This window comes from Bos javanicus, chromosome 8 (genome assembly GCF_032452875.1).
Source record: "Bos javanicus breed banteng chromosome 8, ARS-OSU_banteng_1.0, whole genome shotgun sequence".
In the NCBI taxonomy this organism is placed as follows: domain Eukaryota; kingdom Metazoa; phylum Chordata; class Mammalia; order Artiodactyla; family Bovidae; genus Bos; species Bos javanicus.
Window position 1 is genome coordinate 76,675,499 of NC_083875.1, and position 67,448 is coordinate 76,742,946.

The window sequence follows — 67,448 nt, forward strand, 5'->3', positions numbered from 1 at the left end:
GGAACCCTAGATGGGCGGCTAGTTTCTTAAGACATACATTCCTACTACCTTTGAATGGCCTGCTTTTGGAGTCATCTGGGGAGTTTTAAACAGTACTGATTTAATTGGAGTGTGGCTTGGCGGTTATAAAACCACGATGTCCAGTGACGTTTGAGACCCACCGCCTTAACAGCAGTCCACCTCCTTGTCTTATCTGGAGTCAGGGGCACCTTCAGCTTCCCCGGTCACCTGCCCAGTAGCTCCTAAGCCACAAAACCTGAGGCTTTGTTTGCGGACAGCTGGGAGGGGGAGGGGCCTGGGAGCTTCGGATCCCGCGGTCCCAGGAGGAGGGGCTTTCGGGGCCTGGACCCAGGAACCCAGCTCCACGCTCCGTCCCCCGGCGGCAGCCTCCTCAGTCCCGGACGGGACAGGAAGTGTCCGGCTGAGGTGGGGGTGGAGGTGATTGGCAGTTGGAGGCTCCAATGGGCCGAGACCCCCCCTATTTCACCCTGCTCCTTCCATTGGCGCCTGGGCGGAGCCGCCCCCACGGCGGGGCCCCAGGGCGGGAGGGAGTCGAGGCCGGGGCAGAGGGCGAGGGTGAGGGCGAGGGCGAGGGCGGAGGGCGCTGGCGGCGGCGGCCGCGGAAGGTGAGGCCTGATGGGGCCGCGGGTGAACTGGCGGGAGCCTCGCCAGGAGAGGGCGGGGCAGGGGGGTGTGGGATTGAGCGACTGACGGACTGTCAGTGTGCGTGTGTGTGCGTGTGTGTGTGTGTGTGTGTGCGCGCGCGCGCGCCTGTGAGACTGCCAAAGCTGTGTGTGACGATGTCAGTGTGCGAGACTTCACAACAGAGTCGCTTGGTGCAACTGTCAGCTAGTATGCCTGCGGGTGTCGCTGTGCTTGTGGCTGAGTCTGCATGTGGCTGTGCGGGTGTGCGATTCCGTGTGCGTGTGTCAGTGTGCAGTGTGGGGGCAGAGATTGGGTCAAGCGTTTGTGCGGGTGAGACGGCCCGTGAGCACAGCGGGGCAACTGTGTTTTGGGAAGGTCTCTGCAGGATCTGAGATCGTGTCTGCCAGCGTGAGAGTGCGTGGCTGGGTTTATGTGTGCTCAGGTGTGACTTCAGCCGTGGCAGAGTAAGAATGGGACTTGCACTCCACGTGTATCCTGTGTCCTGACTGTTAGACCGGGGAGGGGTGGAGCTGGGTTTGCATCTTGGGGACCCACTTCGGTAGGTAGCTGATGACACTGACCTTTCTACTCAGTGGCCTGCGTGGAAGGACCCATCCCAACACACTTGACTTGCCCTTCTTTCAGTGCTCCTGTCACTGGCCCTTTGATTCGTATTTTCTGTTTCCCTGCCTGACTCAGTTTTCTATGTCTTTTTCTCTCCCTATTACTTTCTTCCTAGAGCTCACACTCTATGTCTCTTCACAGTTTCGTCTCTCCAGGGATCTCTGCTAAGAGCCCCTTGGAAGAAGAAGCTTAAACCATGATGAGGAGTTGCTCACAGGGAGTGCTGTGACCCCCATCCCAGGGGCGGAGTGCTAAGTGTATGTGTGACTGTGCAAGGAAGACTTCGATGTCTGTGCCTTTGTGCGTGTCTGGGTATGTGTAAATGTACATGTCTCAGTGTATCGGTGTAACTGAGTGGCTGTACCTAAGAGTGTGTGTCTGAGGGTAAGTGTGGGTCTTGTGAGCCTGGCACCAGGGACCAAAGGCATTTCCTGGTGCTGGGGCCTGAAGAGGAGAGCGGGGAGGTGGAGGGAGGTGAGAAATGGCTGGAACATCCAGGGGAGGAGGAAGCTGGACTCTGGCTTTTCTTTATATCCCTCAACATGGGGCCTCTCTTCCCCTTAAAACACAGCCAGCTGTACCCTAAGGAAATATTTGCTGGGAAGTTAGTATGAAAAGAGTGGAAGCACAAGTGTGTGTCTGCTTTTTCATTTGAGTGTGTCCACGTGTGTTCAGGGGAGTGTCTTTGTTGATGGTGCCTAGGGAAGCCCCCTTGAGTGTGCCTGTGTTTGGCTGTGTGAGAACACAGGGAACCTCTCACTGACAGAGACAGAGCAGCCCTCCTTTCTCTCTGGCTGTGCCTGCCTGTGCCTGTGGCTTCCTTTCCAGACTTGGGGGAGGCCTCTTCCCTTCCCAGGGCCTTGGGTGAGAGGGGGTGGGAGGGGGGGAGGGAGGAGGGGGAGGGGGCCTGGCTAGGGGCCGGCAGAGCTGCGGGGGCACAGAGGGGCGGGGGCAGGGAAGGGGAAGGAGGGGACGATTCTGGGGTCGCAGAACTGAGTGGAGCTGAGACGGTACTGTAGCTGGTGGGAGGAAGTCCTGGAGGCCATGGACGGTCAGCCACTGGGATCACCGAGGTAGGGCAGGGCTGAGCAGGGTAAATGTGGCTGGGGGGCTGGGGTAAGCCACTGGACACACTCGGACAGACACACAGACCCATAGAGGTCCCTGCTCAGTTCTGTGGGTGGGGGGATTTGGGCTCTTCCTCTTCTAGAGCCCTTGCCTGGGGCCCTTTCCCCATCTGCCCCTTCTCCTGCCCCAGTTCCCACCTCCCCACTGCCTTTCTCCTCCTGTTTTCTCCCAGCCTGAGTCCCTCTCTTGTAGCACCCCAATCCCCCACACATACACAGTTGGTTATGTTTTCAGCCTTTGTGAGATCCTGCTGCCCTAGCCCAGCCCCCACCGCCTCCCGGTCCTCATCTCTGGGCATCTCTGGTCCCGTGGCCCCCACCCAGCCTCCTGTTCCCCCGGGCTACTAGCTCCCCTCAGCCTCCTTTCCCCTCCCGCCACCCTGTCTCCATCTGCTGGCTCCTCGCCCGCCCCAGCCTCTGGCAGCAGCTCGGGCATCTGGATCTGCTTAACTCTGCAGCCTCAGCCTGCACCCTAGCCCTGTCCAGCCTCCCAGGCTTGAGACCAACAAGATTCCAGAGTCAGGCTCACAGGAGCGGCCCAAATAGCCAGAGCAAGGGGCCAGGCTTGGCAGCCAGCGCAGGGCTAGGCCTCATGGCAGGGGAGCAGGGTGGGCTCAGACCTACTCTTGACAGTCCCCGCCCCAGGGTGACAAGGATGGCCACAGGTCAGTCAGAGGCAGCGGCTGTCCCTGGGCCAGTTGGGGATGGACACGAAATTCCCAACAGCTGGATTGGAGGAGTTAATGGGAGTGATGGAGCCTGAGCCAGCGCTTGGTGCCAGGGGTGGGCGCCAAGGGTGGTGTGGGGGGCGGTGGGGGGGTGGCGGTGCTGGCAGAGGCTGTTGCCTCCGGCTTTTGTTCTGGGCCCTAAGCCCATGGCTGAGAAGGAGGGTGTGATGGTGTGTGATGGTGTGTGTGTGTGTGTGTGTGTGTGTGTACTCACACACAGCACTAGGTGTATGGTGGAAAGGGGACCTTACATCAGATCCTCCAATGATGTCTGATAGCCTTACCCCACATGGATCCTCTTCCTCCTAGAAAGCCCCAGTTTGGAAGAGGAGGAGGCAGGCTTTAGCCTCCCGTCTTGGACATGTGGTATCGCTGACCTTGCTTTTCTCCTGCAGATGAGCAGCAGCTGCTCAGGGCTGAGCAGGGTCCTGGTGGCCGTGGCTGCAGCCCTGGTGTCTGCCTCCTCTCCCTGCCCCCAGGCCTGGGGCCCCCCAGGTAAGAAGAATCCTGCTCTATGACCCCCCAACTCTGATTTGTGATGCCACCAGCACTGTAGCCCCTTCTCAGGCCTGCCCTGTGACCTTCCCAACCACTGACATCCAACCTGGCAACATTCTCTCTCCACCCTGCCCTTTGAGCTCTCTCCAGACTATAACATGATGCTTTGACTCTATGACCCCACGCGGGTCTTAAAAGTCCATCCCTTATCCTGTCATTCTCACAAAGTGTGGGGTAGGATGGGAGAGAGGGAAAGGAAGAGCCTCTGCTCAAAAGTGCCTTCCACAGGGGTCCAGTATGGGCAGCTTGGCAGGGCCCTGATGCTGTGTTGCCCTGGAGTGACTGCTGGGTAAGTGTTCCACTGGCCTGTTGGGTTGATGGAACCCTTTCATGACGCTTTCTTGACCTTGCCCAGTCCTCAGACCCCTCCCATCCTTGCCCCTTGTATCTGTAACCTTCATCTCTCTGTCCTAACCCTCAAACCATCCTTATTCAACTGAACCTTCAACCTACATATACTGAGCACCTGCTAATTGCCTGGTCTCTTCTAGCTAGACCTGGGATACAGCAGTGCACAAGCCAGGCAAGATGCCAGGTAGTAATACCTGCAGGGCAGAAAATCAAAAGGGAGTGATGTGGAAGAGGAGAACTGAATGATCACTTTTTATTGGTCATCAGGGAAGGCCTCTCTGAGGCGGTGATATATATATATTTTATTTGGTTGCACTGGGTCTTAGTTGTGGCATGTGGGGTCTAATTCCCTGATGAGGGATCAAACCTGGGGGCCCCTGGGCCCCCTGCATTGGGAATGTGGAGTCTTAGACACTGGACCATTAGGGAAATCCATGAGGAGGTGATACTGAAGCTGATTTCTGAAAGTGAAGTGAAAGTGAAGTCACTCGGTCGTGTCCGACTCTTTGCGACCCCATAGACTGTAGCCTACCAGGCTCCTCTGTCCATGAGATTTTCCAGGCAATAGTACTGGAGTGGATTGCCATTACCTTCTCCAGGGGATCTTCCCAACTCAGGGCTCGAACCCGGGTCTCCTGCATTGTAGACAGACACTTTACGGTCTGAGCCACCAGGGAAGTCAAGGTTATGGTATAAGCAAGCATTCCTGACAGAGAGAACAGCTAGTGCAAAGCCCTGAAGTGGGAGTGAGTTCCATACTTTTAAAAAAAAAATCACAGTTTTATACTTTTAAACTTTATTTATTTTTGGCCATGACCTGGCTTGCAGAATCCTAGTTTCCCGACCAGGGATCGAACCTGGGCCCTCAGCAATGGAAGCACGGAGTCCTAACCACTGGACCACTAGGGAATTCCTGAGCGCCACAGTCTTGAACTGAAAGAAGCACAACCTAACTGAAGTGCAGTGGTGGAAGGGGAGAGAGGGAGGTGATGAAGAAAAAAAGTAAGGTGAGGGCTAGATCACCAGGGGCTTTGTATGCCAGCAAACGGAGTTTGAATTTTACCACAAGCATACCAAGAAGCCAGGGGAGGGCTATGGCATGGTCTGACGCATACTTTGACTCTTCCTTCCATCTATCATCATCTCTTCTCACCCTCAGGGCCCCGGTGTCCTGGTTTCGGGACGGGGAGACAAGGCTGCTCCAGGGACCTGCCTCTGGGCTAGGGCCCAAACTGGTCCTGGCCCGAGCAGAAAGCACTGACGAGGGCACCTATACCTGCCGGACCCTGGACGGTGCACTTAGGGGCATGGTGACCCTGCGGCTAGGCTGTGAGTTGGGGAGGAGTGTTGTGGGGGGGTGATGAGAAGTGGGGCTCCTGAGGGACTGCAGGCCCAGAGGAAGCCCTCTGGGATGGGGAGGGCCTGGGGGCGTCTCACTCTCCAGCTGCGCCCTCTGCCTCTAGACCCCCCGGCCCGCCCCGTTGTTTCCTGCCGGGCTGCTGACTATGAGAACTTCTCCTGCACTTGGAGTCCCAGCCAGGTTAGCGGTTTACCCACCCGCTACCTCACCTCCTACAGGTGTGTCCAGCATCGGCTGTGTATGCCTATATATTTGGGTGTATAGCAAAATGTGGGTGTGGGAGTAGGTGGGGAGGTATTGAAGGAGGCCTGAGAGAGAGGGAGGACCCTCCTTTCCTTCCTGACCTCAGATGACCTCTTCCCTGCCAGGAAGAAGACTGTGCCGGGAGCTGATGGCCAAAGGTAGGACGTGAGGGGGAAGCTGGGGGCTCCAGCTGGATCCCACAGTGAGCATTTCCAGAGTCCAAGACCACATCCTTTCTCCTAGGATGAGCCCATCCACAGGGCCCTGGCCATGCTTACAGGACCCCCCTGGGGCGGCCCGCTGTATAGTCCATGGGGCAGAGTTCTGGAGCCAGTATCGGATCAATGTGACTGAAGTGAACCCCCTGGGGGCCAGCACCCGCCTGCTGGATGTGAGCTTGCAGAGCATCTGTGAGTACCCAGTCCTAGAGGTCTCCCCAGATCCCTACCACAGAGACCCCAGACTGGACCCCAGAGTATAGATAGCCCCGTAATTCATAACCCTCCTTCTGCTGAGCTCCCACACAGTTCCCTCCCAACACAGGTCTGTTTCAGCACACAGATGGCCCCCAGGGAGACTTCAGCAGAATCCAAAGAGATCAGAACCCTAGGAGGCAGGGTTCCTTCAGCTTCTAGAGGTTACTGCCACCACCCCTTTCCCTTTCAAGTCCTTCCTGGCTGCCCAACCCCAGTGCTGCCTCTCTGCTTCCAGGCCCAGTGCTGAATGCAGCTCCATCTCACATCTTCCCTGCCCAGTGGAAACCCCTCACTGGCTTCCTCTTGACTTGTGTGTGGGAGGGGATCATGAAGGCTCTGGCTGGAATTTGGGCCAACTCATCTTCCTTGGAGGGAAAACAGATCACTCTTTAACTCACTCAATAAACATTTCAAAAATCCATCCTCAGATAACAGGGATGACAGATCCTGAGCCTAAGGGATGATCAAGCCTAAGATTTCCCCAAGTTCCTTGGCAGTGCTGCCCCTTTGGGACTTTTAGGCACACACCTGCCTTCCCTCTGGAGGCGATGGGAGAAGGATGAGCCCTCTCTTGTGCTCTGACTTTGTGTCCCCCCTCCCCCTTCACCTGCCCTCAGTGCGCCCTGACCCGCCCCAGGGCCTGCGGGTAGAGTCAGTGCCTGGCTATCCTCGCCGCCTGCGTGCTAGCTGGACATACCCTGCCTCCTGGCCCCGCCAGCCCCACTTCCTGCTCAAGTTCCGTCTGCAGTACCGTCCAGCACAGCATCCAGCCTGGTCTACGGTGAGGCCTTGGAGTGCACCCTGGTCTGGGGCTGTGTGTCCTGTCTCTAGATCCTCCAGATCTCCTCAGATCTGGGAGGTCACTGATGCCCCGTGGGCTCTCCGCCTACAGAGCACTCTCCCTAGGCCAGGCCTTGTCACAGGGACTGCGCCTCCTCCCTCCGCCCTCCAGGGCTATAACTGATGTCAGCCCATCTGTGGGTAGATAGCAGTGACTTTTTAAAAATAACTTTTCTAGGAAAGGGAGGGCTTTTCACCCAGAGGCACAGACACTGATATACTCATGTGTGAATAAAGGTGAATTCCCACCTCTGGAGGTGGCAGAGATTGCTAGCATCAGGCCCAGGGAGCTGCTGCCTCAGATAATAACCAATATTTACTGAACACTGTCTACCAAGCACTGTGCTTCACATTTACTATCTCCTTTAGGTGTACTTTCAGAGAAGGCAATGGCACCCCACTCCAGTACTCTTGACTGGAAAATCCCATGGACGGAGGAGCCTGGAAGGCTGCAGTCCATGGGATCGCTGAGGGTCGGACATGACTGAGTGACTTCACTTTCACTTTTCCCTTTCATGCATTGGAGAAGGAAATGGCAACCCACCCCAGTGTTCTTGCCTGGAGAATCCCAGGGACGGGGGAGCCTGGTGGGCTGTCGTCTCTGGGGTCGCACAGAGTCAGACACGACTGAAGTGACTTAGCCTTAGGTGTACTTTAGGTGTACACATGTACTATCTCCTTTAGGTCTATTCACCTCTGTTTTACAAATGGAGAAACTGAGGCACAGAGAGAGGCCCAAGGTCACTCAGTAAGTGGCACAGCAAAGATCTGAACCCAGGCAGTCAGTCTGAAATCACAGCCTATCTACAGAACCACTATGCACTTTTGTCTTGTGAACGCTAGGTGTAGACCTAACCCCACCAGCCACCCTATATGAAGCTCAGAAGGCTGCATCAGACTGACAGGGACTGGACTGGGAGGAAAGGGTGCTTTTTTGCAGACTGGGGCTGGAGGCGGGTGGGAGGGCAGGAAGGCTGAGTGCTTATAACTGGATAACCTGCCAGGGAACTATCTGCACTCCCAGGTGGAGCCAGCTGGATTGGAGGAGGTGATCACCGATGCTGTGGCTGGGCTGCCCCATGTAGTGCGGGTCAGCGCCCGGGACTTTCTGGATGCTGGCACCTGGAGCTCCTGGAGCCCCGAGGCCTGGGGGACTCCAAGCACTGGTGAGAGACAGAGCCTAAGGAAAGGGCAGAGGCCAAGCCAACTAGTATCTATCTGCAGGGACTAGCTGGCCACATTGCAATTGCGGCCCCAGGCTTCAGCTGTACTGCCTGCAGCCCTGCCCTAGCGTAAGCCCCGCTCTAGCTTTAACCCTGTCTCTCAGCCTTTACCCCTGCTTACTTACCGAAAGCTGGCTCTGCCCCTTCGAGCTCTGCCTCCTAGGCGCCGCAGGGTCCAACCCCGGCCCTGGCCTCTCCTGGCACCTGGCAGGCTCTGGCCTCTGTCCCCACCCCTAGTGGACACTTCTCAGGTCTCATCTCCCTCCAGAGCCCCTACCGAAGGAGATGCCAGTTGGGGACCAGCAACACACACAGACAGAGGAAGAACCTCAGGCAGACAGCCCCGCTCCCCCAAAGCCGTCCCTTCTACCCGACCCACAGCCACTTGGTGAGCTTAAGCAGATGGGCAAAGGTGGGAGAGAATGACAAAGCCCCAGGGAAAAGGGGACACCGAGTCTGGTCAGGCAGGCTTGCTCTTGCAGCTGACATCTGACCCTCTGCCTCAGACCACAGAGACCCCCTGGAGCAGGTGGCCGTGCTGGCATCTTTGGGAATCTTCTCTTTCCTGGGACTGGTGGCTGGGGCCCTGGCATTGGGGCTCTGGTAAGTGACTGGCCCCTTAGCCTCTGATCCTACACAGATGCTCTGATACTCACAGACCACACCCATTCCTACCCCTCATGACCCCAATCCCAGCATATCTGATTCTGGAACCATTCTTCCTCCCTCTTCCACTCCCAACTTCATGATTCTACTCTTTGCTCTCTTGATCCTTTACTAATAAAACCTTTTTGGAAGAGTCTGAGATGCCCCACATTGTTAGGGAGACAACTTCTTTTTTGTGCTCTAGGCTAAGGTTGAGACCAGATGAGAAGGATGGACCCCAAAAATCTGGGCTCTTGGCCCCAATGATTTCAGTGGACAAGCTTCCAGGTGAGTGTGACATCTGGGAGGTTTGGACTTGGGAGATGTGTGACCTCATTTTGACTGTATGGATTAAGAGCCACATGCCTTAATCCTCATAAGGGTTTTGGGAATCAAAGGTGGATCTCCTCATTCTTATGACTTCTGGACTCAGAGAGAGGCTTTTCATTCTTGAGTCCCTGGGCTTAGAGCTGGGTCTCTTCTGTCTCTTGCAGGATGCTGGGGCTCCTAGATGGGACTCCTTCATTTTCAGGGTATTATGCTCTGAGCTGGATGTCCATCTTTATTCTTGGGGTATCTGGATCCCCTCCCCTATTTCTTGATGTGCCTGGGCCCAGAGCTAGATCTACTCCCTCATCCCCAGGGTGTTGGGGCTTACACAAAAGTGGCTGCCCTATTCATTCTTGGAGTGTTGGGCTCATAACTGGGTCCCCTCCCTCATTCTCAGGGGATCTGGGACAAGATCTAGTCCTACCATCTCCCTTGATTTTCCTCTTTCTTGCAGGAGTCCCAAACCTGTAGAGGACCTTGGAGGCCTTCAGCTGATTCCACCCAATGCTGGTGTGGATGGATGGACAGATAGAACCCAGGCAGGACAGCAGATCCCCATGGAGGCGGGTTCTCAGCTGGAAGTTCTGTTTGGAGCCCATTTCTGAGACTCTGTGTTCCCAACTTGCCAGTTGAAAGGTGCCTGGACCTCTGACTTCATCCCAGAGCTGGAGGTCTACCCGAAGAATGTGTGTAGATGTGTATGGCTGTGTGTGTCCAAGTGTATGTGAGACAGGGGACATGTGTTCTCTGCATGTATGTATATAGGTACCTGGGGAGTGTGTGTGGGTCTTATGCTCTTGGCTTTGCCCCTGGAGGGAGTTGTGAGGGTGTGAATAAAGAGAATGAGGAGGTTCTGTCTATTGACATGTCTCACAGCTCCAGATTCAGGACTCACAGTAGAGTGCATCAAACTTGGAGACCACAGTCAGAGACTATTATGCATCACTGCTTTATTACTTTGGCTTCTGGGGGCCCCAGCCCATTTTCCCTTTGAGCTCCAAACTCTGGTTGGGCTGAGTTCCCTGGAGCATCTTCCCTTGGCGTTCAAACCACCGAATCAGGCTGCGGTTCTGGGGGTGGATGCAGACCCTGCGTTGAGACAGGTGAAGCCTGGGAAAGGAAAGGTTCAAAGCTACGGTCATAACTGGGGGAATGAGGGTGAGACCCAGGAGTTAGAGGCAGAGGCCAGATGAAAACCTGAGTTGGCATCAGAATTAGCAATCGGGATGGGGTTGAGATCAGCATCCGGGGTTGGGACTGAGGTCAGAGTCAGGGACAAATCAGGGGCAGAGTCAAAGCTCACACGAAGGCTTGGAGGTGACAGTCCCCGTCAGCTTCCTGAAGTTCCACTCGGATGACCCTCCTCAGTAGCTTGTTTGGGAGTGGCTGTCGGTAGAGCTGAGTACAGCATGCAGCGCTGAGTGCCAGTGGGAATGCTAGGGGAACAGGACCATGTGTTCAGAGGGCTTCTGACCCCAAACTCCATCAGAAGGCTGGAGGCTGGGCTTCCTGGGCCCCTTTCCCTCCATCCCATTCATCCAAACCCAGGCCTTCTAGACCCCCACTCACTCACCTCCTCCAGGGTCTGGGCTCAGGAACAACAGGAGCAGCAGGAGGCTGCTGGTGGGTGAGGGCCCCTTCATGATGCTCAGCCTGGATACTTCCTTCTCTCTCCTCCTCCTTCCCTACCTTTAATCTGGGTGCCTTTTATACCTGGGGCACCAGGTGAGTCAGCCACAGGTGAAGATGTATTGCTCATCTTGTGACATTCCTGGGCTCTAATTACCACAGACCCCTCCTTTTTTAGGACTCCCGTTTTCCATGGACTCCTAAGTCCTGGGCAGAGAAGCTGGGGAGATGGGTTATGCACGTGGGGGCTGATGGTACAGTAAAGGGGGCAGAGGATCCACAGTGGCATCCAGTGAGGACATTCACACTCATACCTGTAGTTACACATTCACAGTCACACCTGTCACTGGATCAACCTCACATGGTCAGACAACCCCAGACAGAATCATATAGCCCCAGTTGTACTCAAAGTCCCACTCCCACACAGTTGTTTTTTCACAGTCATCCCACCACACAATCACACTAGCACACCCAAATTCTGATGGGGGCACTGTTGGTAGGGTGCGAGCACAGGGCAGGCTGGCACCAGCTTGCTTTCGTTTTCCCCTCCCTGTTTCCTGTCTTAGCCTGCTTGTCTTATCAGCAGACATTGATGGGAATGGGTCCCAAAAGCAGACTGAGTCGTCGTCTCTCCTGGGCCAGTCACATTCAGAGTGAGAAGCTGGGAGAAGTCCCTTTTGGGTGGTAATGCGGTGCCTTGGGGATAACTGAGGTGGGGGTTGCTTTTCCAGGAAGATGAGACAGAGGAAGGATGAGGTAGATAAGTGCACACGAGGGAAGATCAAAGTTCTTTGGTGCCAGGTTGCTGCTGTCAAACAGATAAAAGACTCAAGAAATCTTACCTTCCTGTTTTTGCCAAGTCCTGTTCCAGAAATGCCAGCCTCCTACCAGCAGGGGCCTGGGGCTTCCAGTCCTTGACTTTTTGAGACATCAGATTCCAGAGCTCAATTATCTCTCCTTTATTCTATTCAAATTCCTGTTTCTCTCTATTGTTGGCCTGGAAGACGCCCCCCAACCCCAACACAACCAACCCTTACACCCTCTGCACCCCATACTCTTGCTCAAACCCCAAGCTTCCATCTCCTTCCTGTCCCTTCTCTTTTAATCCTGTATCCGGTCCTTAACTCCTCTTCCCCTTAATCCCTCCACCCCAATGCAAAACTATGCCTCCTCTTCCTCCTCTTGTCCTTTCCAGGAAGCTGGGACCAGCAAAGGGTGGGGGCAAGCTGCTAAGTTTAGTGCCCTTGGCACCTTGAAGAATTTCCCACTCTCGGTCTGGAGATTTCAACCCTCCTGTCCTGCTCTCTATGTGAAATGTAAACTGAGTCATAACCCAATAATCCAGCCCTTATCTGGTTGTTTCAGGGATGCCGTCTGCAACCTTGTGCTCTGTGACCAGCTACCTACCCTCTGTGGGGCCGGCCTACTCTTGGGACAGGGACTCACACTTCCCTGGGCATCTTCCTGCTGCACCAATCAGAAGGCACCATCAGCTCCCAAAATAGGGACTAATTCCCTCCCAGGCTGAACAACTCGAGCTTCTCCTCGTGCTCCTGTCCAAGTTAAGGCTCAGAGGTCCTTCCCTGGAGTCTGTTTTGTGGATATTCAGGAAGTCTGAGTATCCTGAGGATTCTGAGGTTTAGGTCCAGGGTTGGACAGGGTGCTCCACTTTGGTCAGGGTTCTTGATGCAGACATTGTGAGGAAATGCCTCAAGAGCCTGCATCCATTCTTGAGGGTGGCCACAACCCAGAGGTCACTCATCTTGGAATTTCTAATACCAGAGGCCTTACAGTCTTTTACCCACCCTCCAGTATGGACTTGTGCCCCAGAGCTTGGTGCAGCCACTAAGGTACCATCATCTTGTCACAAATCTTCATCAGCTGGTGTCACACACCGTGTAGTCTTTTCCAGACCAGTCAGTCCAGAGGGCTTGGAAGGAAGAAACCAAGTCTTCCAGATATGTACCCATCTCTCCCTTCTGGCTTCTCCAAAGACAGGGCCAGCTATAGCCTGCTATGGCAGGGTTGGCCCAGGCTGAAAGCCAGCTCTGCCCCCACTCACAAACTGAGCTCTCTCTTTAGCTTAATTCTTGGTGCCCTCCCTGGTGCTGGGGCAAGTCCCTAATTGAAAGAAGGTCCCCTAGGAGTCCCTGACCCTTCATCACTTTAGGAACTAGTGGATTTCAGGCCAACTAGATGACAAGACAGACAAGGAAGGTAGGGAGCAGGGGCCACTAGGTTCTCCTAGGGAGGTAACATGGGGGACTGATGCCAAGAATCTTTGTACTTCATTTATTTATTTATTGGCTGTGCCACACTGGCATGCAGGATCTTAGTTTCCCAACCTTGGATGGAACCTGTGCTCCCTATGGTGGGAGCACACTAATCTTAACCACTGGACCATCAGGGAATTCCCTGATGTCAATTATCTTTAAACTTGGGGTCAGAGTGGAGGAGCCAGTAGCTGGGGTGTTAACTGTAGGAAAGACCTTCAACAGTTCTAAGTCATTCCCCTATGGCAGGCTGACAGCACAGCTTCTATGAATCCTTCCCTCCTCTCACAGCCTACTTCCTACAACTATGGACTTGAAAAATATTTTAGATCCTCTCCCAGGAGAAGATTCTTCAGACACCTGGCAAAGTCCTGTCTAGGAGGAAGGTGGCAGCAGAGAGCTGGGGTTGTGAGAATTTAGGGATGCGGGGATCAGGTTGGGAGGAGGACCAGGTCAGGATTATTCAGTTCCCTCCATACAGGGCACTCAGAGTGATGAGTGTGTGTGTGGCGGGGTGAGGGATTAGGTGGTGGAAGGCAGTCATTGATAGTAAGGGGAGGTTGATTCTGATGAGGGACCGTTAGGAATAATGGGAGCCTGTACACGGAGGGGCACTCTATCAGGGAGAGAGGCCCTGTCAGTAAGGAAAACAGCCGGCGTGGAGAGGGGCTCCCAGCCCGAATGGCGGCAGCGGCGTCAGAGTCAGGAGGGCAGCACGGTGGCTCTGGTTTAAATCTTTAATGCACCGGCTGGCTGAGTAGTGGCGGCGGGGGTGCGGCGGGGGAGGCTGCGGCCGGAGCGCTGGGGAGCAGTGCCCAGGCCACTTGACAGACAGCTCATCAGGCCCCGCAGAGGCTCCAGCTTCTGCTCCCGAGGGTGCGCCGAGCTGTGGGGCGACCCGACACTGGCATGAGATGGGGCGGGGGCTCCTAGCTTCCCCCCGATCGGTTCTCCCGGACTGAGCTTCGCCCATTCCCCGGGCGGGTCCGCGGTATCGCAGGCCCCTCACCTCCGCTCCCTTCGCCACATGCGCAGCCAGGGGAAAAAGTAGAAGCAGCCCCAGTAGATCCTGCAAAGAGAAGGCAGAGCCGGGCGGGGCGGAGCGGGGCTGACCCCACAGACTCCGCCCCTTGGACGCCTGGCCCTTCTCTTGGAAGGCTCCGCCCCGCCCCCTAGAGGCGGTTCTCGGTAGCCCACGCCCCTAAGAGGCCCCACCCCTCCCGCTTCTCCCGCCCCCAAAGAACACGCGCCCTCCCCACCCCCCAACCCCGGAGCGGCTTAGGTTCCTCCTCCGCAGAACCCCGCCTCCACTCACTCCTCCTCCGCCTCCAGCGCCACCTCGTATCTCCTCAATCCCGACATGTCCTGGGTTCCGAACGTCTCCTGGGGAGCGGCATGATTGGATCAAGAATTCCCCAACCCCAGGTCCCCTTCTCTGTCATTCTGTGGACAAGACTGACTTGTTCTCGGGTAATATGAGACAGGTGCCCTGGGAAGACTCGGGACAGGGCTGAAGATCTGGGAAGCACTAGACATTAAGGGATTGGGAGGTCGGTCACCTCGGGGGCATGGGGCATTTAGGTGGATAGGGCTTGGAGGTCATAGGGCCGGGATATTTGGGGCCCCGGGTGAGGATTTTCGGGGGATAGGGTCACCTGCAGGGGGGCTGAGGGGTCGGCGCAGCCTAAACGCCCACCCTCCCTGGCTCCACCCCGGAAGCAGACCTTTACGTTATGTCACAGTGACGGCGTCACGCTCTAGGGGTGGGGCTTACCTATTACCCGGAAGGGGCGGAGCCTTAGCATCTCTTCGGAGGAGGCGGAGACCAGATGTCACACTAGGAGGTGGAGCCAGAGTCTGTGTCTAAAGCGGGGAGGGGGTGGTGTGGGGAGAGTCGGTATTTATTACTAAGGTGCAGGGCACAGAGCCCTCTTTTATAAGGATGGAGCCAGATATTGGAGCTCCACCCTGGGAAGACGGAGACCTCAGCATCAGGCAGCAAGAAAAGAGCTCTGCGACGCTGTCCTGTACTGTTCTACCAATCCCCTCTCCTCTCCATCTTGGCTTCTGCTCTGACAGTTGCCTTTCTTGTCTGACCCATTCTATGTATATTATACTGGGCAGAGGAGGAATAGGTCTCCAGAGAGGGCCCAGTCTAGACAGGCCATGCTATAGGAATACTTGTTGGCTGAGTGGCATGGGTCAACAGACCTTCCTCTCTGAACTGAGACCTCGTTTCCGGAGATTTTTGTTCCTGCAGTCATAACCAATATTTATTTAGTGACTACTCTGTGCTGCGTAATGTGTGTGGGCATGAGGAAACAGCAGTAAAGAAGACAGGCACAGATTCTGCCCTCAGAGAGCTTATCATCTGGGTTGGACCTGCACGGGGTGGGGTGGGGGTGGGGGTCAAAAGAGACAATAAGATCACATAGAGGAAGCTAACTGGCTGGGGGCTGTAGAGGCTATTCGACTAAAGGCAGGAAAGAGCAATTAACTTAGTGTGGGAGGTTGGAAATAGCTGCCCTAGTTGGTCTGGGGAGTCTGGGAGAGAGCCTTGTGGCTGGACAGTATGGGAGAAAATGACCAGAAATGAATGAAGTAAAAGTTCCCTTAAGCTGAAGTGTGGAGAATAAATTCACCTCTCCTCTTCCCACCACCCCATACTCTTTTTCCCTCTTGTATCTATCTTCCCCTGCTTGAACTACATACAGACAGGTGACAGACAAATCCACTGATGCCAGTTGGAAGCATTGCAGTCTGGGCATGGAGAAGCTGTGCCTCTACCACACTCATCCTTACTAACACTTGCTCTCACACCCACAGTGGCAGTCCTGCCCTGCTGCAGCCAAGTCATGTCTGCAGGAGGCCTGGTCCCCACCACTTTGGTGATTCACATCCCTTCACTCAGATGCAGGGCTCTGTCTATTGTATAATAATTTGGCCTTTGTCCCTATTCCTGAAAGGGAGACACTACATCTTTGGAATATCCCAACTAATACAAGTTCTTTGCTATTTGTGAGCCCCTTGGGTCACACCTGAATTTATGCTAAGAGACGAGGTGACTTGGGATAGAGGCTGGTCAGCAGAAAGACCAACCGTATCATTGCAGAATTGAGGCTTTGAGCCAACCTGGCTGGGGAGATAGAGTTATGTCACCAACAATTCATTCTTGCCTATGTTTGAAGTCTCAATAAAAATTCTGGACACCAAAGTTCGTGACCTTCCTGTTTGGTGAACATGTACTGTTGGAGAACACGTACTAGGAGGGTGATGTGCCCTTTGTGTCTCCATGGGGAAAGAGCATGGGAGCTCTGCATTGAAATCCTCCTTGTGTGTCTTTCCATTTGGATATTCCTGATTTATATTCAGTTCAGTTCAGTTCAGTCACTCAGTCGTGTCCCACTGTTTGCAACCCCATGAACCACAGCACGCCAGGCCTCCCTGCCCACCACCAACTCCCAGAGTCCACCCAAACTCATGTCCATCGAGTCGGTGATGCTATCCAACCATCTAACCCTCTGTCGTCCCCTTCTCCTCCTGTCCACAATCTTTCCCAGCATCAGGGTCTTTTCCAATGAGTCAGCTCTTCATATCAGGTGGCCAAAGTATTGGAGTTTCAGCTTCAACATCAGTCCTTCCAATGAACACCCAGGACTGATCTCCTTTAGGATGGACTGGTTGAATCTCCTTGCAGTCCAAGGGACTCGCAAGAGTCTTCTCCAACACCACAGTTCAAAACCATCAATTCTTCGGCTCAACATTCAGAAAACTAAGATCATGGCATCCGGTCCCATCACTTCATGGCAAATAGATGGGGAAACAGCAGAAACAGTGGCTGACTATTTTTCTCGGCTCCAAAATCACTGCAGATGGTGATTGCAGCTGTGAAATTAAAAGATGCTTACTCCTTGGAAGGAAAGTTATGACCAACCTAGACAGCAAATTAAAAAGCAGAGACATTACTTTGTCAACAAAGGTCCGTCTAGTCAAGGCTATGGTTTTTCCAGTGGTCATGTATGGATGTGAGAGTTGGACTATAAAGAAAGCTGAGTGCTGAAGAATTGATGCTTTTGAACTGTGGTGTTGGAGAAGACTCTTGAGAGTCCTACTTTATTAAAAACTAATTGTGAGTATAGAACTTCTGAGTTCTATGAGTCATTCTAGTGAACTCTTAGATCTGAGTTTAAGAACTTCCTGGACTTGTAGCTAGTTAGTCAGAAATGCAGGCAGCCTGAGGACCCCACTTGTTGCTGGCATCTCAAGCAAGCTTGTTGGGATTGTGCCCTTAAACCTGTGGAATCTAACACTAGATCTGGGTGGTTTGTGTCTAAATTGAATAGCAGTTGAATTGAAAGAGCTCCTGGGCTTCCCTACTGGCTCAGCGGTAAATAATCCATCTGACAATGCAGGAGACACAGGTTTGATTCTTGGGTTGGGAAGATCCCCTGGAGAAGGAAAAGGCAGCCCACTCCAGTATTCTTGCCTGGGAAATCCCATGGACAGAGGAGCCTGGCGGGCTACAGTCCATGGGGTCACAAAAACTCAGACAGGACTTAGCAACGAAACAACAAGAATTGCTATCAGAATACCTTTCCACTGAATACACTCCCCACTCTCTCCATCTGTCTGGGTGAACCTTTTTTCCCTTTCATAACTCGCTGTTCCCATAGCTTCCCTGTTCCCATTTCCCACTGTTTGTCTTTAGCTCTGAGAACCTCAACATGCAACTTTTTGGACGAGGGAAGGGGACTGAATTGCCCTATTAGGGGAAGGTTTGCAGTGTCATCCTCTTGAAGGCATTTGAACATCAGTTTTTTCTTTTAATTTATTTATTTTGGCTGCGTTGTGCAGCATGTGGGACCTTAGTTCCTGACTGGAATCAAACCTGTGTTCCTGCCTTGGAAGCTCAGAGTCTTAACCACTGGACCACCAGAAAAGTCTCTTGAACTTCAGTTTTAAGGCTAAGGGTCAGAGCTTAGTTCAGAATTAGAGATCAGAGCAAGGGGGGTGCCTCCCTCTTTCTCAGGTTTCTCCTCACTCCTGCCTCTTCTCTGTGGTCCTAAGATTACTGGAGTGGGAAAGATGGCACCCCGCTGGTCCCCTGGATTCCCTGAGGACAATCACAAGTAGCAGGTTAAGCTACTTGGAGAAGGTCTCCCAGGTGTCCCTAAGCCCATCACAGTGGCTACACATCCATCGCCTGAGACATGTTCCTCTCTTGGCTGAGCAGGGCTAAAGCAAAGGTTCTTTGGAAGCAGGTCCAGCTCTCGGGGCCCTAGGACTCTACCTCCTGGCCCAGCCAGTACTGTCCCTCTCCCCAGCTATTTTCCTAAGCTCCAAGCTGAGCCTAGGCAGCGGAAGGAGCATAAGGGCGACTTGACTTAGAACACCCCCTTCCGCCGTGACTTCCCTATCCTCAGAATTGGGAGGGGATTTCTGAGAAGGGCTGGTCAATTCACAGAGATGCAAGAAAACTAGAGATGAGGATGGGGAGTAAGTGTTTCCCTAACCTGATCAGAGGGACCCGAGAGACAGACCAGAAGAGGAGACCTCTCAGGAGACACCAATTGTGGAGTGCCGTTTGTTTCCCATTCCCAGCCCTAGAACATGTGATGTGACAAACCTAACTGTGGGCCCATTTTTGTCTTTCCATCATCCATCCATCCATCCATGTGTCTGTATGTCTCCCCATCTTTGTCTCTTTATTCTCCCATCTTGCCTTTCATCTATCTTTTCACATCTTCATCTTCATTTATTCATCTGTATGTTTAAACACTGGAAGGACTGATGCTGAAACTGAAGCTCCAATACTTTGGCCACCTGATGTGAAGAGCCAACTCATTGGAAAAGACCCTGATGCTGGTAAAGATTGAGGGCAGGAGGAGAAGAGGGTGACACAGGATGAGATGGTTGGATGGCATCACTGATTCAATGGACATGAGCTTGAGCAAACTCTAGGAGGTCGTGAAGGACAGAGAAGCCTGGTGTGCTGCAGTCCATGGGATCGCAAAGAGTTGGACATAGCTTAGTGGCTGAACAACAACAACAATGTTTAACCATTAGCCATCTATTAGTACATTCATTCATCTATCAAGTTATGGTAATAATTAATGTTTGTTGATACTTAAGTGCCATGCACCATGCTAAATGCTTTAAAATAATTTTCTCATGGCAGATCTCTGAAGTAGAATGCTGTGAGTGATATTTTTGTTCATGCAGACATTTTTCTATACTCCTTTTTCTGGCTTCTTTAGAGAATTTCTCTCTCACTTCATGTGGTCCTGGTGGCTTTGTCAGTCATAGTGTCCTGCCCAGAGTACCTCATTGCCTGGCCACTGTAATATGTTGAAGAACTGAGTTTATGTCACAAGCACAGTTCAAAGCTTTGCATGAGATTTGATGTTAGGAGAAAGAGAGCCTGTATTTTGGATCACTTACTATTGCAGATTTAGACTTGAGGCTTTCAGTGGCCATATTTTCTGCTGCTAGAAGACAACCTGTTTATAATAGGAATAAGGCCCCCACATAAAAAGGATTAGAGAGAAGTCAGGTTAAAAGATGGAGATAACATCATTTGAATCCCTGGGTCCAACCAGGGCTGAAGTAGACTGAATCGTAATCTGTGATATGACATATTTAACTTTTTGCTTAAGCTATTTAAGTTGGGTTTTGTCATTTTCAACAGAAAAAGCCCTGGATAATGATCATTGTATTATTATCCCCATTTTACAGATGAGGAACTAAGACCCAGAAAGATTAACTTGCCCAATGTTTCACTGCTTATAAATGGCAGAAAACTGGTACCTATTTGGAGCCAAACTCTGATATACTACCTATATATGTCTGTCCATCTGTTTGTTCATCCGTCCATCTATTGATCTATCCCATTTATTTATTTATCTGGTCATCCTTCAATGCTAAGACACCAAAGGCAATAAGACTTGTTAACTCCCATTTGAGGCTGGGTTTGGATCAGAGGTTAGCAAACCTTTTTGATAAAGGTCTAGATAATAAATAAGGTTTTGCAGGACATACTATCTCTGTAGCCCCAAAGTAGCCATAGACAATACGTAAGTGATTAGACATGACTATATTCCAATAAAGCTTTATTTACAAAAACAGGTAGCAGGCTGGCTGGGCCATAGCTTGCCAATCCCTTATCTGGATCAGTGGGGAAGATGCAAACATTCTGTCATTGTTGGGAACATGAGTAAGGAATGGAAACCTATATCCCTTGCATTTGCCATTACTCATGTAGTGGAAACAACAGAATTTTTTACTCAAACTCTTGTATTTGAATCCAATTTTAGAACCCTGGACAGTCAAGGAAATGGGATCTGTAAAATGGGAATAATTTGTATCTTGTGAGGTAGTCCATGTGCCTGACTCACAGTGAGTGGGTGCTCAGTGGTGCTTAGGTCCATCCCCCTTTCTCATTTATCACCTCCCATGAATGACCAATATCAGAAGGCTTCTCTGTTTTGAGAGTGTCTGGAATGCGGTAGGGTTAGTTTAGTCTGGCTTGCTGAGCTCAGGAGCTTCTAAGAATGAGCTTCAACTTCTAAGAATGAGCTTTCATGCAAGTTATATAGAGTAAGCTCTTGCATACTCCAAATTTCTTTTTACTAGCTCTACTTCAACTATTAAAAAAATTCATTTTATTTATTTATTTATGTATGGCTGTGATGGGTCTTCCCTGCCGCACTTGCTTTTTTCTAGTTGTGGCAAGTAGAGGCTACTCTTCCTTGTGGTGCACTGGCTTCTCATTGCGATGGCTCCTCTCCTTGTGGAGTGTAGGCTCTAGGTGCATGGGCTTCAGTAATTGTGGCATGTGGGCTTAGTAGTTGTGCCTCACGGGCTTAGTTGCCCCGTGGCTTGTGGGATCTTTCCAGATCAGGGATCAAACCAGTGTTTCCTGTATTGGCAGGCAGACTCTTTACCACTGAGCCACCAGGGAAGCCCCTACCCCATCTCTTATCTGCACTATTCCAAAACTATAACCAGCCTGCCAGTGCCTAGCAAAATAGAAGGCTGTCTAGTCAACAGTCCCCATTAGGACTTCCCTGGTAGTCTAGTGGTTAAGAATCCACCTGCCAATGCACGGGACACAGGTTCAATCCCCGGTCTGGGAAGATTCCACATGCCGTGGGGCAGCTAAGCCCATGTGCTACAGCTACTGAGCCTGCACATCTAGAACCTGTGCTCTGCAACAAGAGAAGCTGCAGCAGTAGGAAGCCTGAGCTCCACGACTAGAGAGTAGCCCCCACTCACCACAACTAGAGAAAGCCCACAGACAGCAAGGAAGACCCAGTGATAGCCAAAAATAAAATAAATTAATTAATTAAATAGAAATACCTTCTTTTATTAAGTCCACAATTCAGGTTATTACCCTGTTCCCCCGGTAGCTTTTTAACTTTTTCCTTCCAAACAAATACCCTTCTCTAGGAGGAAAGATTATGTTCATGTGTGTTTCTGTGCCTGCTCCCATGACAGTGTGTGTGTGTAATAATGTATGTGTGTCTATATGTGCCCTTGTGTCCACATTGTGATTATGTACTTAAGTGTCTGTGGTGTGTCCTTGATAGATGTGAGTGGTTGGCTGTGTGACTGATTATGTGCCTGTATATGTGTGTGGGTATAGACATATGCATGTGGGTAAAGGTGTCCCCACCTGTGTGTTCATGTGTATGTGTGTGTTCTGTTTAATCCATCTATTGACCTCACATGGCCTGCAGAGGGCATCAGTGCATAGGGAAAGGCGGTGTGAGGCTCCTGGCCTGAGTGCCAACCTCCTGAGCCTGCAGAGGGCGTCTCGTGTACAGAGAAAAGGGAATGTGTGGCTGGTGGAAGTGGGGCTCTAGCCTGAGGAGCCTGGGCCCTCTTTATGCCAGAAAGAAGCTGGAAATGAGCAAGAAATCAGATGACTCAGCTTCTGGAAGTCCCCGATCCCAGGAAGGGGTCTGCTTCACCACCCCACCCTTATTCTCCAATCCCTCTATCCCTGTCCAGAGGGTCCCGGCCCAGCCTACAGGGCAGAGGTGGCCCTTCAGTTCAAGTGTGGGTAGATGTTGCACAGGACTTCTGGAGGTGACGGTACATCAGAAGGGGAAGGGAGTCTTAAGCAATAGTGCACCCTCCTCCCTTGACTCCTGCCCTCGGGAGCTTCATGTAAAGCCCCTGCCAGGATTTCCTGAACACCCGTTCTCTTTCATTTTCTGCAGTTTGGGCCACTCTGGGCCCTAGGGTTTCTCAGCTTGAACTTAGCTTTCTCAGGAGAAGTGCAGGAGACAAGGGTCTCTGAAATCAAGCAAAAGGTGGCCTGTGTGGCTGGTGATGAGCCTCAGGATTGGGAGGACAGAGGGAAGGCAGGAGAGGTTATGCAGAGGAGGGACCTCCACAGAGCCTTGAGGAAGGGTGAGGCAGGAGGGAGGACATTCCAGGCAGGATGAACAGCAAGCACAAAGGCTAAGAGGAGGGATGGAGTTTGTGATCCATCCTGATGTGGGTATGGCAGGGGAGGGCGAGTGCTGTGAGAGGCTATGTATGTGGGGAATAATCCCTGGGGTACTTAGGGCACTTACTGGTGGTGCCATGCCCAGTGGTCAAAGTTCATGGAGGATCCTGTGGCCTTAATGAGGGAGGACCATCAGGGGTTAGTATCCTTTGGGTGTGAAAGTTTGGGTATCTTAGCAGGTATAGGGACTTCCTAGCTGGCTCAGTTAAAGAATCTGCCTGCCAATGCAGGAGACATGGGTTCTATCCCTTGGTCAGGAAGATCCCCTGGAGTAGGAAATGGCAACCCACTCCAGTATTCTTGCCTGGAAAATTAAATGGACAGAGGAGTCTGGCAGGCTGTAGTCCATAGGGTCGCAAGGATTCAGACTTGACAGGGCAACTGAACACACATGCACACACACACACACACACACACACACACAGAGCAGGCGTAGAATGTCAACCAGCTGAAGTGGCAGTTGGAGATAAAGGGAATAAATCATGGAGGGAGTGTGGTAAACAGAATTTAAGATTCCTCCTTAATGGTGTGCATGCCGTGTCTGATCTCCTTGCTTTGAGGGGATTAATCCTCTTGGCTTCTTGACCTGTGAATACGGTGGGATATCAATGATGTGGTTAGGTTATACTATATGGCAACAGTGAACGGATTTTGCAGATATAACTAAGGACCCCAAATTAGTTACCTTTGAGTTAGTCAAAAGGAAGATTACCCTGCATGGGCCTGACCTAGTTAGGTGAGCCCTTAGGGAAAGTGTCCAGAGCCAAGAAATAAGCAGCAGCAGCAGAAGCTCTCACATTGCCCTTGAAGAAGCAAACTGCCATGTTGTGAAGACGGCGTGGAGCAGGGAATTGCAGGCAGTTCTAGGAACTCAGGGCTTCAGTCCTAAACCACAACTGTCAACACCCGGTGAATTTGGAAGAGGACTCAGAGTCCAAGATGAGATGGCAGCCTGGCTGATACCTGAGATCAGCCTGATGAAACCTGAGCAGAGGACCCAGTTGATCTGTACCTGACCGTTGGCCCACAGAAACTGTGAGACAATACATTTGGACTGTTTGAAGCTGCTAAATATGTGGTGATTTGTTACACAGCAGTAGAAAGCTAATATAAAAAAGAAATAATAAATTCTAGTTAAGCCCTAGGACTAGTTCCAGAACTACTGACTACAGCTTTTATTCATACTTCCTTCCTGGCTGTGAAATTCCCTATTTCTTTCAGTTCAGTTCAGTCGCTCAGTCGTGTCCGACTCTTTGCGACCCCATGAATCGCAGTATGCCAGGCCTCCCTGTCCATCACCAACTCCCGGAGTTCACTCAGACTCACGTCCATCGAGTCAGTGATGCCATCCAGCCATCTCATCCTCTGTCGTCCCCTTCTCCTCTTGCCCCCAATCCCTCCCAGCATCAGAGTCTTTTCCAATGAGTCAACTCTTCGCATGAGGTGGCCAAAGTACTGGAGTTTCAGCTTTAGCATCATTCCTTCCAAAGAACACCCAGGGCTGACCTCGTTTAGGATGGACTGGTTGGATCTCCTTGCAGTCCAAGGGACTCTCAAGAGTCTTCTCCAACACCACAGTTCAAAATCAGCAATCCTTCAGTGCTCAGCCTTTATGGTCCAACTCTCACATCCATACATGACTACTGAAAAAAAACATAGATTTGACTATACACACCTTTGTCAGCAAACTGATGTCTCTGCTTTTTAATACACTGTCTAGGTTTGTCATAGCTTTTCTTCCAAGGAGCAAGTGTCTTTCAATTTCATGACTGCAGTCACCATCCACAGTGATTTTGGAGCCCAAGAAAAAATGATCTGTCACTGTTTCCACATTTTCCCCATCTGTTTACCATGAAGTGATGGGACCAGATGCCATGATCTTCGTTTTTTGAATGCTGAGTTTTAAGACAGCTTTTCACTTTCCTCTTTCACCTTCATCAAGAGACTCTTTAGTTCCTCTTTGCTTTCTGCCATTAAAGTGGTATGGCCCGCATATCTGAGGTTGATATTTCTCCCAACAATCTTGATGCCAGCTTGTGAGTCTTCCAATCCAGCATTTCACACGATATACTCTACATATAAGTTAAATAAGCAAGGTGACAATATACAGCCTTGATGTACTCCTTTCTCAATTTTGAACCAGTCCATTGGTCCATGTCCAGTTCTAACTGTTGCTTCTTGTCCTGCATGTAGGTTTCTCAGGAGACAGGTAAGGTGGTCTGGTATTCCCATTTCTTTAAGAATTTTCCAGTTTGTTGTGATCACACAGTCAAAGGCTTTAGCATAGTCAGTGAAACAGATTTTAGAATTGTAGAATTCCCTTTTTCTATGATCCAGAAAATGCTGGCAATTTGATTGCTGGTTCCTCTGGCTTTTCTAAATCCAGCTTGTACTGGAACTCCTCAGTTCACATACTGGTGAAGCCATTCTTGAAGGATTTTGAGCATAATCTTGCTAGCATGCACAATTGTATGTTAGTTTGAACATTCCTTGGCATTGCGTTTCTTTGGGATTGGAATGAAAACTGACCTTTTCCAGTCCTCTGGCCACTGCTGAGTTTTCCAAATTTGCTGGCATATCACATGCGACACTTTAACAGCATCATCGTTTAGGATATTAAATAGCTCAGCTGGAATTCCATCACCTCCACTAGCTTTGTTCATAGAAATGCTTCCTAATGCCCACCTGACTTCACACTCCAGGATGTCTGGCTCTAGGTGAGTGACCACACCATTGTGGTTATCCAGGTCATTAAGACCTTTTTTGTACAGTTCTGTGTATTCTTGACACCTCTTCTTAATATCTCCTGCTTCTGTTAGGTCCTTGCCATTTCTGTCCTTTATTGAACCCATCTTTGCTTGAAATGTTCCCTTGGTATCTCCAGTTTTCTTGAAGAGATCCCTAGTCTTTCCCATCTGTTGTTTTCCTGTTTCGTTGCACTGTTCACTTAAGAAGGCTTCCTTATCTCTTTTTGCTATTCTCTGAAACTGCATTCACTTGGGTATATCTTTCCCTTTCTCCTTTGTGCCTTTTGCTTCTCTTCTTTTCTTAGCTATTTGTAAGGCCTCCTCAGACAACCACTTTGCCTTCTTGCATTTCTTTTTCTTGGGAATGATTTTGGTCACCACTTCCTGAAAGGTTGCTGTTGTGAGCTGTGAACTACGCTGGTTTCATGACCTCTGGAGGAGAGGATTTCAATCCAGGGCCAGAGACGAGACTTGATCACTCGGAGCTTTTGTGTAGCAGAGTTCTATTAAAGTATAAAAGAGATAGAGAAAGCTTCTGAAATAGACATCAGAAGGGGGCAGAAAAAATGCCCTCTTGCTAGTTTTTGAGAGTTGAGTTCACTTGCTCAGTCCTGACCCTTTCCGACCCTTTCTGACCCGATGGACTGCAGCACGCCAGGCCTCCCTGTCCCATCACCAACTCCCAGAGTTTACTCAAACTCATGTCTATTGAGTTGGTGATGCCATCCAACTATCTCATCCTCTGTTGTCCCTTTCTCCTCCCACCTTCAATCTTTCCCAGCATCAGGCTCTTTTCCAATGTTTTATGTCTGTTCAGTTCAGTTCAGTCGCTCAGTCGTGTCCGACTCTTTGCGACCCCATGAATTGCAGTATGCCAGGCCTCCCTGTCCAACACCAACTCCCGGAGTTCACTCAGACTCACATCCATTGAGTCGGTGATGCCATCCAGCCATCTCATCCTCTGTCGTCCCCTTCTCCTACTGCCCCCAATCCCTTCCAGCATCAGAGTCTTTTCCAATGAGTCAACTCTTCGCATGAGGTGGCCAAAGTACTGGAGTTTCAGCTTCAGCATCATTCCTTCCAAAGAAATCCCAGGGCTGATCTCCTTCAGAATGGACTGGTTGGATCTCCTTGCAGTCCAAGGGACTCTCAAGAGTCTTCTCCAACACCACAGTTCAAAAGCATCAATTCTTCGGCGCTCAGCTTTCTTCACAGTCCAACTCTCACATCCATACATGACCATTGGAAAAACCATAGCCTTGACTAGACGGACCTTTGTTGGCAAAGTAACGTCTCTGCTTTTCTTCCAAGGAGTAAGCATCTTTTAATTTCATGGCTGCAGTCACCATCTGCAGTGATTTTGGAGTCCAAAAAAATAAAGTCTGACACTGTTTTCCACTGTTTCCCCATCTATTTTCCATGAAGTGATGGGGCCAGATGCCATGATCTTCATCTTCTGAGTGTTGCGCTTTAAGCCAACTTTTTACTCCCACTTTCACTTTCATCAAGAGGCTCTTTAGTTCCTCTTCACTTTCTGCCATAAGGGTGGTGTCATCTGCGTATCTGAGGTTATTGATATTTCTCCCGGCAATCTTGAATCCAGCTTGTGCTTCTACCAGCCCAGCGTTTCTCGTGATGTACTCTGCATATAAGTTAAATAAGCAGGGTGACAATATACAGCCTTGACGTACTCCTTTTCCTATTTGGAACCAGTCTGTTGTTCCACGTTCAGTTCTAATCATTGCTTCCTGACCTGCATATAGGTTTCTCAAGAGGCAGGTCAGGTGGTCTGGTATTCCCATCTCTTCCAAAATTTTCCGCAGTTGATTGTGATCCACACAGTCAAAGGCTTTGGCATAGTCAATAAAGCAGAAATAGATGTTTTTCTGGAACTCTCTTGCTTTTTCCATGATCCAGCGGATGTTGGCAATTTGATCTCTGGTTCCTCTGCCTTTTCTAAAACCAGCTTGAACATCAGGAAGTTCACGGTTCACGTACTGCTGAAGCCTGGCTTGGAGAATTTTGAGCATTACTTTACTCACGTGTGAGATGAGTGCAATTGTGCGGTAGTTTGAGCATTCTTTGGCATTGCCTTTCTTTGGGATTGGAATGAAAACTGACCTTTACCAGTCCTGTGGCCACTGCTGAGTTTTCCAAATTTGCTGGCATATTGAGTGCAGCACTTTCACAGCATCATCTTTCAGGATTTGAAATAGCTCAACTGGAATTCCATCACCTCCACTAGCCTTGTTCGTAGTGATGCTTTCTAAGGCCCACTTGACTTCACATTCCAGGATGTCTGGCTCTAGGTGAGTGATCACACTATTGTGATTATCTGGGTCATGAAGATCTTTTTTGTACAGTTTTTCTGTGTATTCCTGCCACCTCTTCTTAATATCTTCTGCTTCCGTTAGGTCCATACTATTTCTGTCCTTCATCGAGACCATCTTTGCATGAAATGTTCCCTTGGTATCTCTAATTTTCTTGAAGAGAACTCTGCTGCTGCTGCTAAGTCGCTTCAGTTGTGTCCGACTCTGTGTGACCCCATGGACTGCAGCCCACCAGGCTCCCCCATCCCTGGGATTCTCCAGGCAAGAACACTGGAGTGGGTTGCCATTTCCTTCTCCAATGCTTAAAAGTGAAAAGTGAAAGTGAAGTTGCTCAGTTGTGTCTGACTTAGCAACCCCATGGACTGCAGCCTACCAGGCTCCTCCATCCATGGGGTTTTCCAGGCAAGAGTACTGGAGTGGGGTGCCATTGCCTTCTCCAGAAGAGATCTCTAGTCTTTCCCATTCTGTTATTTTCCTCTATTTCTTTGCATTGATTGCTGAGGAAGGCTTTCTTATCTCTTCTTGCTATTCTTTGGAATTCTGCATTCAGATGCTTATATCTTTCCTTTTCTCCTTTGCTTTTCGCTTCTCTTCTTTTCACAGCTATTTGTAAGGCCTCCCCAGACAGCCATTTTGCTTTTTTTGCATTTCTTTTCCATGGGGATGGTCTTGATCCCTGTCTCCTGTACAATGTCACGAACCTCATTCCATAGTTCATCAGGCACTCTATCTATCAGATCTAGGCCCTTAAATCTATTTCTCACTTCCACTGTATAATCATAAAGGATTTGATTTAGGTCATACCTGAATGGTCTAGTGGTTGTCCCTACTTTCTTCAATTTAAGTCTGGATTTGGTAATAAGGAGTTCATGGTCTGAGCCACAGTCAGCTCCTGGTCTTGTTTTTGTTGACTGTATAGAGCTTCTCCATTGACTCCTATTTTCTTTCATCCCCCTTTATTCCATTCTTTTTTTAAAATGAGAGGTTTATTTAATGTATTTATCTGTTTCCTTATTTATTTGCTCTATTTTTTGCCGTGCTGGGTCTTTGTTGCTGTGTGTAGACTTTCTCTAGTTGTGGCAAGTGGGGGCTTCTTTGTGGTTCACGTGCGTGGGTTTCTCATGGGGGTGGCTTTTCTTGTTGTGGCGCACCGGCCCTAGGGACCATGGGCTCAGTAGTTGTGGTGTATGGGCTTAGTTGCCCCATGGCATGGGGAATCTTCCTGGAGCAGGGACTGAACTGGTGTACCCTTCATTGGCAGGTAGATTCTTTTATTTTTATTTTTGCCACTTTATTTTTTTAATTGAAGGATATTTGCTTTGCAGAATCTTGTGGTTTCCTGGGATACATCAACAAGAATCAGCCATAGGTACACTCATGTCCCCTCCCTCCTGAACCTCCTTTCCATCTCCCTCCCCATCCCACCCTTCTAGATGGTAGGTTGACTCTTTTTTTTTTTAATATAAATTTATTTATTTTAATTGGAGGCTAATTATTTTACAATATTGTATTGGTTTTGCCATATATCAACATGAATCCTCCATGGGTGTACACATGTTCCCCATCTTGAACCTCCCTCCCAGTAGGTTGACTCTTAACCACTGAACCACCAGGGAAGTTCTATTCCATTCATGAATACAGGTTTTTGTGGTGATATTACTACCACTCACCAAGATTCTGGTTTGCTTCCCCTCCTGGCAATTGCTCCCTTGAAGTTGGGCATGGGTGTATGACCCACTTTAGCTGGTGAAATGTGTGCAGAAATGGTGTGTGTCATTTGTGGATAGGAGCATATGAAGAAGGGTTCCCCTTGCTGTCTTGCCTGGCTGGAGTCATCATGGAAACATGTGTTGATCTGAAAGAACCTGCCAAAGGATTGAAGCAGCCTGGAATGTTAAGCCAAGCCACCATATGGAGCACAGCTGTGCTAGAGATCGTCTAGACCCACCACAGGCCTTGTATGTAGGTGGAATAGAATTTTGTTGTGTTCAGTCACTCAGATTTAGATGTCTTTTGTTATTGCAGCATCACCCAGCCTATCCCGGCCAATCAGGTGTGCTGCTGGTGATCACCACGTGTTGTAGAATAGGGAGATGAGATTACAACAAGACTAGAGGAGGGGTGGATGTCATTCTGAGTTCTTGGATTTAAATTTGGCTTTTGCTGTAGGATGAATTATGTCCTGTGACCCCAAGAATTCATATGTTGAAACCCTAAGCCTCAATGTGATGGTGTCTAGAGAGAGGGTCTTTTAAGGAGTAATTTAGGTTAAATGGAATCATAAGGGTAGGGCTCTAGTCTTATAGGACTGTGGTCTTCAAAGAAGAGGAGGAAAGAGAGAGATCTCTGCCCTGTGATGACATAGTAAGAAGGTGGGCATTGCACGCCAGGAAGAGAGCTCCCAAGAGAAACCTACCATGCTGGCACCTTGATATTGAATGTCTAACCTCCAAAATGGTGAGAGAATAAATGTTATTTAAGCCATTCAATCCATGGTATTTTATTATGGCAGCCCAAGCTAAGACAGATGTGGCAATTGCCAAGGCTCTGAAGAGTCTATCTTTGGGAATCAGTGAATCTTTTTGGTTGTATAGACAAAAGTGATCTTACATTAGATGATAGCCTTAAAATGTTAAGTCTAGGGTTTGGGAAGAAGGATGCATGTTGTTGTTGGAAAGCCATAGGATGACCTATTGAGATATTTATCTTTTTTTTCCCACTGCACACAATATTAACCCCTTTGTATGTTTAAGGGATTTCCTATTATATTAGTCTCAGTTATCAATAGAGCTTATCTTTCATTGTAGAATCCCCAAAAGATTACATTAGGCTCCCTGAAGCCCAAGATAGTATGTCTTGCTGGCTGTTGTACCACTAGCACCTAGAGCAGTGCCTGGTATGAATAAATATTCTGAGTTCCAGACAGTGATGTGGCATCACTTTAGACACAAGGGTTCACCAGGGCTGGGGCTCTATGTCATGGCAGCCTTTAAATCACTGAGGACCCTGCATTAACAGATACTCTGACCCTAAGGGGACTCATTGATCCCCTTAGGGCTGCCATGCCAGGAGGTGCCATTTACATGGGCTACATGGAAAAATGGTGTCCTTGTAGCAGTACATTGCTGCCGTCCTGCCTGACAGGCTGGGGTATTTCTGACAGGCATAGTATTTCCCAAGAGGAATGGTGTCCTGATAGTAATGAGGGGACCTTGACATGAATGGAGATCTTGTCAGCAATGGGGACACCAATATGTATGGGATGTCCTGCCAGGATTCCTTAATTGATGAAGGGCTTTACAGTATTGGGCCCCTACAGGTAGGAAGGGGTGCCTTCCTCTTGGGGGAGGATCCTTGAAATCATGGTCTGACAGGTATGAGGTTGGCAAGGTGATAGAGGTTTTGATGGTGATGGGTCCAGATTTCCAGTGAGTGTGATTCTGAGATCCAGAACTGTGGGGACGTGGGGTGGGGTGGGTCCTGTTATCTGGCAGGGCAGTGTTGAAGCTTCTAGGGTTATAGCCATCCTACTTTGACTGGACTACTTTGCAGGGCAGCCCATATCTCCTGCTTCCCCTTTGAGCCATGGAAGATTCAACGGTTCTAGGGATGGAAGTAGGGTGGGAGGTCTGACTTCCCCATCCACTCTGATCCTCAGACTCTACCCTCACCCTTGTCCTCCTCCCCATCCTGCCCATGCCTGGCCCTTCAGGAGATGGAAGTAGCTGTCAGAGTGGCTCCTTCAGGAGTCTGATCCCACCCTTGCAGCCCCTAGATGCTCTGCCCTGCAGGGGTTCCAGCCAGACTGGATCAGAGGCCCCCAAGAGGCCTACTCCTTCCAGAAGTCCTGCCCACCAAACCCCTAGACAGGCTCCTATCCCTGCCCTCTGGGTCCCAGCCCTGCCCTCCATTCCCCCTTTCATTTCAATGTTACCAGGTCCTGGCCTCTGCTACTCCCCTGGGAATGGAGGTAAGAAGATAGGCACAGTTGTAGCCTAAGCCCCTTCTCCACTCTCCACTCTTGGGAAAACTGAGGCCTGAGCAGACCTGGAGAACCTGTGCCCACTTTCTCCTGGATGCTCAGGGGAGAGAGGCTCCCCTTCTGCTGGAGAGGTCAGCCCAGGAGGCCTCCAAGGGGCATGTCTGTGTCTGAGCTCTAGCACTGGGATCTTGCCCAAGGTCTCCAGCTTCTTCTGTCCTTTTTAAAATAAAATATTTATTTATTTGGCTGTGCCAAGTCTTAGTTGCAGCACCCAGGATCTTTAGTTGTGACCTGCAAACTCAGTTGCGGCATGTGGAATCTAGTTCCCTGACCAGGGATCAAACTTGGGCCCCCTGCACTGGAGTCATGGAGTCTTAGCCACAGGACCAGCTACTTCTTTTATGTTTTCCCAGCTTTTCTTAGGAAACCAAGCCTTTCCACCCAATCTGGCCATCCCAGCTGCCAGCCCTCAGCTCAAGTGCTACCCGCCAGGCAGACTTGGACTGCAGTCTCAGCTTTACTACTCACTAGTCGAGTGGACTCGAGAGCTCATTCTATCTCTCTGTGCCTCAGTCTCCTCATATATAGAACGGGATGAGTGATCTCACCTCATAGGGTTGTTTGAAGATGCAGTGTTAATGTACATAAAGGACTCAGCATGGAGTCTGGCCCAAAGCCAGCCCTCAAAGCCGTGGCTCTCGTGTTCTCTGAGGGCCCCTTCCTCAGACCTGCCCCTGCTGTATTATTGCCCATTTTTTACTTAGGAGGTGGGTCACCTCAGCGAGGTGTTATGTGTGGTAGCTAAGAGTACAGATTCTGGAGCTGAACTGCCCAGCTGGGATCCCCCAGCTCTGCTACTTTACTGGCTGTGCAGCGTGGATAAGTTACTTAACCTCTGCAACTCAGTTCCCTCAGCTACAACTTAAGAATGATACCAGCACTTGAAGAGCAGTGTCCAGTACCTAGTAAGCACTGGGGGTGGTTTAGCTAGTACTACCAAGCCAAGTCCTCCCACATGGACAAAGAAAGTCTCAGGGACCATCAAGAAAGTTCTCTGACCAGAAAAGTGCCTGTTTATTACAGCAGAGAGGCTCTTGGAGGAAACTCCCCACTTGGGAGTCTTGCTCTCCAATGAAGTTCTTATTTCCAAGGTTTTCTGTCTGTTTCTGAGTTTCCCGGATGCCAGAGAAGGGGTTATGTGGTAGGGGCTTGCCGAGAAATTGAACACGAGATGTTGAAAATCTGATCAAAACCGTATGGAGCTGGCTCTGAGCAAACACTTAGCCATGTAACAGAGACAGCCCTGCTGTCTGGAGAACTGGATGTGCTCCAGGTGTGAGTGGTGGTGGGGTAATCGTGGGAAAGGGTCAAGTTTAATTCCATTGTTTGATAATCATTTGTGCGCTAGGCCTTGTTCTGTGCCAGGCTCTGGGCAGGACAATGTTGGCAATGGAGATGGACAGGCCCAGTCCTCTTCACTGGCAACTGTTTCATGGAGGTTTTTCTTTTTTGGCTGTTCTCAGCTTGTGTGGTCTGAGTTCTCCGATCAGGGATTGAACTGGGGTTCCAGCAGTGAAAGAGCCAAGTCCTAAGCCCTGGACTGCCAGGGAATTCCCCTGTGGACAGGAAGCTTTTTGTCCACCATATTCACCATTTGTTTGTGTTGTTCGGTCGCTCAGTTGTGTCTGACTCTTGGCGAGCCCATGGACTGCAGCACACCAGGCTCCCTTGTCCTTCACTGTCTCCTAGAGTTTGCCCAAACTCATGGCCTTTGAGTTGATGCCATCCAACCATCTCATCCTCTGTTGCCCTCTTCTCCTCCTGCCCTCAGTCTTTCCCAGCATCAGATTCTTTCCCATACCGTTCACCTCCATATTCACCACAGAGGTGGATAAAAAGGCTGGGAGCTCCTTGAGCAAGGATGTCATGTCCCTTTAGGGAGATGTAAGCTGCTGGGACCACAGGCCTTCAGGTAGGGAGCTGCCACTCAGTTGCCGGCCTTAAACCCATAGCAAGTATCATGTGCCTAAGAGAGGAAGGTATCCACTTAGAAGCAGGCAGCAGGCTCCCATATCCTGGTAAGGGAGCTAGAAGTCCACCCCATCCCTCAGACAGAGACCTGGCAGCTTCTTCGCTGTCATGCAGGTAGGTCGGCAGCTGGCCCTTCAGAACTTTGGGAGAAATAAAGTCTCAGCATTTGTCAGTGAATCATAGCGAAACAAGACAGGTATTGAAATCAGATGCTGAGAATTTTGAAGTGGATCTGGACAAGTCACAGACTGCTGGGCTAAGCCCTCCTGTGTCTGGCAGGGAGATAAGGGAAGAAGCCCCAGTGCCCAGGAGGCTTGGTAGCTAGGAGTGGGGAAAAGAGGGAGGGAGAAAGCCAGGAGGGAGGGCACTGGCTGGAGGAGAGCTGGGAGGGCTTGGGCTTCCTGGAAATTCTTCTCCCTCCAGGTCTCCAGGGTCCAGCAGGGGGCTGTTTAAGCCACTTCACCAGCTCCTGGATCGGTTTCTCTCTTCCTGAACCTCAGCTTCATTCCTAGAGGGTGGTCCCTGGGTCCCCAGGGAAATGGGGACCTTTCTGAATGTGCATGACTTTGGGGGAGCCTGTGTGAGTGTTGGGAGGGTGGGTTAGCCTAAGACTCAAATAGTCAGGAATTAAGTCTTTTCTGGAGTGACTCTTAAAAATTCAGCACCCTCTCCTGCTGCCCACACATGACAGATGTGGGGAGGAAGGCCTTGGAGGGGGCAGTGCAGGAAAGGACTTGCCTGGATTTGCACAGTGAGGGATAGAAACAGGACTGGGGAGTTGTGACCTGTTTCTGTGTCCCCTCCCCTGACAGTGGCAGTATGAGGGAGGTGGTGTGTTTGGGGGCGCTCTGTCCTGGTAATACCTCCTCAGGACTCCTACCCTCACCTTCTCTACTCCATCTGTTTATTTTCTCAAGCCTCCAGAAGGAGAGTTTGTATCTGCCCCAGTGGCAGACTGAACTCCGCTTTGCTTCACTGGGAACTGAGGACGTGTGGGGATGTGCCTGGCTCCCACCTGTGTTTGTCCTCTGTCTGCTGTGGTGCAGGACCCAGGTCCAAAGGGATCTCTGGGGCTTCATGGTTGGCTGACTTAATGGATGGGTTAATGGATGGATGAGTTGGCGGGGAATGAGTGGGTGGATGGGTGGAGTTCTAATGGGTGCAGAGACAGCTAGATGGATGGCTGCATGGATGCATGAATGGATGGGTAGTTTCCCACAGGTAGCAGAGCCAAGTTTCCTGGCTATACCAGTTGTTCTTGCAGACTATTCCTTTCCCACCCACTCCTGTGTCTCCGAGGTTTTTTCAGGTTTTGAACGCCCACTCTTAGGAGCAGAGGTGAGAAAGAAGCTTCTGTGCTGTCAGTCCAGTGAGGAGGGCTGGCACAACCCCTTCACCTCTGCTTCCCTATCTGCCCAGGTCTGCCCAGGTGTGACCAGATGAGGAATATGGTATGGTGGTGGCCTCTGTTCCTAGACGAGGATGCTCAGTGTGGTGTACTAGCTGTCATTCCCAACCCCAAGAGCACAGACTTGCAGCTTCCTGCCAGACAAGCCCTTAGGGGCCAAAGTCGGGAGACCAGCCAGCCTCCCCAGGGGACTTCCTGAGCACGAGGAAGTCATTCCTCCCAGAGAAGCCTTGTGGGATGTTCCACGAGTCAAGGGCTTTCATCTCCCAGAGCTGAGACTCCTTCCCTGCGACTCCACTGGTCTCAGTCCCTGGAGCCCATGTGGCTATGAAGTGGTGGTGGGTGCCCTCAAGCTGAATCTTCCCAGCTCTGTGGCTGCTCCATTTTCTTCCCTCTCCCACTCTGACCTCTGACTCCTAGGTCTGCCTGTTAGTATCCCTGAGAAGCAGGGCCCCAGTATTGCCATATGGACCCAGTTGGGGCTGGAACTGGGTTAGACTGAGTGGGTGACGGAGGAGGCTGGTTGGGAGGTGAGATTCTATCTGGACAGATGGGCCCTCACCCCTGGCTGCTGAGCCTTTTCTTACATATTTATCTGTTCTCCAGACAAATATTTATTGACTGATTACCTTGTGCCAAGCAGTGTGCTGGACACCAAGGAGACAATGGAAACCAAAATAGATGTGATCCCTGTTCAGGAAGGCTGACAACTAGCAATTATTATTATTTTTTTTTTTTTGTTTGGTGAATAATCAAGTTTATTTAGGTACAGTCTATGTACGAGAGAAGTTGAGATGTTTCTAATTTATTCTTCATTATAGTCCAGTCTTTTAGGGACTTCCCTGGTAGTCCCAGTGGTTAGGACTCTACACCTCCACTGAAAAATATGGAATGCTTCACGAATTTGCATGTCATCCTTGCGCAGGGGCCATGCTAATCTTCTCTGTATCGTTCCAATTTTAGTATATGTGCTGCCGAAGCGAGCACGACAACTAGCAATTATAACTCAGCATCTTGAGTGCTGCAAGAGGAGAGGAGCAGAGGGCCCTGGGAGCTTGGGAGGAAGGAAGGCTTCCTAACCCTGTGTGGAGGAGTCAAGGAAGGCTTCCTGGAGGAGGAGTCATCCAGACCTAGATGGGAAGCCAGGCAGGCAGAAGAGAGAGGAGTGTTCCAGAGAGTGGGAATGGTGTGGGTGGATGGGTCCTCACCCCCAACCCCCCCACCTCCAACAATAGAGTTGGGCCCCTGCCCTTACCCTAGCCATGAGAGCTGGTTCCCAACCACTCCCTTCCCTGCCCCCAGCAACACCAGATCCCTGAGAGACCTGGATGCTTGAGCACTTGTCCTGGAGAGCAAAGACTCGGAGGCCTGAGAGAGTTTTGGGTCATTTAGGGAACCGACACAGGTTTAGTGTTGCTGAGCCTTGGAGTGTGACAGGGCTGTGAGGAGAGAAGAGGTGGGGCCTGATCCTGGGAGCTCATCCTGAGAACACAGGGTGTTAGGTAGAACTTGCTCAGGCTGCAGAGTGGAAACTAATCCTGCCGTTCTGTCTCCCCTTTCCTATCACTGTCCTCCCTGACAGGCAGCAAACACATGGCAGACAGACAGACTCGTGGGTACCAGCTGGGCTTTATTGGAAACATTGCAATCTTTACCACACATCCTCACTCACACTCACACTCACAATGACACTCCTGCCCTGCTGCAGCCAGGCCAGGTCTGATGCAGGAGGGCAGGGGGCCTGGTCTCTCCCTTCTAGTCCTTGGTTCCCCAGGGCTTCAGTGATTCACATTCTGTCTTCAGAACACAGAGCTCTCTCTGGGCCGTCATAGGGTAACTGCTGGAACACTTCTCTGGGGGAGGAAAGAGAGGCAAGGTCATGGACTGAGGTCTTGGGCAGGGGCTTGGAGGGAGGAGGCAGGGCTAGGAAGGGTCAGGCTTGCCCTGGCAGAGTTCTTCTTCAGTCTCCGGATGATGCGACCCACCCATGGCTGATCTGGGGGTGCACAGAGCTCGTGGCCTCTCTGCGTGGTGAACCTGGAGACAAAGGTCAGAGATCAGAGAAAACAGCCCTGGAACCCAGTTTCCCAGCAGGCCCAGGTGGGAAGGTCAACGACTGGGGACCACATCTGGGAACCTATTTCAGGGACTTCCTTGCAGGGGTTTAGCTTGGCAAGGAGAAGAGAGATAAGGAGGTGAGAGTGGATTTCACCAGGGACAGATGGGGGAGGTGAGGCCAGACAGGCTCCTTCTAAAACTCACACGACGGCAGGCAGCCTGCAGCCATCCTTGAGGAGCAGGTAGCGGTAGGCTCGCACCAGGAATACAGGGATGGGGCGCTGGGTCACAGACAGGCAGCAGTCTTCAGCGTCGTTGGCACCTCCCAGAGCTAGGGTGGGATTAGTGTCAAGATACAGGGATCCTGAGGAGGGGAGGTCATAGCCCTCACTGGTGTTAAGGACATCTGTCTGGGTGTGGCGGCAGCTAGACCAGATTAATCCTCATCCAGTATGAGCCAATATGGCCCTGCATGTTAAGCTGCTTTAGTCATGTTCGACTCTTTGAAAACCCATGGACTGTAGCCCACCAGGCTCCTCTGTCAGTAGAATTTTCCCGGCAAGAGTACTGGAGTGGGTTGCCATGCCCTTCTTCAGGGGATCTTCCTGACCCAGGGATCAAACCATGTCTCTTATGTCTCCTACATTGGCAGGCGGGTTCTTTACCACTAGCGCCACCTGTGGTTGCTAAATAAATTGAAGCGCTATTTGCCAACAACTGCTGTTCTGAGCCCCGCAGATGACTTTCTGCTCCCTGGATCACCCCAACTTCTTCTCTCCCAAGTCCTTTTAACTTCCCCACAGGAAGTTAAGATGGAGAATTCATGCTGGTCACCGTGTCCGTGGAGGGATGAATGTGGATTGGGGAGCAGGCTGGGGGTAGGGTCGCAGCAGGAAGCTGACATTAGTAGAATTTAGGAATTGTTAAAATTTTTGATCATTTAGCCCTGGCTCAGTGTCTCCCATTCTCCCCACCTTAAGCAAATATAGACTGTTCTCTCCTGCCTGGGAAACTGAGGCAGCAGGCAATAGAGCCTGCAGAGAGAGAGGGAATCGTAGGTTCTGGATACATCAAGAGACAGACACACACTGGAATTTGGGGGCTCAGGTACACTCCCACTCACAGGCACAGGGAGCCGCCAGGTTCACTGAAACATGCAACCCTGACTCACACGGTCCCTCACATCCAGTGGCAAGCAGTCTGAGCTCTAGACATCCCGCTCCTTTCCGCCACCAACCCCGCCCCCGCCCCTGCCATGCTTTCCCTCACTCTTACCAGGGGAGACCCAGAGGATCAGCAGGCTGACGGCCAGCAGTGAGGCTGTCTGGAATGCCATGGAGAGTGAGCGGAAGGCTGACTGCTGGCGAGCTGTGAGCTAGTGAACTGAGCAGAGTCCCCGTGAAGTCAAGGCTCAGCTGGCAAGTGCAGAGTGTGAAGGGATCTGGGAACGTGAGTGTGGCAGCCAGAGGAAGCTGGGGCCTCCTTCTATTTATGGCCCGGAACTTTCACTTTCCCCACTCAGAAATCCCCTCCAAGTCCCGTCTGTGGATTCCCCTCTGGCCCCTTCTGTCTAATGGAACCTGACCCTGCCCCCCTTCCTCTCTCTGTTTTCCTTGGCTTCAGCTCTAAGAACCCAGTAAGCAGGCTGTAGTCTGGCTGAGAGCAGAGGACCTTGTGCTGTCAGCTCGAGAGAGAGAGAGAGAGAGAGAGAGTTCACATTGTCACCTCTTTGGTGGCATTTGCATCATCAGCCACTGGATTGGCCTCCAGAAGTGATGCTTAGTTTCAAGGGACCAGAGTGAGGAGGCATGCCCCCTTCCTTGGGTTCATGCCTTTTCCACTCTTTTCTCTGTGGTTCTTGTCTCTGGTGCTGATGGTGGTACAGAAACCCCCCTGGTGCCTTCAAAACAACCATGGATCCGGGAGAGCCTCCCCAGGTCATCACAGTGCCTGTCCATCCATCATCTAGGAACCCGTCTCTCCCTTGGGACAAGAGAGTTGAGAAGGAATGTTCCTTGGAAGGAGGCCCAGCACCCATTCCCACATCTCAGGCCCCTGGGATTTGACCTCCTGACTCAGAAAGCACTGCCCCTTGCTCTAGTTACCAATTTCATGTGCTCAACACCTGGGTCAACAGAACAGCTGGACAGAGCCTGGCCTGGCAGAGTCCCCTTCGGCTTTCCCTTCCTCTGGCTCCTGGGAACCAAGAGGGGATTTTTAAGGAGAGGGGGGTGGCCAGCTCATATTCACACAAATCCCCAAATTTCAAGGAATAGACGGATAGGGAACGGGACAAGTGATTTCCCATCCTTAGGAAAGAGACCAGAGATAGACCAGAAAAGAAGGCCTCAAAAGAGAAGTTAATATGTGGGACACCCGTTCAACCATCCTTACCCAAGTCCTGGACTCTCTTTTGGATGGGGGAGTGTTTCCCTCACAAGTTTCTGACTTATTTTTCTTCCTACACTTGATCTTAGCCAAAAGGCTGCAAAGGGATCTTATTTTTCTTTTTATCCATTAATAATAAAGTAGTAATAGTATTTCTGATTGTTTACTGTATGCTAGATTTCGTACCGAGGAGCTTACCACTATTACCTTGCTTAACTTTCCCAACAAAACTAGGAAGTAGCTATATTATCATATTATTATCGCCTTTAAAAACACATAAAGAATGAGGCTCAGAACACAAGGTCACAAGGCAAGTCAGTGTCTTGAACCAGGTATCTTTAAGATTTACACTCTTAAAAAATTATTTATGTTTATTTTTCATTGCACTGGGTCTTCATTGCACACATCCTCTCACTAATGAGGCGCGTGGGGGTTTACTCTTCGCTGTAGTGTGTGAGCTTCTCCTTGCAGCGGCTTCTTGCATTGCGGAGCACAGGTTCTTCAGTAGTTGTGGCACACAGGCTTAGTTGCTCCACGGCATGTGCAGTCTTCCTGGATCAGGGATTGAGCCTGTGTCTCCTGCATTGGCAGGTGGATTCTTATCTGCTGTGCCACCAGGGAAATCCCAGATCTACATGCTCTCTCTTTTTTTTAAAATTAATTTATTATTTATTTGGCTGTGCTGGGGTTTTAGTGGTGGCATCCAGGAATCTTCAGTCTTCACTATGGCTCGAGGGATCGTGGCATATGGGATCTAGTTCCCTGGCCAGGGATCGAACTTGGGCCCTCTGCTTGGGGAGCATGGAGCCTTTGCCTCTGGACCATCAGGGAAGTCCCAAGATTTACGCTTTTTCCTTCCACCCCACACTGCCTACCACTGATCACAGAGCAGCACAGGGGAGTGAGGCTCTACAGCTTGCATGCCTAGGTTGGGATTTAGATTCCATTCCTTGCCAGCTGTGTGACCATGTGAACAGTATCTAGTTTCTGTGTCTTAGCATCCTCATCTGTAAAACAGGAATCCTTCTTAGGATTAAATGAGGTAGTCTGAGCAAAACCCTTAGTTTAGAGGCTGATACACAAGAAACACTCAATATTAACCATTATTATTATTCTATCCTTTTACTCATATATCTGTTGATTCATCTATCTATCCATTTTTCCGTGGATCCTTATGGTAGTTCTGATAATTCTCTGTTGTCTCACCCCACTCCAGTCTCCACTCTGCTCTGCTCTGTTCTCTAGAAGGGTGACCTCTACAGACAGTATCACTCAGGATCCCTTATCCTTTAGCTTCTATTTGGGTTTGGTCCATGGCAGGCAGCAGTGGGAGATCAGTGGTAGGAGAGAGAGGTTGGGGTGTGAATTCTCCAAATCCTTCATCTTGCTATAGTTCTCAGAGTGAATGATTTACTCTCTGGCAGTTGTTCTCAAAGAGCTGTCTTCCGGCAGCATCAGTGTCACCTGGGAGCTTGTTAGAAATGCAGAGTCTCAGGTCCTACTCCAGATCTACTGGAGTAATTGGTATTTTAATGCACCCTCGGTGACTCTGGTACTTGAGGGAGTGTGAGAACCACTGATTTACAGTTACAGATTATTTTGACTGGCTCCTCTCCATGGGTTTATCTCTAAGACTCCCAAAATAATGTTTCTTCCTTTGGTCCCTCAGGCCTTGGTGTGATGGTTTCTCGCTATTGCTAAACCCTAAATGCCTCACCATTCCATGTTGGTTCCTTAATCCTAACTCCCATCTCTTAAAATCCCCTTAATTGAAATCTTTCTGGCTAGATCTTTTTTTTTTTTTCTGACTGTGCTTTCTGTTTCCTGCCAGCATCCTGACCGATACAGTAAATGGTACCAGAAGAGATCCCAGGAATAGATTCCCCAAATGGGATCCTGGGATTGGGTTGCTTATATATTTGCTGAGTGCACAAACCTCCTTGCACGACAAGAGAGGACATGAGTAATCTGGAGCATGATGGAGCACCACCATCACTTAAGACTATCCCTAAGTGAGGTGTGGGGTGGGATGTTGATGTAGGGAAAGACATTAGGAGATAAATGCCTCAGTACTTAATTACTACGGCCGCAAATGGTGATTTCAAATGGTCATTACATATATTGTTGGATGGTCTGCTTGTTTCTAATTGTGCTGGCACAATTACATAAGGAAAAGAAATGTTTAAGAACATGAAATTCCAATTCAAGTTATAGGTAGAGATTCAGACAACTACTGTGAAATTCTTTTGTTTTTAATTGAAGTATAGTTGATTTACAATGTTGTGTTAGTTCCTGGTGTACAGCAAAGTGATTCAGCTATGCACATGTATACAAAACTGAATTATTTTCATATTCTTTTCCACTATAGGTTATTACAAGGTATTGAATATAGTTTCCTGGGATGCCCAATGTCCCAAATGATGTAGTTTGTAGCAAGCCGTTTTAGGAGACTTGCCATGGTTTGGACATCCGTTGGCCCAATTTCCTGTCTGTCTACAGATTAGGCATTTGCCTCGTGCCTTGTCCTTCAAGGACTTGGGGTTTGCTATAGGGCTTCCCTGGAGGGCAGCCAGCATCTGGGCATGGCTTGTCTTTTTCCTTCTCTCCCTTTCCTGGGCCTTGGCCTCCCTCTCCTGTTCTGTTATAAAAGGTATTGGTGGCTTTCTGGACCATTTCATCTAAAGAGGCATCAGAGTCCTGCTGCTGTTGCTGTTGTAACTTTATCCTTGTCACGCAAGTGTATGTTCCCCGGTTCTTTGTCTCATCACAACAAAGATTTGGAGCAATGGATATTAAAGCCCTCAGCGCGTCACAGCTCTCGGGTCTTGGACAAACCATGCTACAGCTCTTAGGCAAATCAGTGTTACAGCTCTATTTTATTTAGAAGATAGCAAGAGAGAGAGAGAGAGAGAGAGAAAGAGAGAGAAAGAAAGAAAAGAGCACGCGCACTCGGGAGAGAGAGAGAGTCCGTGAGAAAGCGCTTTGGCTCCTCCTTTTATATGTTTTTTTTTCCTCCACCTGGGCCTGCCCTATGCAAATTGGGCTTAGCCAGGACTGCTGTTTGTTCTGTTTGTTCTGCCTGAAGTCTTCACTCTGGTCCTCGGACCTTCCTTGTCTTTTAGCCACTGCCATTTTGGACTCCTTTTCCCTATTCTACCTACCTAATATCCTGATATCTGTTGCACACTGGGACAGGAATTTGTCCTTTAAAATCACCTGTCCCTCATAAGAGTCTAAGTCCGGATTGTTATACTTTTGGAGGGCTTCTTTGACACTTTCCAGAAAGGCAATGGGGTTCTCACTGGACTCCTGAGTTATTGCTGGCCACTGCTGTGGACTGGCCACAGTTCCACAACTAATGGCTTCCTTCTATTTGCCTGGGTGGTCTTCCTTAGGGGTGAGTCTTTCTGAAGCCTATCCTACCCAGTATTGTTGCAACCTGAGAGCTGGGTGTCCCTGGGTCTGGGTGCAGATCCCCAGGCAGGTTGAGGTGTGACAGCCTCCTGGAGATTGAATCCCTGGGCATGTCAACCTCCTGGGACCCTGGGCTGGTGGATCCCCAAGCAGGGTGAGGCATGACAACCTCCTGGGGACCCTAGGTGAGAGAGTCATTTCCTAGGCAGGTTGATAAGGAGTCTAGGGGTCCCCAAGGAGAGAGGGGTCTGGAAATCTCAAGGAGGAAGAAAGGACAAACTTTTTTTCTTTCTCCACATTCCTTAGGATTATATAACAATAATGTTTCCTGCCTAAGGACAGTCTTTGGATTCAACCTTCTGTTATCTTAAAATGTTGATTATGGGAGTAGACCTGGTCTTTACAAGGATGTATCTTGCCTGAGGACAGTGTTATCTTAAAATGTAAATTATGGGAGTAGGACTGATGAGGTCTTTACAACCTCCAGATATTCTTTGGATTATATAACTTCATTGTTAACACTAGCAAGCGGGTACTCTTTCTACCCCCTTCTGATGCCTATGTCAGAAGCTTTCTCTATCTCCTTTATACTTTAATAAAACTTTATTACACAAAAGCTCTGAGCGATCAAGCCTCGTCTCTGGTCCCGGATTGAATTCTTCTCCTCCGGGGGCCAAGAATCCCAGTGTATTCGCGTGATTCAACAGCAACCTTTCTTCTTGGGGGCTCGTCCGGGATCCTTCAGGACAAGGTAAGGATGCTTGGAGCTTTAGTTCTTTGTTCTCTTAGCGAACACGTTTTCTGCTGTGCTTTACTAACTCTACCATGTGCTTGTGTTAATGAATGGCACGCTCTGCGTGAAGCAAGTAAGGAGCCCTGCCCTGCGGTTCCACGGTGATCTCATACGGCTTATGGCAGAAACCTGTCGGGGCGTTACACCGACCTGCCAATGCCAGGAGGCACCCAATGTCTCCTTCGGGAACCGACCAGAAATGGGCAAAGCGTGTGGACCGAACTCTCCTTTCTTGGTCAAGCTTTTCGGTCTCTTTGACCATTTCATAACTCCTTGGGAATTAGAAGTACTAACCTAATCTATCGGATCATAGACTTTCAAGAGACTTGTGATCTATACTGTCATTGTGTACTGTGGCTTAGGTCCCAAACTTGGATTGGTAGTCAAGAAAGCGCCTAGCCTCGCTAGGAATCGAAAGTTCGGAAGCTAGATGGAGCTCTAGCTCCCAGAACATCTCTGAGGTTAAAGGTTACTCAGATTGGGACTGCGATGGGTTTTTTTCTTTGGTAACGCCAGCTCTTAGTAGATCAAAGGAGGCTGTTATACTGGTGTGGTGATGCTTGGAAAGAACATCTCAGTTTTATGTTCGCGTCGGTCTTATTGTAGTTTTTAAAGATTTTAATCCATGAAATTATCCCCAGGTTTGGGCTGCCACGGAGCCTTCAGAGTGACAATGGCTCCGCCTTTAAAGCTGCTGTAACTCAGGGGGTATCTAAAGCTCTAGAAATAGAATATCACTTACACTGTTCCTGGAGACCCCAATCCTCTGGAAAAATTGAAAAAGCTAATGACATTATCAAAAGACATCTGCGCAAATTAACTCAAGAGACGCAGGACAAATGGATTAAAGTCCTACCCATAGCTTTAATGAGGGCTCGAACTACCCCCCAAAAGGAGGGACTGCCCCCCTTTGAAGGTATTTATGGAAGGCCTTTCTTACGCACAGACATTGTTATAGACCCTGAAGCCTTGGAATTAACTAATTATGTAACTCAACTCTCAGCTTTTCAACAGGCATTAACAGAACTCCGGGAGACGACTCCTGACCCAGCCTCTGAAACAAGCAAGCCTCTATTTGAGCCAGGAACCGAGGTCCTCATAAAAACATTGGGATCTGGGGGCCCATCCCTCGAGCCTCTTTGGGAAGGTCCTTACCAGGTTATTCTTTCTTCTCCCACAGCTGTCAAAGTGCCAGGAATTGATTTGTGGGTACATCATACTCGAGTTAAGAGGTGGCACCCTGACCAAAATTAAGTGACTTTATTTTATGTCTTTACTTTCTATGCTCTGACTTTGTACCTTTTAGATGGACCTGATAACCTATGTGAGCTTACTTCTGCTGACTCCAAATATCCTGAGTCTGCCGTTGGATCCTCAAGACAATGTCTTCCCGTCCTGGGCTCACTCCTATGCTGCATTCCACAATCGATCTAACTGCTGGATCTGTGGAGCGCTCCCCTCTTCATCAGTGGAAGGCTTCCCATGGTGGACATCCCCATTTCAAGGAAAAGACTTTCTTCAAGTCTGTGAATATCTTCGACAACAATCACATGTGATGCCTCTTCTTCATCTGATGACATCTACCAACCCTAAAATGGACTGGTGCAACACTTTGTACTCTAACTATGGACATAATGTGACTTTTAATTTTGATTATACATTGTCTCGGTTCAATGACTATTTTGCTACATATAAGGTAAACGGGTCTAGATCTAATGGTTTTTTACCTGACGTTTATCAAATATGGGATGAGGTTACATGGCTAACTCCTGAAAAAGGACGTTTAATATCTACTGCCTCTATATGCTGTGAACAAACAGAGCTGTCCCCAAAAGTTAGCCAACAACTTACTTACAATGATTGGAAACAATTGGGATATTTGTCTCAGGAAACATGCAATGTAATCATTCCCGTGTTTTCCAATTCCAGTTCAGGTTCTCCCTTTGTCTGGCCAGGCATGAATTGGGACTGGATATCTCAGTCGCACTGGCTTGCTCCAAACGGGACTTATTGGATATGTGGCTCTTACCTATGGTCATGGCTTCCCCCTGGTTGGATAGGGAGATGTACCCTGGGTCTAGCCTTTACTCATGGCTTTATATTTTCAGAGCTTCCAGAAAAGCCTGCTAATTTACCCCACCTTAAAACTCGGTGGGCAAGGTCTGTATTTCATTGGTATGATTATTTGGCTGCAGCGTTTGTTCCCTCTTTGGGAACTACAGATGTTATGTTACGAGTGGATGCTTTGACTAATTTTACTCAACAGGCATTACAAGATTCTCAAAAGGCTATTTCAGCTCTTAATGCTGAACAAGCACAAATTAGAAAGGTGGTTTTACAAAACAGATTTGCTCTAGATATTCTGACAGCTACACAAGGAAGAACTTGTGCCATTGTTCATACCCAATGCTGTACATATATACCTGATATGAGCATGAATGTTACTCATTTTACCAGCCACATGAACAAGATGATTAGGGCCATGGATACTCCTGAAGCCTCAATTGCCTCACTTTGGGAGACGTTAACTAGTTCCCCATGGTGGACAACTATCTTAATTACAATAATTCTGGTTGTTTTGTTCTTGCTGTTTGCTCCCTGCATCTGTAATTGTATAACTGGATTTGTTTCTAGCCGCATGAAAGCTTTTAAGTTACACATGGTTGCTCAAACTCCTGCTACTGCTGTAGCTTCCTACAGCTACTATTTGGGGCCCATGGATCATATATCCTCAATATGAGGATTAGGAGAATATGTTGCCTCACCAATTTAGGGACAACGCCCCCGGTCAGCTAGGAAGCAGTTATGGAACGAGAACAATGCCCCTTTTCCCTAGGCAACATAATTCTCCTAAAAGAAAAGGGGGAATGAGAGAGTCATTTCCTAGGCAGGTTGATAAGGAGTCTAGGGGTCCCCAAGGAGAGAGGGGTCTGGAAATCTCAAGGAGGAAGAAAGGAAAAACTTTTTTTCTTTCTCCACATTCCTTAGGATTATACAACAATAATGTATCCTGCCTAAGGACAGTCTTTGGATTCAACCTTCTGTTATCTTAAAATGTTAATTATGGGAGTAGACCTGGTCTTTACAAGGATGTATCTTGCCTGAGGACAGTGTTATCTTAAAATGTAAATTATGGGAGTAGGACTGATGAGGTCTTTACAACCTCCAGATATTCTTTGGATTATATAACTTCATTTTTAACACTAGCAAGCAGGTACCCTTTCTGCCCCCTTCTGATGCCTATGTCAGAAGCTTTCTCTATCTCCTTTATACTTTAATAAAACTTTATTACACAAAAGCTCTGAGTGATCAAGCCTCGTCTCTGGCCCCGGATTGAATTCTTCTCCTCCGGGGGCCAAGAATCCCGGTGTATTCGTGTGATTCAACAACAACCTTTCATAGGCAGGTTGACCTTCTGGGACCCCAGGCTGGAGTTGGGCATCTCCGAGGTCTTCAGCGTGACTAGTGCTGGGTAGGATTAAGGCGTTGTAATCTTAACTCACTGCCAGTTTGTCTACATGGATGGGAATAGATACCATGATGTAAGGCAATCCAAGCATGTGCCCTGAGACTGGGAACCTGGAAAAATAGCCATGTCTTATCCTCTTCTTGCTCTGAGGGACTGTAAGTCACTGATTTCCTCCCCTAGTCCTCCATAAGAGCAGTTTAGGGTGTCTCCAGTGGTAAACATTTCATTGTCATAGGCACTCTAGGTAATAATAGAAGTAATGACAAAGGAGTGGGTTATCTGGTCCTCTTAGGGGCATTAAGAGTGCTTTAATAATAAGCTGGGTGGATCAATGTTGCCTACAGAGGGGGCAGAGTTAGTAAGTTTCAGGAGTTAGTAAGTGGCTTAAGAACAAATTGATAAGAGGCAACAGACCAGATGTTCCATAAAAGTGGAGTGGAGATTTGATCCGGGGGTATGTTTGTAACTTTAGGAGAAGGGTGGTAAGGGTTTGGGCCCAAACGGCCTACAGGCCTAACTCCCAAAGTGGCAAACATTATCCTTGGAAGCCCAATTGCCCTGGAAGGGATGCCACCAGCAGATGGACTCCTAGCAAGCATTGTGTGCCTGTCACCTGCCCTGGCAGGTCCACTGAGAGGTGCTGTTGTTGCACATGTTGTAGGAAACATGGAAGATGAAGGCCTGAATATCTAGAGGGATTGGATATTATACAGTATTTTCCTCCCAAGGTCAGCTATTTTCTGGTTGTCCCGCCAGAAGATTGTAGACGCAATATTATGGGCCTGGACGGGGCTCAAGAAAAGAGCATAAAACAGGACAGAAGGGGGGCGGGGCACAACTTTTGAAAGAACAACATAGCCCAAGAGCATAACATAAACTCATTAACGTCACATGGGTCCAAGATGGCAGTCAAGTTAAATTCAACTAAACCTGGATCCTCAATCTGCAAGCTAAATGCCACACCCAGAGGCACTGTCAAAAGACCAAGGAGTGGGTGGTTCCCCAATTGCTGGAATGATCCTCCCACTCATTAGCATATGAAATCACCCAGCTTACAAAAACTAACCACACGTTTCATGGTCACCACATACACCTTCTGTGATAGCACACTTTGTGGACTGTGCTTCTCTCTGAATTCAAACAAATCTACCTCTTACCTATCACTGTATCTCTCACTGAATTCTTTCTACAATGAGACATCAAGAACCTGAGCTTCATCAGGTCCTGAAACCAGGCACCATGTGTTTTGATTGGGTGTGAGTCCCTGCCAGACACCACTGAGTGACCAAGCACAGCACAGAGTCCGTGCCACGTGAATTTGAACCCCAATTTTAAACAGTTTCAAGACAGTTTTCAGAAGTGGAAAGATAATGGCCTGCCCAATACTTTGTTAACAGTGGCATAGATGGAGAGAGGAGCTGAAGGATGGGAGGAAAAAGCAGTGGGAAAAATGTACTAAGGAACCCATTTCATTACTTGCTGGAGAAACTGCTAAATGCCTGACCTGTGCCCACAATTTTCATTGGCTTTATCCTTGGCACAAAGGCGATTAAGGACAGAAGAACCCTCACCCGCTTGGGCAACAGCTACTGGGGAGCAGAGAATAGTGGAGCCTTTGGGACAGACTGGGGAGTAGCTCCTGCCAGAGTGCCTCAATTGCACCCACTGCCACTAGCCTGTTAGCTGGGGGTTCGAGGAAACAAGAAATGAGAGATCACAAAAGAATTAAGATTTTGTTAGCCACATGTCCTTCCAGCCATAGGGGCGAGGACCTCCTACCTTAACTGGAGGTCTTCCGGAATCTGAGACTGAGCTGTGTAAGCTTTCTGCCAAGTTTGTTTTTCTGTTGTTTTGGTTTCCAGCACACTAGGCTTCTTGTTACTTCCACTGCTCTGGGTTTCCTTTGTGTTCAGTTTCCACCATGTGAGTTTTGCCAAGTTGGGGTTCTGCTGTGCTTGGTCTCTGCCTAACTGGGGCTGAGCTGAGGTTGTTTTGGCCAGGTTAAATCTGAGTCACGGCACCAGATATGTCGAGGGAGTGTGTAATTTCCTCGGTTCTGTCTTGCTGCAGCAAAGATTTGAAATGGTAGACCAGTGTTACAGCTCAGTTACAGCTCAGAGTTTTATTCAGCAAGCAAAGGAAAGTATACCCTCGAGGCATGAGGGCAGGCCAACCGGAAAGGAGAGGCCTCAATCCAGCTTGGCTTCCTCTTTTTATATGTTTTGTCTCCTCCCGCCTATAGCCTGCCCTATGCAAATTGGGCTAGCCAAGAAGGGAGTGTGTTTGTTTCACCTGAACTTTTTACTCAGAAAAAAGTGGATTTTCTTTTGTTCCATTTTCATGGGCTTTTCCCTTTCTTTGTCTTTTAGCCATTGCCATTTTGTACTCCTTTTTCCTATTCTAACTACCTAATAGCTCCAAGAACAAAAGCATATTCACTGAAGGAGCTGTAAGAACTTGTCAACTGTATTGGGAGAATCCTGGGGACCGTGAGGACAAACTTATTGATATGGATGCCCTTATCCAGGATTTGGGTATCAGTGTATTAGCTGAGCACTTGGGAATGGTGTTAATAATCTATTGCGTTGGTTACTGGAAGCTTGGACTCAACAGTGGCCTGTGATCATGAGGTTGAGATGCTAGAACCTCACTGACATATTGTAGAATAGTCTTCCTCAAACTGTGATGTGCATATGACCCACTGGGGGATCTTATTAAACTGAAGATTTTGCTTCAGTAGTTCTGGATGAAGTCCATGATGCTCTGTTTCTAACAAGCTTCTAAGTGATGCTGATACTGCTGGTACTCAGAATATACTTTGAATAGCAAAAGAGAGGAAGGGGTGCAAAGATTACAGAGATGGGAATGTTGGAGGGCCCTTCTTTTTAAAAATTAACTTATTTTAATTGGAGGATAATTCCTTTACAATATTGTGATGGTTTTTGCCATGTGTCAACATGAATCAGCCATGGGTGCACATGTTTCCCCTCATCCTGAACCCACCTCCCACCTCCCTCCCTACCCCATCCCTCTTGGTTGTCCCAGAGCACCGGCTTTGAGTGCACTGCTTCATGCATTGACCTTGATGGTCAACTATTTTACACATGGTAATATGCATGCTTCAATGCTATTCTCTCAAGTCACCCCACGCTTGCCTTCTCCCATATAGTCCAGAAGTCTGTTGTTTACATCTGTGTCTCTTTTGCTGCCTTGTATATATATATGATCGTTGTTAGCATCTTTCTAAATTCCATATATATGTGTTAATATACTGTATTGGTGTTTTTCTTTCTGGCTTACTTCACTCTGTATAATAATAGGCTCCAGTTTCATCCACCTCATTAGAACTGACTCAAATGCATTCCTTTTTATAGCTGAGTAATATTCCATTGTGTATATGTACTGTAACTCCCTTATCCATTTGTCTGCCAATGGACATCTAAGTTGCGTCCATGTCCTAGCTGTTATAAACAGTGCTGCAATGAACATTAGGGTGCCTGTGTCTCTTTCAATTCTGGCTTCTGGAGGGCTGCTTTTGTGTGCAACCACTAACTCTGAAGGGCCCAGGAAGACAATTAGTTCTTCAAGGCCATAAGAAAAGTATTGGTGATGGGAACACTAACTTTGAAAAGCACTGTAGTGGTTTCCTTGGTAGGCAGGAGATGAGGGTGAGAGATATTTTCTTAGGACTGGGCAGTCTTATTTTGAGGAGAATGATGGAATCCTTGAGTGGTAGAGTCCAGATGCTCACCTTCTGAGCAATAAGATGAATGAAATTAGTAAATAAGCTGCAGGTGTAAGTGTGTGTATGCATGCATGTATGTGTGTGTGCACACGCGTGCATGCAAATGCTCAGTCATGTCCAGCTCTTTGCCACCCCATAGACTGTAGCCCATCAGGCTCCTCTGTCCATTGGATTTTCCAGGCACGAATACTGGAGTGGTTTGTCATTTCCTACTCCAGGGGATCTTCCTGACCCAGGGATCTAACCAGTGTCTTTTGCATCATCTTGCATTTGTAGGCAGATTCTTTACTACTAGTGCCACTTGGGAATCCCAAGCTGCAGGGACACCTGTTAATCATTGTGCTTTGATTTGAGCATGAGGATCTGTGGTAGCAGTTAATTGATCATAGTGTTCCTCCGAATGAAATAGATGGACAACTTACTGATGTGCTACTTGACTCATATAAGTGTAAAATGTCTAGTCCTGGTAGGGAGAAATTTGATTCAAATTGTATTGTGGATTTACAGTCTTTTGCCCAGTTCCATGACTTAAATCAATTCCCCAGACCTGAAGCCCTTTGATCGGGTGTTGAGGGGGTGAGTGGTGGGAAGGCCTGAGTCTTTTCATAGGTGGACTCTATAGATCTTTCTCAAAATGTGATCCTTGGGCCAGTAGTATTGGCATCATCTGGGAACTTGTCAGAAATACAAATTCTTGGGCTCTGCCCCAACTCTACTGAGTCAGAAACTCTGGGAGTGGCCTAGCAATCTGTATTTTAACAAGCCTTTCTGATGGTTGTTTTTGATGTATGCTAAAATTTGAGACTCACTGCTCTAAGCCTTCCTTTCCCAGAGAGATCTGTAACCATTTGCCAGAATGACTATGAATAGGGGAACAGAAAATATTCGATCTTTGGGTACTGTCTCATGTTAATATGAGTCTTAGGGACTCAAAACCCCACTGTGATACACTAGTCAGAATGAGGGTTTATGGAGTTGAGGTGACAGAAGGATCTTGATCCAGGTCCATTTCACATGAGTCTGTAAGACTTATCCAGTGGTTATTTATTTAGTTTGTGTTAGTTTCTCAGTTGGAGAAGGCAATGGCACCCCACTCCAGTACTCTTGCCTGGAAAATCCCACGGACGGAGGAACCTGGTGGGCTGCAGTCCATGAGGTTGCTAAGAGTCAGACACGACTGAGCAACTTCACTTTCACTTTTCACTTTTATGCATTGGAGAAGGAAATGGCAACCCACTCCAGTGTTCTTGCCTGGAGAATCCCAGGGACAGGGGAGACTGGTGGGCTGCCGTCTATGGGGTTGCACAGAGTTGGACATGACTGAAGCCACTTAGCAGCAGCAGCAGCAGCAGCAGGAGCTGTTTCTCAGTCGTGACTCTGCTCCTCTGTCCACTGGAATTCTCCAGGTAAGAATACCAGAGTGGGTAGCCATTTCCTTCCCCCAGGGGAATCTTCCCGACCCAGGGATCGAACCCAGGTCTCTCACATTGCAGGCAGATTCTTTATCATCTGAGCCATCCGGGAAGCCCTCAGAATGTATAGTGGAGATAAGTATACTTAGTGATTAGCAAAGTCTCCACACTGGTTCCTTGACCATGGAGGGAGGAAAATTATGGCAGGAAGGCCATGTGGGAGTTCTTTGAATGGGGCCTGTCCCACCACATTCCCCACTACAGTAGTAAACTTAAAGCAATGCTTTGTTGCTAGATAAGGTGCACAGATGAGAGCACCTTCAAAGATTTAAAGAGAATTTGTATTGCCGCCAATTAAAGCTACTTTGGCATACTATAGCTAATAAACTAGCATGTGCCTTATTCTGTACCAGCTACTTAAAGACTGATGAAATCCATTCCTTTCCAACTGTAATGACAGAAATACCCCTGCATTGTTTACCTCAGGGATATGTCAACTTTCCTGCTCTGACTATCATAAGATAATCTGGGTATCCCAAGGATATCAAAATGGTCCTTTAAACTGATGGCATTAGGTTTACTGGTGCATAAGAAATAGCATTTGCCTTAAATGCTTCAGTAAGACCTACTATGTATGACAGAGGGAGAGAAAAAAATCTTCCAAAACTTCAGGATTCTGCCACATAAGTAAAATTTCTAGGCTACTGGGTGGCTCAGTGGGTGCAGAATCTGCCTATAGTTCCTTACAGGGAGACACAAAAGATGCAGGTTTGATCCCTGGGTCGGGAAGATCCCCTGGAGGAGGGCATGGCAATCCACTCCAGTATTCTCACCTGGAAAATTCGATGGACAGAGGAGCCGGGCGGGCTGCAGTCCATGGGGTCGATAGAGTTGGTCACGACTGAAGCGACTGAGCACACAGCCTAGGAAGTAGGGAGGAGCTGAGAAACAGTGGTCTGGGGAATGTTGCACCTTTATATGAAGAGGCACAATGCTAAAAGAGAAGCTTGGATTTGGGAGGCAACATCTATCCTATTTAGGAGTAGTACAGCAAAATATTTACTGGATACGGCATAAAGCTGGCAGTTTTGACTGAGGCCTAGAGCAAGGAAGGGGTCTGCAGCAGGTCTAGGCTCTGGAGAAATTTGCCTGGCTACTTGAGCCTTTGACTCGTAAATCCAATGAATTTCAGATTGTCTGTGCCAGAGAAGGGTGCTGTAGGAGCCCCAGTAGGAGGCTTACAGCAAAGACTTAGGGTGTTGGAGGTAGCTCCAACACCCTAATGATTATTTTCTACTTGAAAATCAGTTTCTGATTTACCACTGGACCCTGGTCTAAAACTTAGACTATAGTCTAAAACTATAGATCACCCAGTGGCAATACAACCTAGGGTGTTATCTATAGCAAATTGTATAGTTAGATGTGCCTGATAGTATTCTACTGTCAAATGAGCATTGTATATTTGAGATCAGGCCTTAGAAGTTTCAGAAGGCATGGATAAAACATGGCTGGGTGACTCAGATTCCTACTTGTTTTCTACCTCTTCTTCTGATCATACTTGTGCCTTCACGGAGAAATTTTCTACAAACAGTTACTACAGAGAGAAAATTCTTGGTCTTGATTTTCAGATGGGTCTCTAAGGTATGCTGGCATCAGTCAGAGATAGATGGTTGTTTACCTTCAGGGGTGGCCCTGAAAGACAGCAGTGAAGGGAAGTCTTCTCAGTGGGCAGAATTTCAGGCAGTGTAGTTAATATCACTTTGTTGAGAAGGAGAGATGGCCTGAAGTTTGGAGCTATACTCATTCATGTACAGTGGCTGCCCACCGTAACCCTGCCCTCACCTCTGTAAATGGACACTTCACTAAATTTTTAAAAATTAAGCCTTTTAGGTCATGCCGTTTATTTCCCACCAAGATCTTGTATGATACAAGAGTATCATGCTGACCTGGCATTAAGCTTTCAATTAAATTTTAATACTCTCTTCCTGGAATTTCTGTTGGGAAAGATCTTGAGAATCAGCAGCAAAATGTGAAATAGTGAAATAATTATATACAAGGGATTTATACCACATTCATTCAACAAATATTTACTGAGGGCGTCTTATGTTCCAGACTTTGTTCTTGGCCCTGGGACACAGCAATAAACCAGAAAGACTCCTGCTCTTGTGGAGTTTTTATTCTAATGAAGGAAACAGCAATAAGCAAACAAGAAAAAAAAAAAAGTATGTCAGATGGCAGTAAGTGCTATAAAGAAAAATAAAGAGGGCCAGAGGGATAGGGAGTATTGGGGAGGATGGTCACGGAAGTCTTTTCTGATTACATTTGAGGAGAGAGCTCATCTGAAGTAGGTGAGGGAGAGAGCCATGTGGAGATCTGGGGAAGATGCTCTGTTAGAGAAAATAGCAAGTGTGAAGGTCTTGAGGCAAGAGTGTATCTGAGGAATAGAAAGGAGGCTATTGTTATGGGAGGAAAGTGAGCAAAGAGCAGAGTGGTAGGAGATACAGCCGGATAACAATATGGGACAGATAGTGTAGGGCTTTGTAGGCTATTTCAGGGTTTCTGTTCTCTGAAATGCGTTGGGGAAAGCTTTGGAGGGTTTTTAACAATGACATGATCCAGCATGTGTTAAAGGCTCCCTCTGGCTGTCAGATGGAGGATAGAACAAAGTGGTGCAAAAATGGAAGCCTAGAGATCAGTTTGGAGGCAATTGCAATAATCCAGGGAGGACATGAGGTTGCTATGAGTTGGTGAGAAGTGGTCAGATTATGGAAATATTTTGAAGTAGAGCCAAATAGCTCTGCTGAGGGGTTCAGCACAGGATATGAGAGAAAGACAAGAAAAAGAGAAAATAGTGCAACGGTTTTGGCTTGAGCAATGCGATGGTTGGAGTTATATTTATCAACATGTGAAGAGTTGTAGAGGAGTAGGTTTGTGAAAAGGTCAGGAGACTTGTTTTTTTTTTAATTTTATTGAAATATAGTTGACTTAGAATGTTATGTTAGTCTCAGGTATACAGCTAAGTGATTAGGTTGTATATATATATATGTGATTATATAGATATATATATGTATATATTCTTTTCCACTATAGGTTATTACAAGATATTGAATATAGTTCCCTGTGCTATACAGATTCTTGCTGGTTATTTATTTTTTATATAGTTCAGTTCAGTTCAGTCGCTCAGTCGTGTCCGACTTTTTGCGACGCCATGAATAGCAGCACGCCAGGCCTCCCTGTCCATCACCAACTCCTGGAGTTCACTGAGACTCACGTCCATCGAGTCAGTGATGCCATCCAGCCATCTCATCCTCTGTCGTCCCCTTCTCCTCCTGCCCCCAATCCCTCCCAGCATCAGAGTCTTTTCCAATGAGTCAACTCTTCATATGAGGTGGCCAAAGTACTGGAGTTTCAGCTTTAGCATCATTCCTTCCAAAGAAATCCCAGGGCTGATCTCCTTCAGAATGGGCTGGTTGGATCTCCTTGCAGTTCAAGGGACTCTCAAGAGTCTTCAGGGCTTCCCCAGTGGCTCAGTGGAAAAGAATCTGCCTGCAATGCAAGAGACACAGGAAGCACAGGTTTGATCCCTGGGTCAGGAAGGTCCCCTGGAGGAGGGCATGGCAACCCACTCCAGTATTCTTGCCTGGAAAATCCCACGGACAGAGGAGCCTGGCGGGCTACAGTCCATGGAGTCGCAAAGAGTTGAACACAACTGAACACAACATGACTTAGCTTGCAGATGTGTTTTAATCCCAAGACCCTAATTTAGTCCTCCATCCAGGAGTCTTGCTTTGACTTTTTAAGATGAAGCTGAATTTTGGACATATAAATGGAGATGTTAAGTGGGTAGTTGGTAGTATGAGTTTAGAGTTCAAGGGAGAGATTCTAGCTGAAGATAAAAATTTGGGAGCATATGCCTGGTAGTTAAAACCTTAAGACAATGAGATCATCAAGGGAGTGAGTGTAGACAAAAGGGGTCAAGTTCCAGGGCCTGGAACCCCCTAGCACTGACACATCAGGGAGATGAAGAGGGATCAAGGAAGGTGACAGCTGTCAGGTGTTGTGATGGCACCCTCTATAATGGCAAAAAAGTGAGGGGATACAGGACCTGTGTGTGGAAGGTGTTAAAGCACCAACTCCCCAGTCGTTGGTTTAAATGATCCAGGGAAGGAGGGGGTGGGGCTGGAGACCAGGGCGGTGGGTTTGTAATGGTGTCTGACCATACACCTAGAATGTGCTTCGTGCTTCACCTATTTCAGTCTTTTCTCAGCCAAGTGACCTTTGTGGTGATCCTGGTTTAGTGTTAACTCTGGACAAATCTCCCAGCTTGGGGTGGCTCATACTCTTTCAAGGAGCCCACTCGGCCTTCATGCTCCTGGTGTGACCAAATCCATGTCCCAGGGGTCGCAGATCTTGGGTGGAGGGCACTTTAGTCACCGGGCAAGGGAGAAAGCTGCGGGACCTGGAAAGTCAAACAAGGGCATGGTAGGAGTGGGAGTAGAGGGGGGTTGGGGATTGTGGAGAGGAGCTCCATTAGACACTTAATAAATGTTTGTTGAATGGATGAATGTGCATATGTGGCTGAGCGTGACTGGTGTGCCTGTCACGTGTGTGTGTGTGCGCGCGCGGGCGCACACGCGCTGTGATTCAGTCTTCTCTTCTGCGTGCCCGATGTGTCTCCCTTCCCAGGCCTGTAGAGGGCGCTCCAGCCTGGGAAGGGAGGCTCTGGAGGGAGCGCCGCTGATGCTCTAGCAAGGGCGGGGTGCGGCCGCGACCCGGCAGGCTCCTCAGAGAGATTGGGTAGGGCGCTGGGCCCAAAGTCCGGGGGCCTGGCACGGCTTCTGGTGCTGTCCCCTCTCTAGGCCCCCGCTGGTCCCCGAGGCCAGGGGTCCCGGCGCGCGGTCGGAACGTGCGGAAAGGAGACTCGGGCTGTGCGCGGGACCTGCAGCCCGGGGGACTTTGGGTCAGAGGGAACCTGGGAAGCCCCCCGGGAGGCGGTTACCCCGGGCTGAGCACAGCGGCCGTCTGGCCAAATCTTCGCCACTCGGGCCACTGAACCCGCAGGTACCGGGCGGGGCAGACCGGGGCGCGTGGGCAGCGGGAGGCGAGTGTTGGTGAGTGTCTGCCCCACCCCAAACATTCCCGACTTATCCCGAGTCCAGCCTCAACGTGGAGGACTTGGTCATGTTTGTCTTAAAGCTTAAAGGCTGAAGAAAGTTCACTATGTCTCCGGGACTTCCTTCGCAGCATAAATAACCCGCACACGTAATTACTGAACTCTGAGAAGGGTTTCTTTCTTTAACGGAGGTTTTCTGAGCGCCTCTGTGCGGGGCTCAACCCTCCGTGCCGGAGGATGAAGTGGTTTCACCCGGACAAGGGCGGAAAAACGAGTTTGACCTGCTCATCAGTGCACACAGGAATTTCTGGCCTAGTATGAGACAATTTGAGGAAAATAATTTAAAATATGATCCCAGAAAGATGAAGGAAAAGAGAACAGTTCAATGTTACTCAACTCACAAGCCTGTTTGCCTTTAGAGGACCAAGGACCGCGGCGACGATGCTGCCTCCTGGTGGCGGAGTCGGGCAATAAAACCGAATGGAGTTTGATATCCGTTGTCGGGTATTCAGTTTAGTTCAGTTCAGTTGCTCAGTAGTGTCCGGCTGTTTGCGACCCCATGAACCGCAGCATGCCAGGCCTCCCTGTCCATCACCAGCTCCCGGAGTCCACCCAAACCCATGTCCATCGAGTCAATGATGCCATCCAACCATCTCATCCTCTGTCTTCCCCTTCTCCTCCTGCCCTCAATCTTTCCCAGCATCAGGGTCTTTTCCAATGAGTCAGCTCTTCGCATCAGGTGGCCAAAATGTTGGAGTTTCAGCTTCAACATCAGTCCTTCCAACGAATACCCAGGACTGATGGACTGGTTGGATCTCCTTGCAGTCCAAGTGACTCTTGAGAGTCTTCTCCAACACCACAGTTCAAAAGCATCAATTCTTTGGCTCTTTCTTTGTAGTCCAACTCTCACATCCATACATGACCACTGGAAAAACCATAGCCTTGACTAGACGGACCTTTGTTGGCAAAGTAATGTCTCTGCTTTTTAATATGCTGTCTAGGTTGGTCATAACTTTCCTTCCAAGGAGTAAGCGTCTTTTAATTTCACGGCTACAGTCACCTTCTGTAGTGATTTTGGAGCCCAGAAAAATAAAGTCAGCCACTATTTCCACTGTTTCCCCAACTATTTGTGGGGTATTATGAACTGAAATTGGTGCCTGCTGCTCAGGTAAATCACAGGTGGAGTTCGTTTAATATTAGACTAAAATTTATTATTAGCACAATCCATGTCTGTAAAGCAAAAGTCTTCAAGAATATGTCAGTAGAGTTTCCCTGGGGAGTTTTGATTTGCCACCAGCTGGGAAATGGATATCTTGAAGAAAATAAAGTTTTCAGCTTCTTCACATAGCTAGCACAATTTCTGTAGGGGAACTGCAGAATAACCGTTACTAGGAGGATTCCAAATATAGGCATTAGAAAAATATTTGGCAATTTCAGCATCCATAAAAATGGTAATTCACTGGTCAAGATTGATACCAAAGAAAAGAAACCCTGATTTTTTTTTTTTAAAAAAACAAAACAGCATTACTTTGTCCCCAAAATAGAAGAAATAACACTCAGATATGGGAAAGGAAAAGAACTTCACAAAAGAGGTCAGTGGAAGCTGAAGACATTTAGTCACATGTAAATGATTAAAGCTAGGAGACAAATTACTTTTGAGCTTTCATAAATAGCAAGTATAGATCTAGTTTCGCTGACCTTCCTATGCCTTAAAGCAGGATAGGAGGTGCCAAATATGTCAGTTGTGCTGTGCTGGTAGCTCCATAATACCCCATTTTTAATTTTTAAAAGGAAGAAGTCAAAAGAAAGTTCCTGTCATTGGTAATCATGTCCCTCTAAAGGCTGTGTTGATAAGTAAAGACTAAAGTAGTGGCTAGCTAAAGTGTGGCCCAGGTACCATGGAGGGAGGTGGGTGTTAGAAATCTGGTTGCTTAATTTGGCATTCGTTTCTGAGGTTAAGACATTTTTATTAGCTGTAATTCTGGGAAGTCTTACTTGCCCCATCCATCCTTTACATTTGTGTCAAAGGGGCACTTAAAGATTTACAAAGGAGTGAACCAGGGGAAGTGGAAAGTTTAAGGTTTTGAGGCAACACTGACAAGGAACTGGCCCACCATTTCATAAGTGTGTGTGTGGTTGTGTTATCATTTCATGGAAGAGATAGTGCTAAATAATCATTTAAAAACATGGTATTATTAATTTTCTGGATAACAGTGAGGATGATTTATTGTTAGACAATTGTAATTGTCTATTAAGGGAAAACCAGGATTCTGGGGATTACAATGAGTTTTCGTGTTTATGGGATGATGGTTTTATACATTTTGGGGATGACTGATGTTTAGAATTTTTTCCTTTTCACATTTCCAGTAAAAGCCATTGATTGTCTTACTATTGAACACTGGCATACTGTACTAGTATTCAGTAAAATATTTTTACTGTATGCATGAGCATAAATTTGGAAATCCTCCAAATTTATAATTTCATTTTATGCTTTGTACTTTTTTTTTTTTTTTACTAAAATGTTTGCTTATCTAAGCAGCAATCTTCTGGAAAGTTTCTTTTGTCTCCCATCCCATTTATATTGTTGTGATTTGATGCCTTTATAAACATATACGCACACCAGAAACGTTTATTATAGTTTTAGTTGGGACTCAGGAAGGAGTGAAAATAAATGCATGTGTTTAATTTGCCATCTTTACCCTGAATTCCTATTTGTTTTTGAATTCAGTGGTATTGATCTTTCCCCCTTATAATTTGTGTTTTATGGCTTTATGTTTAAAAAGTTTTTTCTACCACAAGTTTATAAACACATTTATATTTTCTTTTATAACATATATTTTAAACATTAGGTCTTTAATCCTGTGATAAAATGTTTGAAAAATATTGAGGCTGTGATAATGGGAAAGTAGAGGTATTTAAAAAAGGAAGAGCAATTAGAATCTTAAAAAAAAAGGCTGAGTGACAAAAGGAGAGTAAGCAAAGTATGCTACTTTTCTCTGCAATGAACAACACTTACATGGTCATTACAAAGTAAATTCTGATCATTGCCTAATTGTAGTTGTTGTTCAGTCGCTCAGTTGTGTCCAACTCTGTGACCCTGTGGACTGCAGCACGCCAGGCTTTTCTGTCTTTCACCATTTCCTGGAGCTTGCTCAAACTCATGTGCATTGAGTCAGTTATGCCATCCAACCATCTCGTCCTCTGTTGTTCCCTTCTCCTCATTCCTTCAACCTTTTCTAGCATAAGGGTCTTTTCCAGTGAATCGGGTCTTTGCATCAGGTGGCCAAAGCATTGGAGGTTCAGTTTCAGCATCAGTCCTTCTAATGAATATTCAGGATTGATTTCCTTTAGGATTGACTGATTTGATCTCCTTGCAGTCCAAGGGACTCTCAAGAGTCTTCTCCAGCACCACAGTTCAAAGTATCAATTTTTCAGCACTTAGCCTTCTTTATGGTCCAACTCATACAGCCATGCATGACTACTGTATGGTGGTATAGCTGTTTTTAGAGGATACGGTGACAGGGGAAGAGGGTTAGTAAGAGAGCTAAATCTTCACTTTTTGTAATAGGAAATCAACTGATAACTTTAAAAATAAGTAAATTAAAAAAAAACAGAGGTATGAACAAAGCATTTAGACATATGGCACTAACTCCTAGAAGAAGTAGCTTAAGAGTTAAAAGTTGTAGGAAATTGTTGTTCAGAATAAGTGCTTTGGTACTTTCTGATTTTATTAACCATGAGTATGTATTATTTGGTTTTTTTGAATGATACATCTTATAGAAAGAAGAAAGAACAGGATAGTATTGTCAAAGATGAAGGCAGAAAAGGAGAGTAGGGACTCATTCTCTGATGAGATAAATATTATATTACATGCCTATTCAGGTCAGGGCTTGAGGCAAATACCAGGTATGCAATGTGGTAGGATAATTTAGTGAAATATGAAGCTTTGTTTTGCCTGTGTTTTTCTTTTTTTCTCTTTTTGCTGATCATTTTCTTTTCTCTTTAGAGCAAGTGAGGATTTTGGTAGCGTTGAGAGTATCAGCACCCTGATGTCAGAATCCCTTTTACTTTTGTGAAAGTCTAGAGTAAACCTGGGAAGAGGTTTTACCTTGGAGGGACTGAAAAAAGGGAGGGTTTTGGAGAGAATTCCTGAAGACTGTGGAGGGGATTGGTGTGTATGTCTAGCCACTGTGGGCAGTGGGCTCTAATCCCTGACTGGGATGAAGCAAGTGGTAGGACCTAAGCAGATGGCTCTGGGGGGTGTCTGGGGAAGCCAGGACCAAGCCCAGAGGCTCTCACAGCTGAACTCCTGTGGCTCAAATGTGGCACAGAGCTATGAGTTGGGAGAGTCCAAAACTCAGGGAGTTGTACCTGCTGGGAACACAGGGGTCGCGGCATTCACTGGTGAGACAAATCCCCTGATGGGAGGGTGTCAGGGGCATGTAGGAAGCCTCCCCTGTGCCTTGCTATTTCTTTGACCTTTGCACAGCCCTTGGCAGATGGGATCCTGAGAGTGTCAGCCCTCCAGTGCAGGGCCTTGGAGTAGGTTCATTGGAAGAACATTTTATATTGTGTCTTTGGCCATGCCATGCAGCTTGCAGGATCTTAGTTCCCCAACCAGGGATGAACCTGGGCCCTAGAAGTGCTGAGTTCTAACCAATGGACTGCCAGGGAATTCCTGAAAGAGCATTTTAAAGTGCAGTAACTCTTGCACATCTGAGTTTATAGACTAAGATCACACCTGCTGCATGATGATAGGTAGGGAGCAGCCCCTGTCTTCACTGGCCTCAGGAGGAGCAGACAGCAAATATTTTCATGACTTGATAATAAGTGGTTAAGTGCTCTGGCATGCTCAGGCCCCAGAGGAAGAACAAGGGGATGCAGCAGACACCTCTAGCTCCTTGTCCCCCTCCCAGGAACTGTCCCCTCCTTTATCACTTGTCCTGGCCCCATCTAATGGTCTCTCTCCCCTCCCTTACCTAAGGGTGAAGTGGGGAATTGAGGGGTTCTCTGCTCTGGGAAGGGAGAGGTATAGGAGAGCCAGGCTGGAGTCTTCTTGTAGAAGAGACTAATTTACATCTGATTTCTGGGGTTCCAAATACCTGTCACTGGAGACTCATTCCATGGGCTCAAGAGGTTAAAGTGACTAAAGTACCCTGGACTCCAGCTAGGGAAGAAAGGAGAAAAGAAGGGATGAGGAGGATGCATTCCTAGCTGGAAGGAAGCTGAGGCAGGACTTGAGAGCCCAGGTAGGAACAAGAGCACACAGCCCCATCGGGCAAGGAGGAGAGGCCATGCACCCCCTTTCACTGGTCAGGGTGGAAGGGAATCCTCTGGGGTCTTTGGGAGGAGATGGGAACTCTGGGTAGGGCAGGTTCCAGTAGAACTTGTGTTTGCCTGTGTTACAGGCGGGCTCAGGCTCCCACCTCCCTCCAGTATGCCAAAAGACAAGAGTGGACAGCCTCTGGTGAAGCTGAGAGTGAGAGTGCTGGGCAGAAGCAGAGTAAGTGGTGTCTTCAGGGTCTCAGAGGCCTGCAGAACCATTGAGGATGTGTGTCCTGGAGCCACCATCTCTCCATGGGCTGGGATTTCTCCTAGACCCGGAGCAGCCCAGCTCCCACCCCGCCAGTCAGCTTCTCTTTTACTGCCTGCGGGTCTGGGCACCTGGGAAGCAAGGAAAGTCTTGGGGTGGGCGAGAACATAGAATTTTTCCAGCCTGAGCTCCTGATTGGGACCTTAGAGTGTGTGACTCCCCCCTGTGGTGACAGTGGCTTCTCTGCGGACACAAACACACAGAAACAGAAACATGGGAAGAAGGCCAGAATGGCTGTTTATTCAATTGGGTGTAAGTCATATTTACAAAGGAAAAAAGAGCTGGGTAGTGTGTAGTGTGGAGCAGGGTCAGGTCCAGGACCCTGGGTGACCTTTCCTCGGAGGGGCAGGCCTGCTGCCACCTCTCACACTGCCTAGGGGACATGCCCTTCTCTGCCTGTCTAGGCCTGGCCTGATGTGGGCAGTGCAGCCGTGCAGGGTAGGGTGGGAATACAGAAGGGGTGGTTGAAGCTGGAGAAGGGGTGAGGCAAGGCCAGCATGAAGTGGCTGCTCTGGGGCCCCCGGGTCCTCCCTCTCTCCTAGCCTCTCTTGTCCCTTTGGTTGGGGCTCCAAGCCCTGGTGAGACTGGTGGGGACCTCCTGGGCTCCGGGCTGGTCACTGGGCTATGGCCCTTTTGAGATCTCAGTCCTGGGAGGGCAGAAGAGTGGTTTGAGCATGATCGAGGCTCTCCTTCACCTCCCTCCCCCTGTCCCTTTAGCTCCCTTACCTCTTACAGCCTTTGGAACCCTTTCCCTTCTTGCCAGACTTGGGGGCCCCCTTTTCCTTCTTACAGTCCTGGACTGGTTTCCGTGGGGCTGATGGCTTGTCCAGATGCTGCATCAGTTTCTGCACCCAGGCCTCTTTAGGGTCTGCACATAGCTCTGGCTGAGAGCGTTTCCGAGGCGAGAACCTAGGGTTCGGGGGTTAGCAAGCCTGTCCTAGTCTTGCCCATCATGCCCTCCCACTCAGCTGCCAGCCTGCACCCACCCTGTGTACCTACTTACAGGATAGCTGGCATAGCGCAACTCAGGGTTGGGTCCTGCTTCCGGTAGCTGCGGACAATGTTGGCGGGAATCTTCTTTCGGCTGTACCTGAGGCAACAGTCCTGTGCCCCTCCATCACTGCCTGTGGGTGGGGTTCGCAGGGAGTGAGAGGCTGCTTGTAGACTCCTACCCAGGCCTCTCTAGCTCTTCCCCGACCCTGTCCTCCTCCCCCTACCCCCGCAGGCAACTCCTTGATACCTTGGACCTGGAGGATGCAGAAGGCCAGGACCAGGACAAGGATGCTCAGGACCAGTGACTGAGCCATGGCCATGGCAGAGCTCAGGCGAGGTGGGCAGTTTCAGTCTGGGGGTCCGTGTGTGGACTACGACTGGTGTGCTGCCTATTTATGCAGGCGGACACTTTCGCTTCCCCCATCCCTAGGCACTCAGTCCAGGCAAGAGTAGGAATCTCCCTCCTTCCTTCCTGAAAGACACCCAGATCCTGTCCTGGCACCCAGCCTCACTAGTATGCGGAAATTAAAACTTCACACAGCTAGTCAGTCCCCAAGCCGACCCTGTCTCCTGCTCAATAAAAGTTGAATCTGAAAGGCCCGCTTTCTAGCCCCAGCCCCTGTCTTGATGGAGGACTTACCACCTCTCCTCTGGAACACTGTGACTGCCTCTTCAGTTCACTCCAGGCTCCATGTTCTTCCATTCCTTCAAGCAGACTGAGGACTGTTACTAAAATACAAATCTGATTAATGAGTTGTAAGAGTTCTGTGTACATTCTGGATAATAGCCACTTATCAAATATATGATTTGCAAATTTTCCTTCCATTCTGTGGGTTGTTTTTTCACTCTCTTGATATCTTGATAGTGTCCTTTGATGCACAAAAATTTTAAATTCAGTTGATCTAATTTTTCTTCTGTTGTCTGTATTTTTGGTATCATATTTAAGAAACCATTGCCAAATCTAAGCCCTTGAAGGTTTCCCCTTAGGTTTTCCCTGCAGCATTATTGAGGTATAATTGACAAAATTGTGTATGTTTAAAGTGTACAATGTGATGAGTTGATATATGTATATATTGTGAAATAATTACCACAAGTTAATTAATACCTCCACCACTTCATGTAGTTATACCTTTTTATTTTTTGTAGTTAGACAGTTTGAGGCCTATTTTCTTAGCAAATTTCAAGTATAGTATAAATGAAAGTTGCTCAGTTGTATCCGACTCTTTGCGACCTCATGGACTGTAGCCTGCCAGTCTCTGTCCATAGAATTCTCTGGGCAAGAATACTGGAGCGGATAGCTATTCCCTTCTCCAGGGGATCTTCCCAACCCAGGGACTGAACTCAGGTCTCCCGCATTGCAGGTGGGTTCTGCACTGTCTGAGCCACCAGGGAAGCCCACGGTACAGTATTGTTAGCTATAATCACCATGTTGTACATTTGATCCTCAGAACTTACTCATTTTATAACTGAAAGTTTGTAGCCATTAAAACATCTCTCCATTTTCCCCAGCCCCTGGCAATCACCATTCTACTTTCTTCTTTGTATTTGACTTTTTTGTTGATTCCCCATATAAGTGGCACCATACAATATTTGTGTTTCTCTGACTTATTTCACTTAGCATAATCCCCTCCAGGTTCCTTCTTTTTCTTATGGAAGTTTTCCCTCTTGTTGTGTCCAACTCTTTGCAACCCTATGAGCTGCATGAGCTATTAGTATATTTTGGAGATTAATACCTTGTCAATTGCTTCCTTTACAATTATTTTCTCTTATTCTGAGTGTTGTCTTTTTGTTTTGTTTGTGGTTTCCTTTGCTGTACAAAGCTTTTAAGTTTAATTAGATCATGTTTGTTTATTTTTGCTTTTATTTCCATTACTCTAGGAGATGGACCATAAAATATCTTATTGTGATTTATGTCAAAGAGTAGTAGTCTTCCTACGTTTTCTTCCAACAGTCTTATAGTGTCGGTCTTACATTTAGGTTTTTAATCCATTTTTAGTTTATTTTTGTGTATTGTGTTAGGGAATGTTCTAATTTCATTCATTTACATGTTGCTGTCCAGTTTTCCCAGGACATTTATTGAAGAGACTGTCTTTTCTCCATTGTATATATTCTTGCCTCCTTTATCATAGATTAGGTGACCATACATAGGTTTATCTCTGGGTTTTTTGTACTATTCCACTGATCTATATTTCTGTTTTTGTGTCAGTACCATATTGTTTTGATTACTATAGCTTTGTAGTATGCTCTAAAGTCAGGGAGCCTGACTCCACCAGCTCCATTTTTTTTTCTCAAGATTGCTTTGGCTATTTGGGGTCTTTTGTATTTCCATACAAGTCATAAAGATTTTTTGTTCTAATTCTATGGCTGCATTAAATCTGTAGATTGCTTTTGGTAGTATAGTCATTTTCACAGTATTTATTCTTCCAATTGAAGAACATGGTATATCTCCTGATCTGTGTCATCTTTGATTTCTTTCATCAGTATCTTATAGTTTTCTGAGGTCTTTGGCCTCCTCAGCTAAGTTTATTCCTAGGTATTTTATTCTTTTTGTTGTGATGGTCAATGGGATTATTTCCTTAATTTCTCTTTCTGATCTTTAGTTGTTAGTGTATAGGAATGCAAGAGATTTCTGTATTAATTTTGTATCCTGCAAGTTTGCCAAATTCATTGATGAGTTCTAATAGTTTTCTGGTAGCATCTTCAGAATTTTCTATGTATAGTATCGTGTCCTCTGCAAACAGTGACAGTTTTACTTCTTCATTTCCAATTTGGATTCCTTTTCTTTTTCTTCTCTGATTGCCATGGCTAGGGCTTCCAAAACTATGTTGAATAATAGTAGTGAGAGTGGACATCATTGTCTTGTTCTTGATCTTAGAGGAAATGCTTTCAGTTTTTCATCACAGAGAATGATGTTTGCTGTGGGTTTCTTGTATATGGCCTTTATTATGTTGAGGTAGGTTCCCTCTATGTCCACTTTATGGGGAGGTTTTTTTTTTTTTTGCCATAAATGGGTATTGAATATTATCAAAACTTTTTATGCATCTATTTCCCTAGTTTCTTATTGTCATCAATCTTCATTAGGGCCTCAATCAACTTGACACATGTAGGTTCATCATAGTTGGATGCAAGCACTCAAAGATGGGCATGGCACTGGTCTAATGCTTTGCAACTTTGCAAATCCATGTGCTAAGTCATTGTGATGAGAGTGGTCTTCAACACTTCTTGCAAAACAATATTAATGTCCATTACCCTCCAGCACCAGTGCCTTCCTTGGCCATAATGGTGGGTAATGGGTGGAGCTGAATCTTGAATGTACCCCAGGCTCCATCTCTGAGCTACTCAGAGGTTGCAGGAAAAGAGCCTCCAGAAGTTTTTTAGTTTGATGTACTCCCACTTTGTTTAT

At 48.2% G+C, this 67,448-nt stretch overlaps 6 protein-coding genes and 2 non-coding genes across 11 annotated transcripts; 2 read left to right on the forward strand and 6 right to left on the reverse strand.

Annotated features, from left to right (window-relative positions):
• The first annotated feature begins 526 nt into the window (after nt 1-526).
• IL11RA (interleukin 11 receptor subunit alpha) lies at nt 527-10,014 on the forward strand. 3 transcript variants are annotated; one of them, XM_061426002.1, is made up of 14 exons: nt 549-626; nt 1,411-1,526; nt 3,520-3,619; nt 3,911-3,971; nt 5,193-5,362; nt 5,497-5,611; nt 5,762-5,794; nt 5,880-6,046; nt 6,730-6,893; nt 7,977-8,118; nt 8,444-8,563; nt 8,682-8,778; nt 9,026-9,108; nt 9,605-10,014. In XM_061426002.1, exons 3-14 carry the CDS (start codon nt 3,520-3,522, stop codon nt 9,619-9,621), a joined length of 1,269 nt encoding a protein of 422 aa, XP_061281986.1. In that variant the 5' UTR covers nt 549-626; nt 1,411-1,526; the 3' UTR covers nt 9,622-10,014. The 3 variants fall into 3 exon arrangements, with proteins under 3 accessions (XP_061281984.1, XP_061281986.1, XP_061281985.1); XM_061426000.1 differs by lacking the exon at nt 1,411-1,526 and having other exon boundaries at nt 527-626; XM_061426001.1 differs by lacking the exons at nt 549-626; nt 1,411-1,526 and adding an exon at nt 2,239-2,342.
• TRNAG-UCC (transfer RNA glycine (anticodon UCC)) lies at nt 4,870-4,943 on the reverse strand. The gene has a single exon. It is a non-coding gene; the product is annotated as a tRNA-Gly (tRNA).
• Nucleotides 10,015-10,075: 61 nt separating the features above from the next.
• CCL27 (C-C motif chemokine ligand 27) lies at nt 10,076-12,954 on the reverse strand. Its single transcript, XM_061426005.1, has 3 exons — nt 10,724-12,954; nt 10,454-10,586; nt 10,076-10,260 (listed from the first exon to the last, which is right to left on the reverse strand). The coding sequence occupies exons 1-3, from the start codon at nt 10,791-10,793 to the stop codon at nt 10,104-10,106; spliced, it is 360 nt and encodes a 119-aa protein (XP_061281989.1). The 5' UTR covers nt 10,794-12,954; the 3' UTR covers nt 10,076-10,103.
• Nucleotides 12,955-13,057: 103 nt separating this feature from the next.
• LOC133252955 (uncharacterized) lies at nt 13,058-14,724 on the reverse strand. The gene is made up of 4 exons (XM_061426007.1): nt 14,708-14,724; nt 14,368-14,435; nt 14,062-14,121; nt 13,058-13,938 (listed from the first exon to the last, which is right to left on the reverse strand). The coding sequence occupies exons 2-4, from the start codon at nt 14,412-14,414 to the stop codon at nt 13,782-13,784; spliced, it is 264 nt and encodes an 87-aa protein (XP_061281991.1). The 5' UTR covers nt 14,415-14,435; nt 14,708-14,724; the 3' UTR covers nt 13,058-13,781.
• Nucleotides 14,435-47,076, forward strand: LOC133252948 (endogenous retrovirus group PABLB member 1 Env polyprotein-like). 2 transcript variants are annotated; one of them, XM_061425999.1, is made up of 3 exons: nt 14,435-14,522; nt 15,879-15,940; nt 45,027-47,076. In XM_061425999.1, the coding sequence occupies exons 2-3, from the start codon at nt 15,908-15,910 to the stop codon at nt 46,458-46,460; spliced, it is 1,467 nt and encodes a 488-aa protein (XP_061281983.1). In that variant the 5' UTR covers nt 14,435-14,522; nt 15,879-15,907; the 3' UTR covers nt 46,461-47,076. The 2 variants fall into 2 exon arrangements, with proteins under 2 accessions (XP_061281983.1, XP_061281982.1); XM_061425998.1 differs by lacking the exon at nt 15,879-15,940 and having other exon boundaries at nt 45,027-47,072.
• On the reverse strand, nt 35,948-36,054 carry LOC133253570 (U6 spliceosomal RNA). The gene has a single exon (XR_009738346.1). It is a non-coding gene; the product is annotated as a U6 spliceosomal RNA (small nuclear RNA).
• CCL19 (C-C motif chemokine ligand 19) lies at nt 36,678-38,664 on the reverse strand. The gene is made up of 4 exons (XM_061426006.1): nt 38,401-38,664; nt 37,330-37,456; nt 37,011-37,104; nt 36,678-36,920 (listed from the first exon to the last, which is right to left on the reverse strand). The coding sequence occupies exons 1-4, from the start codon at nt 38,459-38,461 to the stop codon at nt 36,894-36,896; spliced, it is 309 nt and encodes a 102-aa protein (XP_061281990.1). The 5' UTR covers nt 38,462-38,664; the 3' UTR covers nt 36,678-36,893.
• A 16,190-nt stretch (nt 47,077-63,266) lies between the features above and the next one.
• On the reverse strand, nt 63,267-64,585 carry CCL21 (C-C motif chemokine ligand 21). Its single transcript, XM_061426008.1, has 4 exons — nt 64,293-64,585; nt 64,056-64,176; nt 63,779-63,961; nt 63,267-63,699 (listed from the first exon to the last, which is right to left on the reverse strand). The coding sequence occupies exons 1-4, from the start codon at nt 64,363-64,365 to the stop codon at nt 63,675-63,677; spliced, it is 402 nt and encodes a 133-aa protein (XP_061281992.1). The 5' UTR covers nt 64,366-64,585; the 3' UTR covers nt 63,267-63,674.
• Nucleotides 64,586-67,448: the final 2,863 nt, after the last annotated feature.

What these genes read in the sequence shown, in the direction of transcription:
- LOC133252955 (XM_061426007.1), bottom strand. Translation starts at nt 14,414, where the DNA reads ATGTCGGGATTGAGGAGATACGAGGTGGCGCTGGAGGCGGAGGAGGA. An exon ending in GCGCTGGAGGCGGAGGAGGA is followed by an intron (nt 14,122 to 14,367) that starts GTGAGTGGAGGC and finishes TTCTCTTTGCAG; the next exon opens with GATCTACTGGGGCTGCTTCT. An exon ending in ATGTGGCGAAGGGAGCGGAG is followed by an intron (nt 13,939 to 14,061) that starts GTGAGGGGCCTG and finishes GTCGCCCCACAG; the next exon opens with CTCGGCGCACCCTCGGGAGC.
- CCL21 (XM_061426008.1), bottom strand. Translation starts at nt 64,365, where the DNA reads ATGGCCATGGCTCAGTCACTGGTCCTGAGCATCCTTGTCCTGGTCCTG. An exon ending in CTGCATCCTCCAGGTCCAAG is followed by an intron (nt 64,177 to 64,292) that starts GTATCAAGGAGT and finishes CCCCACCCACAG; the next exon opens with GCAGTGATGGAGGGGCACAG. An exon ending in GGTTCCAAAGGCTGTAAGAG is followed by an intron (nt 63,700 to 63,778) that starts GTAAGGGAGCTA and finishes CTGCCCTCCCAG; the next exon opens with GACTGAGATCTCAAAAGGGC.
- IL11RA (XM_061426000.1), top strand. Translation starts at nt 3,520, where the DNA reads ATGAGCAGCAGCTGCTCAGGGCTGAGCAGGGTCCTGGTGGCCGTGGCT. An exon ending in CTGGGGGACTCCAAGCACTG is followed by an intron (nt 8,119 to 8,443) that starts GTGAGAGACAGA and finishes ATCTCCCTCCAG; the next exon opens with AGCCCCTACCGAAGGAGATG. An exon ending in ACCCGACCCACAGCCACTTG is followed by an intron (nt 8,564 to 8,681) that starts GTGAGCTTAAGC and finishes CCTCTGCCTCAG; the next exon opens with ACCACAGAGACCCCCTGGAG.
- LOC133252948 (XM_061425998.1), top strand. Translation starts at nt 14,448, where the DNA reads ATGATTGGATCAAGAATTCCCCAACCCCAGGTCCCCTTCTCTGTCATT. An exon ending in CAAGACTGACTTGTTCTCGG is followed by an intron (nt 14,523 to 45,026) that starts GTAATATGAGAC and finishes TGTACCTTTTAG; the next exon opens with ATGGACCTGATAACCTATGT.
- CCL27 (XM_061426005.1), bottom strand. Translation starts at nt 10,793, where the DNA reads ATGAAGGGGCCCTCACCCACCAGCAGCCTCCTGCTGCTCCTGTTGTTC. An exon ending in GAGCCCAGACCCTGGAGGAG is followed by an intron (nt 10,587 to 10,723) that starts GTGAGTGAGTGG and finishes CTGTTCCCCTAG; the next exon opens with CATTCCCACTGGCACTCAGC. An exon ending in TGTCACCTCCAAGCCTTCGT is followed by an intron (nt 10,261 to 10,453) that starts GTGAGCTTTGAC and finishes TTCCTTTCCCAG; the next exon opens with GCTTCACCTGTCTCAACGCA.
- CCL19 (XM_061426006.1), bottom strand. Translation starts at nt 38,461, where the DNA reads ATGGCATTCCAGACAGCCTCACTGCTGGCCGTCAGCCTGCTGATCCTC. An exon ending in GATCCTCTGGGTCTCCCCTG is followed by an intron (nt 37,457 to 38,400) that starts GTAAGAGTGAGG and finishes ATCCCACCCTAG; the next exon opens with CTCTGGGAGGTGCCAACGAC. An exon ending in TGCAGGCTGCCTGCCGTCGT is followed by an intron (nt 37,105 to 37,329) that starts GTGAGTTTTAGA and finishes CTTTGTCTCCAG; the next exon opens with GTTCACCACGCAGAGAGGCC.